We start from the raw sequence: 70,827 nt of genomic DNA, 5'->3' as shown, positions 1-70,827 counted from the left end.
GTTTGATTGGAGAATCAACATGTAAAACCTGGAATTTGGCAACTGTGTCCGGTGTTCGGAGGATTCCATTTGGGGACTCGGCGGCAATTTCTGCAGCTTCTTTGTACTTTGTTTGGGAAAATAAGTCTTGGAAACGTTGGACAACCTGAGACCCAAAACCAAGCATCCCCGGATTTCCAGTATTATAAGAAGGAACAGAGCAATAAATAATTCAATCTCTAAGTATATATTCACATACAAGCAGTTAAAGAATAAAAACATGTAATTAAAAAACATATTACCATTCAATATATGCAACACAAACGTCATCTATTCTATCATTGTGAGACCCCAGGTTCTAAAACGCAATGGCAATAATACACGTCCATATTCCCACATCCACAGTGAAAATGAGACAGGGATATACTATATTCCCAAGAACAGGGGTTCGCTAACCTCAGGAACCACGGCCCAAAACATCATTTTTTTTATTCTTGCCATGTAATCATACTACACTTGTTAATCGTAACAAAAAGAGGGTCAACAGTAAACATCATTAATAAATCACATCTATCTCTGCTCTTATTAAAGGCTAGGCAGCACTGGTATGCTTGGGAAATCTACAAAAGTACTTAAAACTGTTCAATACTTAGCAATGAAGGAGACTTTTTAGGAGAAACATGTGTAAACAGAGTGCCTTGGTCATTAAAAAAACCAAACTTCAAACATTATCAAATCACAAACTGCAACATGGTTGCATAACTGTGTTAAATAACTACTATTTTAATTTTTATCTGCTTAAAATTTTCAAACTAGTAGAATGGGTACTATAAGGTGGAAAAACAATCAGCTTACAAGCTGCTCTGCTCCAGGAAGATTCCAGATTGACAGCAAGCTCCAAATTGTTCAACTGTAAATGTAAATAGACCCCATTTGTAAACAAAATAACTATTCTTCCGTAATAAAACCAACAAAAATTCATGCTTGTGAGTATACCTGGCCACGACAAATGGTACGATTGTTTGATCATTTACAGTAGCCAATAACACCTGTCCATGCCTATTGATTGCATAAAAAACCTCCCATTGGTGAAGGCTGCTGTCAAAAACATTGGATCTGGACAGACTCTATTTCTATAAACTGCAAAAGCGGTCTCCAAGTCATAAACAAATAATAGCCCAAGCTTGGTGATCACGTAGATCAAACTGTCTTTGTGGGATATCTGTGAATTAAAAAAATTCATGACTATCAATTTTGCAGCAGTTTACTGAAACAAGTACCAAGAAGTAGCGACTTTGACACCTGCATTGCAACTGGAAAGTCTTCGGCAAAATCTGGGGGGAACAAAAGATCTGCTTGTTTCTTGTAAAGGAAGGCTTCCCTACCATAAAAAATGCAAATTCATATAGTTATTAAGGATGCAAGAAAAAAAAAAAAAAAAAAAAAAAATTGGTTGGCAGGATGCAAGAACGTTGCAGAAGTAGAAATGTGAATACATATTAATGATAACTTCTGTAAACTAATACTCTGCCTCCAGCGTTCCCTATAGATTCTGTAAATTAATACAGTCTACCTCCAGGAATCCCACTTAACACCAGAAATGTTTATGAATCTCAAGCTCTTCATTCCTATAGCCATAAATTCGAATACGAATCTTTTTTTTTTCTTTTTCTTTTTTTCATTTCTAAACAAAGACTAAGATAAAGGGAGAAACAGTAGGGCTCATGGCACCTGAAAAAGATGCATAAGAGTCTGGATAACTGTTAAAAACAATCCATCATACTCCATGATATATGATTGGAAAAGCCCATCACGCGCTATCCTACAACCATCACTACTAGAGAAGAAAGTGGTGGAGAAAGTAGCTTCTTGATGGTTAGAGTTCTCGTTAAAACAGAGTAATCTGACCCACCAATCACAGAAAAAGGGAGAAAAATTTAGAACCAAGTAAAGGTTAACGGCGCTCTCATTCTGGATCAGGCGAATCACCAGGTACGAGAATGGCAATGCTGTTTCCATTTAGTAAAATCTGATCAAGCTTGTTATCCGTCTCCCTTCAGCAGTGATCTCATACTCTGTGACGTCTTCGAGGACCATATTGACGTAGACGTCGAAGCCCCTGAGAGTACCAACGAGCTCCTTGTCCCGCTTCATTATCACCCATATCTTCGACCCAATGCACCTATCAATTAGTTCTGACGGGAGCAGCTGCGAAGGATTGTTAGTGGCCATTGAGCGTTTGAAAGAAGCGAGCGGTGGCAGTGCGCGAAGCGACTATATCTTTCATCACTAGAAGATTATAACGGCTATTTTTTGGATTTTGTTTAAAATTCAAATTAAAACCTCGGTAACTAGCTTTATTATTGAGCCTCCGAAAAGTTAATGGTTGATTCAGGTGAAATAACGATGAAAACGTTGGCGATCGGCCAATTGAGTATCAGCTTTTGTCTCGAGACTTTCTCAACATTATATTCACAGCCTTTTACAATTAATTTTACAATCATTTAAATTATTTCTTTCTTATTAGATGTTTTTCACAAAATATAAATATCTATTTTTATTTAGATTGTAATTTTTCATTGATGAATTCAAAAGAAACGTAAATCTAATTTATTGTAAATTCCTACTTTTTGAGATAACAAAAAATAATCCTATCATATCAAACTAACATTAATGTCTTAATATGGATTTATAGATTATTATTATTATTAATATTATTATTATTATTTTTTGTTGTCGATTAATCATATAGTTTCACTTGCTATAAAGTTGATAACATGAATAACACCCGACACTACGATGGTTTCATGACATGGGTATGTGAAGTTGATATGTGCTCGTAACCAATTATTATGACCTCTTGGTATAAACTATAAAGAGACAAAAAGGCTATCCCATTAGTCCTCAAGTTCCTTTGGGATTTTCGGATTAATCTTTGTAACAAATAGTGGCAGAGTCATGCATGGCCTGACATTAAGGTACTGTTTATATAGTGAGTTGAAATGAGATAAAAGTTGAAAATTAAATAAAATATTATCATAATTTATTTTTTAATATTATTAATATTTTGGAATTGAGAAAATTGAATTATTATTATATTTCGAGTAAAATTTTAAAAAAATTATAATAATAAGATGAGATAAAATTAAATATTTTTTGTATCCCGACCAAACTTACAAAAGGAAGAATGATTTAGCTTTACCCTTTCTTTTGTAAAGAGATTTGTTTATTGGGTCATTTACCTACAAGTTAACTGCTCGTGAACCCGGGGATCGTGTAGCGGCTAAGAAAATAGAAATTTGCGTACGTAAATAAGCTCCTAGGCTAGCAAGTGTATTTTGGACTCTATTACAAGGACTGATACATGGGACCGATAGTGTATTTTGCCTTTGTATTGAAAAAAAAAAAGGACAAAACGAACTATTGGTCTGATAAGCATTTTCCATCTTTTTATTAAGTTTTTTTTTATTTTTTATTTTCATCCAGCAAAATGCAAGAACAAAAGCATTTGATAATGAAATGCATACTGAATGCTAATTAATTAATTTAGAAGAGCAGATATTTTTCATATTCTTTATAAACTTAATGATAAAGTGTTACTTAAAGCTACATTCTCAAGGAGTTAAAAGCTACATCCAAAAACATCATTAATTTATAGTATTTGCACCTGATTATAACGAGACATACTTGTGTGTAGAAAGTTCCAATTTTTAAACCATTGCAGTACTACTCTAACATCTTTTAACAAATGTGACAACTCTACAACACTTTAACAAAGATAAACTGAATCAACCTTAGGAAGAACTACAATGATCATACCTCACTCAACAAAAATGATTGCTTGAAAATCTTTTATGTCTTGACACTTGAGAAGTATTATAAACATTGGAAAATTAGAAACTCATGGAACCAAGAAGATAAATAACAGCCTAAAATAGAGGTGTGTTTGTTAACAGTTGGCATAGTTCAATTAGATGATCATGCATGCACTGACACCTAAATGAGAGTTGACATTGCCTTAAATGCTTTCCGCCACACGTAACTGCAAAGTTCTGTCTAAGTCCAGTCACCTTTACTATAAGATATAATTACACAAAAGAAGAGAAGATGAAGAGTAAAGGGGAACATTGAAGTTAAAGGGACTAGGGGTTGAAGGGGTAAATGTGTAAAAGAGTGAGTAATAGGTGGTCAAATCTTATTCATTTTATTTTTATTCGAATATGTGTTGAGATTGGACTCTTCATCAAATTGCATTTTATATTCACAAATAGTTTTTTTAAATATTGGAGTGAGTTCAAACTTGTGCTGCTTCATTTAGATAAATAGATTATTTTATTTTATTTTATTCTATAATTTCATTTAAAAATTTTGACTAAGATTTTGTTAATATCTTTATAAAGTTTCTATATACATAAGTCAATCATTATATTTATAATGTGCTTAAAAAAATGATTAAATTTATAATGATTTAAGTAGCATGTTTAGGATTTGGAACTTGATTTTCTCTAATCTCAATCATTATTTAAAATATTTTTATTATAAAAATCATAAATATGAAGTTATTTGAGTTTATACGAGCTTGTATGAGTTCAATCGAATCTTATATAAATTGTATTATTTAATAATCGATCATAATTTTGTACTAACGAACAACTCGTTTAATAAACAAATCAAGTCAAATCCGAGTTTGACCGAATCAATCTCAAAGAATAATCCTATATATTTACAACCTTAAAAAAAATAAAGATGAAAAATGTAAACAAGGAGACATGTATACAATCAATGGTGTCCATTTTTTTAAACCCAATGTTAAACAAACTTCCCGCATTTTCTCCAATCTAGACTTGGTGCCAAATTTGTAATTCGAAAGTAGCAGCTAAAAATTAGAATGATGATGCTAGCGGGCCGACAGCATTTACCAACTAGTTATAATTTTTTTTGTTTTTTTTTATTTTTGATTATTTTTAAAAATAATTTTTTAACATTTTAAATTATTAAAATATATATATAAATTTACTAATAGCCACTTTTTTAACCATTAAATAAATAATAAATTAAAATACATCAACAATAAATTTGAAAGACTTCACTAACATTTTCAAAGTACCGTCGTACGTGCACCTCCACGTAGATCATAGCTTAGCATGCTTATGACACGTAACCATGACACTTTTGCTTAGCTATCTTTGCAAGGACCACAAATCTGGTTTAAGGCAATAACAACTTCCAAAGCCAGTCGTTGCACACATTCATCATCTTAAGGCGCTCTTTATGAAATATTGAAAAAGTTGTGTATATCCTCGAACCACCATTAAAGCCAAGCTGTTAGTTCTTCCCACTGCTCTGAAGGCTACCCACACATACCTTCTTTAGGTGCACTTTTCTTGCTCTTTGGGCGAGAGAGTGATTATTTGGCTAGTGATCATGAAGGAGGATCGAGAGGTCTGTTGTAAGGCTGGTTGTTCAAAGCCTAAACGCTTAGAGAGTAGGATACCGGTGGCAATGGTGCCACCAACCCCTCCGAAAAAAAAGAAGGAGAAGAGGGAACTGTCAAAGAATGTGTATTTGCAACCACCTAATATTGAGCTCTTCTTTGCCATCGCTCCTAAATGCCAAGCCTATGCTTTGTTGTGGCAAGTGGCTTTTCTTCTTCAATTTTCCCTTTTGTTGTATGAGTTGCTTGCTTACAGCACTGTGTTGGCTTTGGATATTACTGTATGCTTCTTTTTTTCTGGTTTGACGGAGTAAAGACAGGAAGAAGCACATATGTATATTTATGGAGATTTCAGGGTGTAGCTAACTGGTTAGGGAAGCGCGGTGTGTAGCTTGGTCTTATGCTGTTCTGTTGTTTGCATATAATCAATTCCAAAGTCTGTGTTAGCAAGTTGAAACTGTGTTCAGTCTTTTGCTACCATTTCCTCCCTGGAGAATTTGAAATCGTGATCACATGAATGGACCCTTCTTTATTTCGAGTGAACCTTATTTTTGTCACATCATGAAGGTTGGGTTTGGTAAATGAAGATGTCTTGCTACTGTTTATAAATAATATAGTACTATTTATTAATTTTTTTTTATTACTATTTACTATTTTTTATCTCATCATCCTGTATCTTAATAGATCGCTGGAGCAGTTTTGGGCCATATCCTAGCTATTGAGCAGTCCACTCTTTCCACCAGCTCAAAGATGATACAACAAATGAGCTCCACCTCAGAAGATAGTCTTCCAGAAGAACTGGGTGTTACGTAGACTAGGTTGTGTGCTACCTCTATGTAAATGTAGTGTTCTGGCAAGATTCCCTTTGTAACAAACTCTGCCAATCTTTCTATACAGCAGTGCATATCAGCTACATGACAATTTGTCCAAATGAATTCTGTTGAGTCCAGATTGTATATAAACCAACTTGTATTGCTCTGCTAATCAATGAGAATGAAATACATTTCTTTCTAAAACTCTATCATGGTACCACAACTGGAATACGACTAAAGTCCTCCATGGTTGGTGACCACTCCTCCACCACCGTCCAACTTCTCAGCAATTTTTCCCACATAGTTTCAGTCAAACTTGGTTCCGATATCTTTCTCCCCCTCCGATCCCTCATCTCCCTCTCCATCACTCTCCTCCCCATCTCAAACTAATCCAGCTTACCTTCAATGGCGTCGCACAGACCAGTTGCTTCTCAGTGCCCTTCTTTCATCTCTCACCGAACCCATTCTTGCTCAAGTCATTGCATCTCGCAAATCTCGTGAGCTTTAGGTCACACTTAACATAATGTCCACTTCCCAATCCTAGGCCAAAAATCTTTCAAATCCGCCACCAACTCACCAACTTGAAAAAAGGTTCACTCTCGGTAATAGATTACTATCACAAGGTTTGTTTACTTTCTGTTAATATGACTGTTGCGGGTGAACCATTGAGGGATTTTGAGGTTGTTTTCTATCTTCTTAATGGCCTCACCTCTGAGTTTGAGGCCTTTATCATTTCTATCACCACACATCCCATGCCCATAACCTCTATTGAACTGTTCAACTTACTTTTTACCTTTGAAAGTCGCATCTCACTCACATCTCTTCAGCCTGGTCTTCTCCCTAACCCCTCTGGAAATATCACCACTGCTTCTTCCCCTTGTGGTGGTCAGGGTGGATATCGTGGTAGCCATAATGGCTATCAAGGTGGTTGTGGTTGAGGTGGCCGTCCCTTCTCATCTTCTCAGACACCTTCACATTCTGGTAACAAGCCCACTTGTCAAGTATACCAAAACTTTGGTCACGTTGCTTTGCAATGTTACTACAGATTTGATCAAGCTTATCAATATGATCCTCCCCAAGCTCTGTCCACTCACTTTACCAGTGCTCAATCCCTTTCGGATAAGCAGTGGTACCCTAACTCAGTTGCTACAAACCACCTTACTTTTGATCTGCATAACCTCAACCTCTCTGCCAAACCATACTCAGGACCTGAACAAATTAAAGTTGGTAATGGCACTGGTCTTATTGTGAACCGCTTTGGTGACTTTCATTCCTCAGCTTCCAATTCTAATTTTCTTATGTACGATTTACTTTATGTTCCTCAGACTATAAAAAATCTTATCTCAGTTAATCAATTTTGTTGTGATAATTCAGTATTTTTCGAATTTCATTACTCTCATTCACTGTGAAAGTCAAGCGAACAGGAACCCCTCTACTCAAAGGACTAGCACATAATGGTCTCTATATATTTCCTTCTCCAAACACTCCCAAGTCAGATCGAGTTGCTCTAGTTGGAGAAAAGCCCATTGTCGCTCACTAGCATCATCGTCTTGGTCATCCATCTCTTCGGCTTGGTTCTCACATTTTGCACAACAAATGCTTGCCGTTTATTCCTTCTCAACCTAACTTTTTTGCACTAGTTGTCCTCTTGAAAAGTGCCAGCAATTATCATTTAAGAATTCTGTCAATAGGTCTCTTGGACCTTTGCATTTGATTTATGTAGATGTTTGGGGTCCATCTCCTCATTTATCAAGAGAAGGTTTTCGCTACTACATTTCTTTTGTTGATGACTATAGCCATTATACGTGGTTTTATCCACTTGCCTCTAAAGGCGATGCTACCTCCACTTTCCTTCTTTTCCAAACACATGTTGAAAGGCTTTTAAGTGCTAAAATAAAAATTATTCAAAGTGATTGGGGTGGCAAATTTCACCCCTTACCTGAGTTCTCTAATCTCAAGGAATTGTGCATTGAATTTCTTACCCTCAAACCCACCAACAAAATGGTGTGGTAGAGAGAAAACACTGTCACATAGTCAAAACCGGACTTGCACTTGCCCTACCTTAAAAATTTTGGACGGATGCTTTTCAAATCGCTGTCTATCTCATTAATTTTCTTCCATCTCCCTCACTTAAAAATAAATCACCTCATCTTCTTCTTTTTAATCAGGAACCTAATTACTCATTTCTTAAAATTTTTGGTTCCGAATGTTGGCTAAATCTCCATCCCTACAACAATCATAAAATGCATTTTCATTCTCTCCCTTGTATTTTTCTTGGGTATAGTCCCATGTACAAAGGATACAAATGTATTCATTTATCAACCAATCATATACGTGTGTATATATATATATATATATCGAGAGAGAGAGAGAGAGAGAGAGAGATGTCTTCTTTAACGAGAATTCTTTTCCATATTCCACACTCTCCTTGTCGGCTTCTACTTCTCCTCAACAAACCCATACTACTCCGCCCATTTATCCTCCCTCAATTCTCGACCCCAATCCTTCCTCCTTAAATCAAAGCCCACAATCTCCCTCAGGCCCATCATCTCCAACTGCAGCCCATCTTTTATTCCCTCATCCCCTTCCACCGACACGCCCCCTTCATCTTCTTCGACAAACCAACTCTCACTTCCAGACCCTTCCTCTAATCCACCCTCTCCACCTCCTCGATCCCCCGTTATTACCCACTCAAAAATACATTCTAACCGTCCCAAACACTTCACCGATGGCTCCATCTCTTACCCCCCACCTAAACAGTGCGTCAGTACCTCACTTGACATCCCAGAGGACCCAAGTTCATACATTGTTGCTTCTTATTTTCAAGAATGGCGTGATGCCATGTCTACTGAGTTTCATGCTCTCATTTAGAGTCAAGCTTGGACTCTAGTTCCCCCTTCCCCTTCCTCTAACATTGTTGGTTGCAAGTGGGTGTTCTGCATCAAGCGTAAGGCTGACAGTACCATCAAACGACGTAAAGCCCGCCTCGTTGACAAAGGATTTCATCAACAGGAAAGTATCGATTACTCTTAAACCTTTAGCCTTGTTGTAAAACCCACAACACTTCAGCTTGTGTTATCCTTAGTTGTCTCTCATTGTTGTCCACTTCGTCAACTAGATATTCAGAACGCCTTTCTCCATGACGATCTTTCTGAAACTATTTGCATGACTCAACCCGTCGTTTTCACCCATCCTGACCACCCTGATTGTGTTTTCTGTTTGCGGAAAGCCATTTATGGCCTAAAACAATCTCCAAGAGCTTGGTTCGCCCAACTCAGTTTGTGTTTATGTGAATACGATTTTACTCCATCAAAATTAGACCCCTCCTTATTTACTTATTTTTCTCATCCCTCACAGATTGATCATCTCATTGTATTTCTTGGGTCTGTTTTTCCTATCAAAGACTTAGGTAAGTTATCATTTTTTTTCTTGGGCTAGAAATTACGTACTTATCTGATGGTATCCAAATTTTTCAAAGAAAATACATTCGGGAACTCCTATCTCGAGCCAACATGCTTTCGACCAGAGGAGCAACCTCTCCAATGGCCGCTTCCACTCGCCTTTTCATCTCTGACACACCATCTTTTTCTAACCCCACTCTTTACAGGAGTGTAGTTGGGGATCTCCAATACCTTTCTTTGACCCGCCTCGATATTGCTTTTGTCTTCAATAAAACACTCCCATTGGCAAGCTGTCAAACGCTTGTTAAGGTACCTCAACCATAGAATCAATTTTGGTCTTTTCATTCACAAATCCTCCAATATTTAACTTCAAGCCTTTTCCGATGTGAATTGGGCAAGTTGCCCTGATGACCGCCGCTCTACCAGTGGTTTTTGTATCTTCCTTGGTCAAAACCTTGTTTCTGGGCACTCTCGCAAGCAACGCACTGTTGCTCTCTCAAGTATCGAAGTTGAGTACAAGTCTCTTGCAAATACAACAGCTGAACTTCTTTGGATACAGTCACTTCTTAAATAGCTTCATGTTTTCCTCCCTAAACCTCCATTGCTATGGTGTAATAACCTTGGTGCAACCTATCTTTCCGTCAATCCCATACTTCATTCCCGCACAAAACATACGGAAATTGACTTCCATTTTTTCCGGGATCGAGTAGCTACAAAAACATTTCAAGTTGCTTTTCTTCCATCCAAAGGCCAATTTGGCTGATATTCTCACAAAACCAATGGTGTCATCTTGGTTTCATTTGCTAAGAATGAGCCTCACAGTTGTTGATACACCGGTTGGCTCGCGGCGGCATATTGAGAAGTCCACCCTTTCCTCCATCTCAAAGATGACACAACAAATGAGCTCCACCTCAGAAGATAATCTTCCAAAAGAATCAGGTGTTACGTAGACTAGGTTGTTTGCTGCCTCTATGTAAATGTAGTGCTCTGGCAAGATTCCCTTTGTAACAAACTCTGCCAATCTTTCTGTACAACAGTGCATATTAGATGCACGACAATTTGTCCTAACGAACTCTGTTGAGTCCAGATTGTATATATACCAACTTGTAATGCTCTGCTAATCAATGAGGATGAAATACATTTCTTCCTAAAACTCTATCACTAGCAATCCCCCGCTTACTGAGAAGACGACGATGACGAACACCGGTGAAGAGAACATGAAGGACGCTTTCGCAAGTGTTGAAGCAGGTTTGACTGAAATAGAGGGAAAACAAATGTATTGGGTTTATTTTTCAAATTTTCAAAAAATAAAAGAAAAATATTGGACACTGCTGCCTTAAAAATCAAGATATGAAATTTCTATACTTCAGTTTTTAATTTTATAATATTAATATTTTAATTTTTTGAGGCCATCCTTAATTTCTTGTTAAAAAATAGTATGCAATGTGTCAACTTTTGATTGACTTACAGATATCAATGTCAATGTGTCAAGGAAAAAGTTAGTTGCCAAGAGTTGTATGTCGATGAATTTTTTTTACTTAATGATTAAGAAAAGATTTTTTAATAATGTTATAATTTTTTAAAAATATTTAAAGATATAAAAAAAGAATAAAAAAAAATTCATTTGGCCTTATCAGGATCCATCCTCGGGTTACACCCTCGGTGAGTGTAGCACGACTCATGTTTTAATTAATCAAAGATTGATACATTAACCTCACAATAATTCTATAAGAGCATTCACAATGGATTTTTTATCCTATTCTTCAAAATACATCACTAAAATCTATTTTTTCTAGTTTATATATTGACTTTTACAATATACTATATATCAGCTTATCTATTTTTTTCTATATCATTTAAATATTATATTTTTTAATATTTTGTGGGAGAAAAAGTAAAAGAAAAGAGAAATTATTGTGGGAGAAAAAGTACAAGAAGCGAGAGAAAATAATTTAAAATGTTTACATTTGTGTACAGTCCATGCTACATGTAGCGACAACATTGTAGAAAACTTGAAAATAGACATGAAAAACAACATCCGTTGGATGGGATTTTTGGCTACTTTCCTTCAAATTTTACATAAATATGGGTTTTACAAAACCCATTAAGAATGCTTTAAAGAGTGAAAGAAGTTCTTGAATGGCAATGGAGGGTCGAGCCCACAACCACTCGCAGACAGAAAGGTAGAGGCTTGCGAAATAATAATTAGAGGTTGATAGCCATTACGTGCCAATACATAATTCAAATCTGATTTAATGATGTAACAGACAAGATAATCCGACGTGATATCCGCCTATGATATTTGTTTAGGGTATAAATTACGTCTAGGATATTGATTTCTTCCAACATGACAGCTAATTTAGAATCTTAACAATCCACATTCCAGCAAGGATCATAGAAAGTTAAGTCATGGGACAAGTTTACTCCCTAGACATCGGTTCATATAAATAGAAACTTGTGGTAACTTTTGATTACCATGAAACTTGTAATACTTTCCAAATTCTATTATGACTTGAGTGTCAAAGGTATTTCTTGACACACTGAGCCCATCTATTTTTTTATTGGAGCTTACTGGAGGTAATAATACAAAACACGTATGCAACAAATAAAAATTTAAAGTTTATCCATCAATTTTGAATACAAAATTAAGTTTTCAAATTACAAAAATGTAAGAATGCGGTACAAATTTTATAATTAAGATGTCCGCTTCTAAGCGGTCGGCTGTTTGTGGAGACGTTTGGATTTGCAGCTCATCTCAGTTCATTTTAACTCATCTCAACTCATCTCATTACTATTCAGCAACTTTAACTCATAAATTTCATTACTATTCATAATTCATCTCATTACTATTCACAATCCATCTCAATTTATCTTAAGTCATCTTCAAATCCAAATATCTCTTAATAAGCAGCCCTCCTGTCAGAAGCAACCACGTCATAACTTACACCAAAACAAAATAATTATAACCACACAAGATTAGCACTGCTACAATTGTAATCTCTTCGTCTTCGTCCCTGCCGTGTGCCGCAGAGCGTGAGATTGCAAGATTGTTGATTGAAGGTATTAAATTCTGGTCCCAGTCTGTAATTCTTTGGTCACTGGATTTAATGCTGTTAAATCTTCTCTTCATTTTCAAATCCAAACTTAAGCTGGGTTGTCCGGTTCAAGGAATTCGCTCACCCTGCAATGGAGATTTTTTCTACAGTGGCTACAGTAGGACCAACCTTCCCTTGCAGCCGCCATGTTCTTATTGTTTTTATATCAGTTCTTTGATCACAGAGAAAGGGCTTAAACTTCGGCAGGTATTTACATTCTGTGGTCTGAACTCAAAATAGGATTGTCGTTTCCTTCTCTTCGCACTGTGCAAAATTATTCAAATTTTCATTTTTTTTTTCTTTATTTTTAGAAAAATTATATACATAAGCCTCACACTCCTGCACACCACTTAAAAGTATGTGAATTTATTCTTTTACCCTCATGTTTCATGAAATATGAAATATGAAATATGAGAATAAAAGAGTAAAATCACATATTTTTTAAGTGGTGTGCAGAGTGTGAGGCTTACGTGTAGCATAACTCTTATTTTTATACCCACAGGCAATGAGTATGATGGGTCTTTATGATTCTGCTTACTGGCTCTCGTGGCTCACGTGGGAGGGAATTCTTACGCTTCTCTCCTCGGTATTATGTAAGTTTAGAGGATGAGATGAGAATTTTATATTTTATTTTAGTATTTAAAATATTATATTTTAATATTATTATTGTATTGAAATTTAAAAAAATTAAATTGAAATTTGAAAAAATTAAATTTTTTATTATATTTTATATGAAGATTTGAAAAATGTGTAATGACGAGATGAGATGAGATGACGAGATTTGAAAAATCCCACCCCAAACCTGCCCTTCTCTTTGGGATGCTCTCTCAGTTTGATTTTTTCTTGAACAACAATTTTGAAGTAGTATTACTTGTTTTCTTTCTTGGACGAAAGAGAAAACAAAGATAAAAGAAAAAGTCAGTAATTGGATGAGGTGCGGTGATAAAATGCAAATGTGTCCAAATATTATTGGTGGGCTATTTTTAGGGGCTTAGCAGCCCAACCGGTCAGAAAATTTTCTCTATAATTAATCCCTATTAATATGGAGTGGATGTGTCACATCATTATATAAAAAAGATCCCGTAAATTGCCCATGAAATATCGTTGCTATTTTAATATTCGACTGATGTGTCACTCAATATTTTTATAGCATTCAATACTTTATTGCTAATTTGGTACAAATTTTATAATTAATTCATATTAATGTGGAGTGGATGCATCACATCATTAAGTAAAAAAGATCCGATAAATTGCCCGCGAAGTATCATTACTATTTTAATAGTTTGGGCTGGGAAGGAAATTGGGCGGCCCATTTTAGGCAGAGAAGAGTTCAACTTGGTTTTGTCACATAATGAGCATCCTCCTCTACCTTTATGTTTAGAGAAATTATATTTATAATTGTACGTGAGAATCGTATTTTTTAAAAAATAAATAAATAAAAAAATAAATAATTTACATAAAAAAATTAATATTTTAACGATAAATTTTATTTTTTTAAAAATAAATATGCGGTCTTGTGCAACCCATGTATCTAGTATTACTCGACTCTAAATTCTAGCAAATCTACGAAAACTATTTCATAAATTTAAGGTTTTCAAACAAAAAAGTATTTGTTATATTTATATCTTAATTAAAAGTAATGAGACTAATTTATTCGGGTATAGGAATATGTAATAATTTATTCGGAACACATTGAGATCTTACTACTTTAGGCTTCATATAAGGCAACGGGCATAATTATTATCTATCATGATTCCAAACTATTGAGGAGTGCTTAGTGCAAGGAAAGTTTTTTAGGCAATGTGAAAAGATAGATGAAGGTGAGGCTCAGAGAAGCACTTGCAAACATTTGTTTTTGAACTCAAAAGACATAAAAGAAAGTGATCTTAACTCATCACGTCTCATCATTATAATTTTTTTAAATTCTTACACAAAATATAATAAATAATTTAACTTTTTCAAATTTTAAAATAATATTAATATTAAAAAATAATATTCTAACAATATTTTATTCAACTTATTTAAAATTATTTCATCTTATTTTATCCTAATTCACTGTCTAAACAGCACCTTAAATGTAGTAAGTCGCATATGTTGAGTCTATCGTAAGAAATCTCAATACTGTTTTTGGATGTTGAAGTGAGTTGAATTAAGATAATAAAATATTATTAGAATATTATTTTTTAATATTATTATAATTTTAAAATTTGAAAAAATTAAATTATTTATTATATTTTAAATTAAAATTTAAAAAAATTATAATAATAAATTGAGAGAAATTAAGAATCTAACCGTACTTAAAACATGATATGTGTCTACTCGTCAAAACATTTAAGGAATACTATTTTTCTTTTATTTATAAAACCCACCTTCGAGAATTTATAATTGTTGGCTAGATGGCTTTCTCAATAAATTCTTAAGGCCAAATTTTACCAAAAGCTGCTTGATCATTAAAACAAAAAAATTGTATCAAAGATAATCACTGTGGATTAAAAAATGAATTAATTTATAGACGACTAAGGCTTTTTTGGAAATGGAATTTATTTCAAAATTCTTATTTGTCCTCTCATCTCATTTTTAAATATAATTTAAATATAAAATTTTTAAATTAATCATTATAACATTTTCAAACTAATCATTATAACTTTCTCAAACTTTCAAATAAAAAATTAAAAAATAAATCAATTTTTTTTAAATCTCTAAATAAAAATTATATTCTAAAATTATATTCTAAAAATATTTTAACTTTATAATATTTTTTATTCAATTTTTTCTCTCTTATTTTTTAAAATTTAAAACATATTCAATTCAAACTATCTCACTACTATTCATAAATTATTTTATTACTGTTCATAAAATTTTCATATCATTTTTTCTCTCCAAACGAGCCATTCAGAGAGAGGCAAACCAATCCACGGGAAAGAATTAGACCAATTGTAATCCTTGACTTCTTGAGCATATACGTGCACATGTATATATGTGGGTATATATAAATATATATATATATATATATATATATATATATATAAACCTCCCAACAGACCCACGTGGGTCACCAATATTGTCGCAGTATAATTTCCACTTTATGTACACGTTAATGGTTGTAGTAATGTCACCGAGACTTGACAACATAAATTAACTATGTAGCGGCATGCATATATCGCTATCACACATCATGCATTAGATTCCCAAACATTAGTTCAGAAACTTGGCCAAAAGATGGTCACTTTCCAATGCGTCTTTGCCTTTACACGTTGATCGCACAGTGCGCTGCCTATTAATTTGGCTACAAACTATAATCATGATTACCATATAGTTTAGCAGATAATTAAGCTTATCTTAATGCCACTTGCCTGTACGGTACGTAATTAAAGAGGCTTTTGTCATCTTAGTATAATCTTAATTTCTTCACAAAGTAATTAAGAATTATGAGAATATTCTGGTTGATCTTGTTTATGAATAGGAAAAATTAATTGAAAATTAAAATTAATATTCTCTTTTTAAAAAATTTTAAGTTATTTAATTCGATGTGATTTAGTTTATTAGAGAATTGGTAGAATTATGTATGGGGTGATTGCGTGTGATTGGAAGGTGTAAAAACCACTTTTACACCACATGATCCTAATCAAAGATGCATTTAAAAATTAGAGTGATACGAGGATATTTATGGAGGTTTAGGTTGATCAATTGACGGAATTTTACGTCAATGAAGTACAAATAGAATGCTCGACGTAATTTTTGTTTCATGTATTTGATATGGTACTTCATATTTGTGTCCAATATATTTTATTGAAAAATTATGTTCATTGCATATCACTTACAATTCCGAGTGACGTGAGACTACTTAAGACAGTCGAAAGGCTTATCTTTTTATGACAAAGCTAGGCACGTCATAAGTGGTAAATTTCTATGACATGAGTGTAATACTTGCATGACTTTTAACCATCTGCAGAAAATAGGTGTCTGCAAAGTTGATCTGTGAATTTAGAATAAATATGCATATTAATTAAGGAAAAATGATATTTATAGTCATAGAGTGCGTAAGCGTTACATATTATTTTAAAAAAATAAATAAATAAAATAAGATTCACGTAAAAAAAAAATTCAATGATAAATTTCACTCATTTTCAAAATGAGCACATGACGTTTGAATAATACATGAATATATCTAGCTTTATTCTTAATTTAGTAAAACAGGTATATGAGGAGATCGTCTCGAAGTATTTTAGATTGTTTCTATTGAGAAATAAATATTTTTCTTGTAATGTACTTACTTGATATTTATTTAAAAATATTTGAACGTGACTTAAAATAATTTTAAAAAAAAATTATTTGGAAGTTTGTTATTTTTATACACTCCATATTCTCTTGAGAATTTGAAATATATAGGTCTATAAAAAAAATAGTAGTATTTTAATTTTTATAATTATAATAGTTTTTACGACAGGTAAGTAAATCATGTGTTGACACAACAAACTTACAAATACAAAAGGAAAACTCAAAAAAATTTTGGACCACCTCGTCTCTTCTGCGATATTTTCTAGCTTTTGGAAACTGTGAGGAGTCGGGACAGGCACTTTCAATTCCTTCCACATGAAACGCTTGTTCTGGCACGAGGGCTGGCTTGATATGTGAAAATCACCCATGCAAAAAGCCACCACCAAATCTCAATTTCTCGTCTTCTTTTGGTCGATGTTACTGCAGTTTCTTGTTTGTGCATCTGTATGTGCTACTGGTGCTTCCTCAGGATTTTTATTCCGTACTAGATTCGATGGTTAGCCACCAAACTTAGAATTAATTCACTTCCCCTACACAACATCTCATTCCCCGCCAATCATTCATCACTCTTTATTCTTTAACATCAACTTTATATAAAAAAATTCTTCTCATCGGTCATTATCTATCGTCCCACACTCTACATCCCACACTCTATGAAAAGTACCATCATATTTTATAAAAAATATCACACACCTTATGAAAAATACTCTCATATTTAATAAAAAATATCTTACACCTTATGAAAAAGTTATAAGTGTGGAGTGTGAAAGTGAATAGTGACTATGCATAATAAATCTCATATATAATACATCCCTCTTTCCCTTCAATGATTCAATCCTCGTAAAAACTCTCAGTTATATATGTTTGCCAGGTTTTGGCGTTCCAAATCTGATCTTTCAGCACTTACATGTTCACCTTATCAATTAGTTGATGGATATTAAAGGATATCCTGATGGGTTTTGCTTTCTCTAATTCTTCTCTTCCTTTTCTTTACCTTTCCCTCATGGTTGGCTTTCTTTTAAGGGTTAAGGTTTCTCCTTTTCACTTGCATGGGAAGATCATCATCAGTTCACCAGCCAGTATTGGCGGGTGCAGCATCATTAAGATTCACAAACTTCAAGGGACGCTTTGTTCTCTCTTACTCGAAAGGTTTCTTTCTTGTGGGAATCTTGATGATGCTGCATCCGCAAATATGTGGCTATGCTCCACTTTTGAGTTTCGAATAGACATGCCTACAGTTTGATCTAGCTGGGCTTTGTGAATTCGAAAGGATTAAGATAACCAGGAAATCATGCGAAGGTAACACCAGTTCTTTCTTCTTCTTTTTCTTCTTCTTCTTCATCCAGTTTGATCCATGTGGGCTTTCTGATTTTCGATTCTATATTACAACTCTGGTGTGGAATGAGTTGAAATGTCAACTGACGGAAATTTGATGAATGAACTGCTGCTGATGCTCGGTTTTGACAAATACAAGCTAAACAGCAGTAAGCAGAGCTGAAGTTTGTGAGATTCTTGCTTATTCATATTTTCACGAATGATTTATTTACTGATCTTTTTATGTTGAATAACCGTCAACTTCTACCAATTAAATTTAACGATACGATTTTGAAAGAATCACTGATAATTATACCATTATGAATTATCATGTGTTCTTGCCTGTTAAAATATTTGATTTTTTCTCAAGCCACTGAGTCAGAACGCCTGATAAATACCATTTATTTCCTTTTTCTTCCAGTCCGAAATCTGTGTATGGCTTCTTGGCTATTAAAGTCCTCTCTAGTACTCTCTAGCTAGCTAACCAGCTGTCAATACGGGATTCATGTCAAGTGAGTCTATTTTCTGAGTCATTTCCATCGTTGGCACTCCGACTCATGTATTTGTTACTCTCTGCAGTCTGCCCAACAATTTAAAATCCTCACGGCTATCATAATTATGTATTTTTAAGATAAATTTGTAGTTCTGCTGATTGTTTGATTCCTTATAGCAAGCAAATTTTGGGACATATAGCCAAAAATATTAGAAACTAATAAAAATCATGCTTTGTAGCACAAAGACTTGAGCGCGTATTGCTATATTCTGTTAAAAGCATCGAGTCTTAGATTTTTTTTTTCACTCTTAACCATGTTAATGCTATTTATTTTACCTAAAGATAAGCATATGCTTTCGGATCAATATAGTTTAAAGTAGAATCTGATAAAGTGCCGAGGAGGGTTTATATTTGCAAAAACTGATACGTAACGTTGAAAAAACCTTCAAAGATTTATATTTTATTATTTGTATTATATTTTTTATAGAGGGTGTAAGGGGATTTTTCCCTTATCGGCCCTTAAAATAAGCCCACGAGGGGCTACTAGGGAAGTAAGTCAGATAGCCCGGCCAATTCCGGCCAAGTCCAGTCAAGGCCGACGACCTCTCTCTTAAAAGAAGTTAAAAGACCTTCACAGAATATTCGGCCAACGAGCAAAACTCACCCACGAAGCAACCCTTGTATAGGGAAAGTAAACGGTAAGAGAGGATGAAACTCACCACCCTGACACCACCTCAATGACAAACTACCCTTGGGAACCTGCCCAGGCACCCAGGCAGGTGGACGGGAAATATGGAGAACTCATGACCTTCTGACAACAGGCATGGAGCGACTTGATAGGGAACGGTCGCATGATAAAGTGAGTAGAAAGTCACGCCGCATTAATGACATCACTACCCGAACTCTACACCACATTAATGACACTGTCCTAGAGGTCACGCCGCATTAAAGGATTCTAACAAATGAACAATAGAAAGGACATAAGTCCATCAAAGTAAGGTGTTGAACCCAAGGTTTCAAGCGTCATATAATTACATATCTACATATAGATTTTGATGATAATAAATGAATTCAAGCATAAAGGAATCTCAAACTCTAGTTGCATACACAATGAAACTAAGCACATCAATGAACCAAGCATGTGCAAGAAAGGGAACAAGCTTGCAAATGAAGCTCTTAGAGTAATTTTATACATCTCTTGATAAAATTCGAAATTGGATTAAGGCTCAAAATTAATCTTTTATCATAAAGCATCAAATTTCATTTTTCACATATGCATGACATATTTGAAAATTCCTCGTTTGTATTCACAACTCATCTCAATTCATCTCAACTCATCTCACTACTATTCACTACTATTCAGTAACTTTAACTCACAAATCTCACTATTATTCACAACCCATCTCACTACTATTCACAACCCATCTTCGAATCCAAACAACAATCGGCCTCGTTTAGATTCGAAGGTGAATTGAGATGAGTTGTGAATAGTAATGAGATTTGTAAATTAAAGTTGATGAATAGTAGTGAATAGTATTGAGATGGGTTGCGAATCCAAACCGGGCAAAGTTTGAAATTTGAATTTTTTAAAGATGATTAATTGTCATCTTTCACATATGCGTGACATGATTAAAAGTTTAAATTTTAAAAATTTGAAAGAAGATTGATTGTCATCTTTCACATGTACATGTTTTGTTTGAAGATTTTGAAAAGTAATTGGTGCTCCTTTTTGACATGTGAATTTTTTTAAATTTGAAAATGAAATCTCATATACATATAAATAGCTTATTTGATATTTTCAAATGATATACAACATCAAGAGCATACACACATCAAATTGCAAGTTTTACGATATTCATTCAAAGTTTTCAATCTCTCTTCTCTAAGCATTGAGCCTTAACCCTTATTCATTTTGAGAGAGATATAATTTGCGATGTATTGTTCTTATTCTACTCATTGATGAGTGTTTTCTGATAATCTACCTACTATCAGCTCTTGTATCAGTAAAATGGTATGTATAACTTTTGTGTGTGTAGAAGGAGTTCTACACAAGGAATAGTTGAATCACTATGTGTAAGGTGATTGCAAGTGTAGAGGGTATTCTACATAGATTCTTTGTAGCAGTATTGCTCAAATGTGTAATAGGTTTCTATCTCCACCTGAAAGAGGTTGAATAGTGAATTTGGGAATCCTCAAGAGGTAGCTTGAGGCGAGGACGTAGGCAATGGGGCTGAACCTCGTTAAAATATTGAATTTGCTTCTCTTTTACCCTACTCCTTATATTTATCGTTGTTTTGTATTTTGTTCATATTTTATATTGTCTTTGGTTTATAACTGTTAATTTTTAAATATAACCGAATTTACCCCTCCCTCTTGTGTTAGTCATCTGGGCAACATAAGGGACATGTTGTCCTCACCCAAAATCTAGTATAAAATTCAATCCCCAGGTACGAAGAACTCTCTCCGATCTCTCTAAGTTTATGCACAAACTACTAAGAATATATACTGATTTTGACATCGGAGACTTCCCAACCACTACCAAGGCCTCCCACTATTCGTGTTTGTTTAAGTGTACAAGTAAAAACTTAAAGACCATAGTTATTGGAACCCAGCCCAAAGACATGCAAAACACGATGTTAATAGAGGGTGTCGGACGGTAAGATTTTAGAATGCATATGGGGAAGCCCTCTCAGAGCAACGAAAGGTTGTAATCAGGAAGAAAGCCGAAACGATGTGATTCTTTACCTGCGATGCCATATTCTTCTTCTCAGTTGATATAACTATATATATTCTGTATGGGATTTACTCAGCATTACGTGATTCTATTAATCTTGCATAACACCAAGAAATTTGATGAAATTAGATGGTATAGTTCTTCAAGTTTCGTTTTAGCAACTTCCAAAAGAAGGAAAAAAATAAAAGAAAAGACCAAAGAAGAAGAGGAAGAAGAAGAGGAATGGTACTGATCCAGAGATGAAAATGGTTATTATAAAAGGGCAGAGGCCGAATGTTTTCACAAAAAGATCTAAGATGTGGTAAGGGTGTAGCATGGAACTAGTTTTTAATTTAATTTTAAAATTAATACTCCAATGGGAAATGGAACTAATTTATGTGGACTATCAACTGGTTTTTTTTTTCTCTCCTTTTTTTGCAGGCTTTCAGGTTTCTGCTGAACCTCTAGTCTCCATACCATTTTATTAGGAGCTTGGCCGGTGCATGGTAATTCCTTCCAAGTTTCGAATACAGAATCTCAAGAAAACAGAACGAGGTAAGAGCCTTTCAAGCTGTTGTATTTATTTTGCTGAGAATTATATTCAACAGAACTCAGATTGGAATGGAGCATTTGTACCTTGATATCGTTATAAACAAATTCGAGATTGTAACCTCGTGTCATAATTCAAATCAAAGATAACAATCAATCATCAAGTCCTCATCAAGATGAATCATGCCTATCAAGATTAGATTATCCACCAACTCGGTTCGCTGTTATGGTGGCTCATGCTAATTCAGGGAATAATGATCAAAATTTGGTATGCAGACAATGGCGCCAACAATCACTTCACTCCTAGCCTTCACTTCACCATATGAATGAACGCCAGCCATTCCAAGGACGATTTCCTGACTATAGGCAATGGTGAAGGGGTCTTCACATTTCGAACAAGGATGAGAATACATGCAAGTGTTCGAATAAGGGAATCCGGTTTCCCGGGTTCCGGATGGAAAAAATCCAGCCCGGATGAACAGTCTTAGTTCCATACAAGATTTTGGTCTCAGCAGCCTAACGCCCCTATTATCCAAATTGAGGACAAGATAAATAGTTACTACTATCAACGATCCACCAATCAAATGAAGACGCGTGCTGCAACAATACTCCCAATGAACTCTCTGATCCGAATACAAAAGCAAATTGCAACATATTAATGACACGATCCTCATCCTTCCCCCTTCTTTTATAGGACATTGGGCAACAACATACACCAAATGTTTATAATCATGATTGAATCGACATTAGTTTTCAAGCTCTACTGAGACTATTGGAGAAGAACTAATGCAATGGACCATAGACATGCCAAATAGAGAATTATTGAGGAGAGTTAAACAAGTTCCCTTTTTTTTTTTTTTTTAGTGTGGTACAAGGGTCCACGTTTATAAGGTGCACCTCCCACACCTCCTCCACCTGACAGCCCCTGTGCACCTCACATGTTTGCATGTGCATACTTCCAAATACCAGTATTCTCAAGTTTCAACTCCACCTGAAAGATAATGCAAGATGCAGTGTATACCAAAGAAGAGTACTACTCCGGCCACGTGACATTATTTTTGACACACAACATATCAACTTGGTTATGATCTTCAGATTCCCATCACAGCGGTTCGTGAATCGTGAGAGAATATAATGTGATTGAATTTCCTGACATCTCTCTTCTTCTTCGATCTTTTGGAATGCTACTTGGTAAGATTAAAAAGTAGTACTACTGCTCTCTAATCTTATTTCTTTATAGATTCAAATGCTCTGTTTTGGTCAAATTAATATTCTTTAAAGATCACATGGAATGGATTATGGAGCTGGTGATTTCGTTGATGAATTTGTTGTTTATGTTCACATCTTACGTCGAACAAAGACTTCGATACTTGTCTACATGTGAATGTCTTTGTATTGAGGGCTAATTTTGACTGGTCAAATTATATAAATACCTATTTTTTTTCTTATAAAAAAATAAACCCTTTCTAGTTGTAAGATTCCTTCTTTATTTTTTATTTCCTCCCTTTGTTTTCATGATATTGGACAACAAACAATTGCAAGGAAACAATTAAATTAAAGGAGTAAAAAATAGCTGATTTGAATTTAGATGTTATTATATAAAGAATAGGTAAATGAATATTATCTATTTTAAATAAATCGAAAATTATTATTATTCTATGGAAAAATGGGTTTTTTCTTTTCAATCTTTATGACAAAACATTATGATAATTTGTAAACTTTAAATGGAGAGTCACCTTTTTTTCCTCAAGATGTAAGCATAAAGAGCCTAATCGTTCATCATATTAGTACTTTATTTGGAAATTCCGGCAATCTGACTGCTGATTCAAATTGTGGCATGTGCTTGTGTATCTAAACCTCCAACATAGTATATGTCCACTTCATTGTTTGTCACTCTATACAGGCACTTGGAGGTAAAAAAAAAAAATGGAAAAATCTAATTGCAAGCAGCTTTGCGCACTAATACCCGCATCAATGCTGAAATGGAAATGTAGACTTTAATGAAATGGTGCGGATTTGAAAATAAACATTTGATAAAATAGTTCACGTCAACATTCGTGCAGTCCACGAATCGCTTGTACGTAGAAGAGCTCAAAAAAATAAATAAACAAAACATTTATCTTGGCAGATTAAATGCATTGAAAAAAATGAATATACAAATCTATTTATTGAAACATCAAACATACCGCTCATAATATAATGGATTTCACTGTAAATAATTATTTACGTACAAATTGTACGTAACAAAATCAAATGAATTATGTAATAAATAGTTGACCTAGTGAATTGGTTGTGTTTGGTTGTTGAATCAAATTCAACTCATCTCAAACTAATTATTGATGGGATCTACTACCTCTTCAACTTACCATAAAAAAGTTAAATTCGTCTCAACATACTTCATACATCTCAACCTAAAAAGTTAAATTCGTCTCAACTTAAAAAAGTTAAACATTTAAATGAGACCCATAAAATACTACTATTCATAACTCAACTCAACTTATCTCGACATCCAAACGTTGCAGTATACGGAGAAAAAGGGATAACTCTATTTTTCTATTAATTTTTATTTCTTTCATTCTGCTTATAAGTACTTTCATCTACCAAACAAAAGGATAATTAAACATAACAACTATACTATAAAAAACTTAATAAGAAATAGACAAAGATGGTAAACGATTCTTCTTGACCCAGGGGGCATCTCTCACAAAATAGTTTATTCAAAACCCCTTTTTGTTGTTCATACCATGTGAATTGTTGAAAATAAATAAAAAATAAATAAAAAACAATTCTAATATGAACACTTTCTATAACATCTATTAGGCTTTATCTAGTACAGATAACCAATTACTCTACAACACAGTTCTAAGTTTCCACATTATTTTCTGTGAGTAAGAGCTTTGTAACTCGTGATAGGAGCAGCAATTGCCTCCAGATTCCATCTTTTACAATTTAATTTGCCTTGTTTGCAGTAAGCTTTAAATTAACAAAAGAAAGGTACCGATGATCTGCAGAAAAATGATCAGCACAGCCCTGCACATGAGAACCAGCTAGCCACTGTCCAATGACCACTGCCTCCCATTCCCATATCCTTTCTAAATGTTTTTGATTTATAAGTTTAAAAAGGAGAACCATACAAGAGTGATGGATCTCCACAATTGTGAAATTATATTGTGAGAAGCAGAACAAAAAGCACTCACAAAGCGGCCAATTGTTTTGTGCCACGTTGGCAAAAAGTGTAACATGCAACCTCACAAACGGCCACATAATTGGAATCTGAAGTGGGCAGATCTGGTATTTTTAATCCTGAATAACACTCACTAGGGGAGTAGGCTATGTGTGTTTTCTCTATTAAGAGAACTACCTGTTATATATATGTAATGAAAACTTGAGAAGTATTAGGTCTTTACATAGATTTTATAAAGTAAGTTTACAAATTAACGTGACTTTATGTAATATGTCGGATATATTTTATAACAAAATGTCATTTACAGTACCATATTAAACCATATCAATATGTAAACTTCCTTTTGTAAGATTGTATAGACCAAGTATTTCTCTTGAGACTTAGGTCTATAAGGCTTATGGGGAAAAAAGAGCCACTCACTGGATACCTACTAAGTTCAAATGCTATATATAAGTGCTACTATATATCAATGCCCCACTACTATTCTAAGTTCCCAATCAAAGCACCTCTCTTTTTCTCTGCCCACTCCAGACACAGAGAGAGACTCATCTATACAAAGAAGTCAAGGAGAGAAAAGATCAGCTACCTCAGATTATTGAGCATTTACATGGATGAGATATGGAAGCTATCAAAGAAGGAAGGTTCATTTAGCCATTCCTCAATTCCTTCCAAGTCTCTATTCTCCAGGAGTTCTTCAACAAAGATCTCTTCTTGTAATTCTCCATTCGCAAGGAGTTCTTCAACAAAGAGCTCTTCTTCAAAATCCCCTCTCCTGAGGAGTTTTTCCCTGAAGAGTTCCTCGCCAAAGTGCCCTCTTCCCCGGAGCTTCTCGCAAAAGAGCTCTTCCATTAGCCGCAAATGTAGTAGCTTAGCAAAGGAACAAAAGGCCAGGTTTTACATCATGAGGCGCTGCGTCGCCATGCTTGTTTGTTGGAACAAGCATGGCGATACTTGATTAGAAGACAAGAAAGAGTATATCTCATAGATTTGAGTGCAACAAACCAGGCGATACTTGATTGGAAGACAAGAAAGAGTATATCTCATAGATTTGAGTGCTTGCTGTTGCTTGCTCTTTTTCCTTCATTTATGCGAGATGGGCATTTGGGTTTTGTTCGAAAACGCGTATAAATTTTCTTGCCATCTGATCTAGAAAAGATTAGTGTCATATTTCTTGAATTTCTTCATGTGCTTTACATTCGATCAATTTAATTGTAATTACAGTCGAATTAATGAGCTAAAAGTGTTACACATTGTAACAAGAGATCATCTCAAATGGATTTCACTTATAACTTAGCAGGATTTCCAAGTCCTTGATTTGTAGTTTGTGGTTTCTGATTGATAGACTTCACATCTCTGAATACCGGCAAGACTTCCTAGTCCTTCAATACTTTAATCAAATTTTCAACACTGGGAACGCTTCCATTCTCTGATGACTTCTCTTCCCACCAAGAGGTACCGTTAGATACTAATTTTCATGATCTCTATCAATCTGTTGCTTTTTCTTCTTATTCTTCTTCCTCTTCTCTCTGTTTTGATGGGGAAGAGATTCGCTTCAGCTGTTGGAACTTGGAACCGCCAAAACATTATTTATATTTGGATCTGCATTGGAAAGGTAAGTCTCCTCTTCCGAGCTCTCTGAGAGCTGTGTGGGTTCTTTTTTCATCTCATCTTATTTCATCTTATCATTATAATTTTTTAAAATTTACATAAAATATAATAAATAGTTAAACTTTTTCCAATATCAAAATAATAATAATATTAAAAAATTATATTCTACTAATATTTTATTCAACTTTCATTTAAAACTATCTCGTCACATCTCACTAATAATATTAAAATGACACCAAGTCAAGTTTTGTCTTTTTTTTCTGCTCCATCTTTCGCTCAATCCTTCCGGCCATCTACCATGATTTCCGTCTGAGTTTAAACAGAAAGAAAAACAAAAAACTAAATTATTTGACAACAACTTTGAAAACAATCATATCCACTTTATAACTCCAATTCACGGTCGGTTGCTTTTCAAATTCAATGTGATTGGTGATACATTATTAAGAGAAATATTTAGTCACAAAGATTTAATAAAAATAAACTCACAAATTAATTACGTAGTTTGATGTAATACATTAGATTATAAAATTATATTCATTGTAAAATAAATCTAACGTATAACATGAAATCAAGTTAATTTGTAAAGTTAATTTTATGAAATTTTTTTATACCTATAGCACTATTCAATATTAATGTCATGAATATTAGTCTCACCCTTTTTTTATTTGAACTTTTAGTTATAAGTAACACTACACTCACCGAAAAAGTGTCCCGAAAGTATGTCCCAATAAGTGCATTTCATTTTTTTCTTTTTTTTTTCTTTTTTTTTATTTATTTTTTTAATCATCATAAACATTTTTTAAAAAAAAAATTCACAACATCATTAAAAAATATTTCCTTAATCACTAAGTAAAAAAAAATATTTCAAGACACACTTTCGAGATATTTTTTCAATGGATTTAGCATTTCTACTTAGTTATTAATACTTCAGTTTGTAAAACCAATATGGTAAAACTTGTATATTAACTCTAACCCATGATGATTCCCATTTCAATTGCGCACCATCACAAATGCAAAGCAAGCCTAAAAACTTTCATAATCATTCCACGGTTCTTTCTTACAAATGTTGCATTCCATGCACTTCGATATGTATCTTCCTTTGAATGTTCAGACTTACTCGAATAGGGTTATACTATTCAGCATCCCATATCACACACCATATGCAAGGAGATTTTTCCCACTAAAGCCCAAGAGGCCCTTAAATGAAATGGAGAAAGATCGAAAGTCCGGCCCGGAGTAACGAGCCCCTAACCCAACTCACGGGAAAGCTCCTATGTACACGACCTGCAAGAGGGATGATACTGTAAAGGATGGGACTCGTCAATCTGAGACCCCCTCGAGTAGTCTCCAATCCTCGAGTGTCCGCCCGCACAATAGGCGTAATATACAGGAGGCCCTTGATCTACTAACAGAAAAGGGATGAATGGGCTAGAAGCGAAACAGATTGAGAAAAGAAGGTCAAATAACCACGCTGCATTAATAGATATTGAGAAAGGGAGGTCGGATAACCACGCCACATTAATAGCTCCACCACCCCTACAAGATACCGCATTAATGACGTCAACGAAGAGTCACGCCGCATTTTAAAACTCTGACACAAGAAACAGTACGGGGAACACGAATGTCATGGTAGCAGGCACTATCTACTCCTTAGGCCTATAGTATAAATAGCAGATCCCAGGTACGAAAATATCTTTCTGATTCCTAGACTCTCTTACTTATTTGCTACCCTCCAAGAATATCTACTAATTTTGACATTGGAGGTTACCCGGTCCCTAAGCCGTAAGGGTAGGCAACGGGTGCCCACCACCCACTGCACTGCCCCGTTCGCTCCACCCCCGCCTGGGTGGGGCGGGGGATCCGCTTCGTACAAACGGGGGGCAGGGCCCCCCGCCTATATGAAAGGGGAGTTGCGAAGGTAGGAGACGGAGGGGACTCAACCCTGCTCCCGCATGTCACTCTCTCGATCTCGAACTCTCTCGTGACCTTGTCCCAGACCCAGACTCCCAAGTCCCAAACTCTCTCAATCTCTCTCGAACTCTCTCAATCTCTCTCCATCTAACTCTCTCCATCTGGTTTGCCATGGCCATGGAAGTTGCAAACGCCGGCAGAGGACTCGATTGGCAACGTAACAGACGCCGCTGAGTTTGGGGGAGCCAAGGAGGGGAGGAGAGGAGAGGGGAGGACGGATGGAGGTCCACCACCGCACCCCATACAACGGACGAGGTATCCCACCCCCGCAAGGCTGAAGGCGAATTATGGGAAAAAAATCCCCACCCCCGCCCATGGGGGGGCGGGGGACGGGGAGGGGGTGGCCCCGCCCTATAAGGGGCAACTAGCACCCTTACTAGGCCGCCCTCTCAAAGCCACAGTTTTTTGTACCTTGTGCAGGGCCCGTTTTCGAAGACATCAATTGTCAGAGCTTGACTAAAAAGTGTGCGAAACATGACGTTGACAACATACATATTTTAATTTTTTTTTATTCCTACTAAACTAATTGAGTTTTTCTACTCATCATTCATAAACCACATATCTATTATGAAAAAAAAAATAAAAAAATAAAAAAATGTGTGGTGTGTGGGATGCTAAGTAAAATTATTCACCAGTATAAATCACTTATTTTAGGGCCAAAACAGCTATGCTAGGTACAAGCAATCTTGTGTACCGTTTGCGCAACAAATACTGGCTTTTCATATTTTTTTATTTAAAAAAAGAACTCAGAAAAATACGAATTCGCAGAAGAGAATGCCGTAACCCAGCCCCACCTCACGATCCCTCGAAGCCACTGCCGTCCCTCCGTGGCAGCAACTGCAGCTGCATTACTCCTCGTTCGACGTCCACCACCACGCATAGAGGAAGCCGACCAACAACCGCCGCGATCTCCTCCAGCTCCTTCTAAACCCGCAGCAAAACCAAAGTTAAAAGAGACCAATTAGTTGTACCGATCGACGAAGAAACATAACTGAAGCTAGTTTGGTCTCCTGAGACTACATCCTTCCCTTTTTTTGTTTTGAATCTTAAATAAATTTTACTGCAGCCCAGATTATAGGATGCCAAGCCAATCCACAAAGGAGCCCCAATCGAGAAAAATGCAAGCCAAGATCGTCTTTGAAGCAGGGGTTTTGGGGTTTTAGATCTCAGTGGCTTTGGTCTCAGTGCTTGTGAGGGACATAGAGTGATGGAAGCAACCAGAGGAGAGAGAAAGAGAGAGAGTGAGAAGAATGACATTGACGGGCCAGTGGGGGAGGACTTGGAGAGAGAAACATAGAGCCCCAAAAGTGAAACGCTCCGTTTTATTTTCCACATTAGCTTTCGGTACACAATTGGTCCGCAAGATCGCCTGACTCAAGAGTTTTTCCCTGACACTAGCTCGCCCAGCATCTCCCTCTCTCTTCTTAGAAAACCATATATGGGTTTGGACAGAATTGGGAAACTGAGATATTAGCAAATCTCTATGATGTTTTAGCACCCAACTAGTGATCTTATGTGTAAACTAGGATTTTTCTAAATGATTCTTTGAGAGTGACTTTATTGGTCAAGGAATTACAAGAAGCATCACTCATTTTCAGCTCTCAGAACCTGCTAAAAGAAACAAAGTACTTGCTGCAACCATTCACAGAAGGTAAAATTCAACGTGTTCATAGGTTGGAAAATGATGCAACACATAGACTTGTCCGTCGTGCTTTGAATGTTGAAAATATTGAAATGCGGTGGGATGATGTCCCAATATTTGTTTTTCAAAGCTATATGACTCGACAAAAACAGTATGCATGTAATGGTTTTTTTCCACTAATGATATGGTTTTATTATAATATATATATATATATATATAATTCACACGTGAGCGAACTGATCAATGATATAGATCCACCGTCAAAAGCTACAAATATATAGCACATGAATTAATAACTTTGACGTTTTATACTATTCAATTTTATTGTTTAATTCTGCTACTTACAAATTGATGTGTAAATATGTATTTTACTACGAGCTTTCTTATAACTGTTTCAACTACTAAAATTTAAAGATATAAAAATTAAAAATGCAAATATATTTTTGTATTAATTAATATATATGATAAGCTTTGGCATCATTTGTGTTTGCTGTGGTAATAATAGAGTTTGAAAAATAAAAGTTTTCTTATCCTTTAATTACGTGACAATAACTGGCCGTGACCATTTTCTTTTTGAGTCAGGCTACTCTACCGTCCAAGTAGCCCGCTTGGTCTTAATATACAGTATTTTTTAGATTTTTATTTTTTGTTCATTTTGTTTCATTTTTTTAATATATTTAAATATTTTTAAAAAATAAAAAAATATATCAATATATTTAAAATCACTTCTTTTATTATTAAATAAAAAAAATCACCAAGTGATCAAACCGAGCGGTATAAGTGAGGTGGCAGAATAGACTTTTCCATTCTTTTTTAAAAAAAGAAAAGGCGAACTGTGAGGCCACGAGCTGCATGGCACTACTTCTTAATTTCAATCCGAGGTTTTCTTTTTATTTTTCCCCCTTTTTTTTTTCTAGCTAATGGGGATCATGTGGAGATTGGACTTCCTAATTAATCTCACCTTTGATATATTGGGATCAGTACGTACCACTAGTAATTAATTGGGGCTTTGCAGAGTACTTGATATGAATATTGCTGTTATTTATTCTCAAACCAAAAACATTGAAATATGTATAATATGGTATACAAAAACCTCCTCCTCCACCCTTTTTTTGGATCTCCTATTTCTCGGTGGAGTACTATCCTAGAAAAATATTAAGAGAGGCAAGCCGGACAAGCGATATATGAATATTTTGTTGAATATCAATGTGGGTTTTCCCTATAGCTAGTGCTCTTTGAGAGGCAACTTAATATTGCATAACATGACGACCTAAATATATAATTAATTACCCAAAGAAAACTTGTTGCCTGCATTCAGTCACCCAAAAGGCTCAAAGTCAAAGGTCAACATTTGGGATAGTCTGACGGTGGAGGAGGCAACTTCTGATTAGGGAGCTTCCCATCCTGGACAATCCAGGCCATCCTTAAACCCCAGCTGAGATGGACATCGAAGTGGCAATGCATCAGCCAAACACCTGTTTTATGTCAAAAAAAAAAAAAAAAAGAGAGATGATCATCATAATAAAGACAAATTCGTTACACACATCCTAGATTAGAAGGTTGGATTTGTGAAAGGGACAGGATGTCCATCATTAGTTATACCTAATGTCGTAATCATTAGTTAAGAAAAGAAATGGTTAATCTTTTTTCACCTGGGTTGTCTGCAATGAATCGAATCGCCACCCAACCACCGGCTGGCACACCAACGGTGTTCCTTTCAACCGGGTCAACGAGGTTAAAGTTGGCAGGGTCTTTGTTGGGATTAAAGTTGCCAAAACCTTGGCCAACAACAAAGAAGTTGAAGCCATGAAGATGGAGAGGATGGCTCTCGGCACCCAAAATGCTAGTGTCCTGCATCACTAACTCCACACTTGTATTATATTGCAGCACCACCATTTTGGTTCCATTGCTCACACGTGTGTTGTTGGGTGGAGTGCCGGTGTAGTTGAATGGTCGGAGAGGAGAGCTTGGAAAATCAGTGGTGTAAACCCCATTTGATCTCCCCGAGAAATGTGCTTGGAGGAGTGCTGTTGTGGGGAGAATAAGGGAGACGTTATTAACTGACGCTGCAAACTTGGAGCTGTTGTTAGGACCTTGGCAGGTTTGGTTTTTGGGGCAAGGGTTGCTTCCGAGACCTATGGTGAAGAAGAACCGCTTCTGCACAGTTTGGGGTACGTTGGCAGGGAATTTAGCATTGGCCAAGCTTCGAAATTTCCTGGTGAAATTCATGACGAAGGAAGTGGAGATAGTGGAATTCATTGGAGGGAGTTTGGGTCTGAGAAGTGGTCGTTGTTTCAAAGGGGTGGGAGGAGAAGAAGAAGTTGATGGATTCTCGTACTCAAGAATGCCGGCCACCGTGGAGTTGTCGAAGGTGCCTAGACCGGTGAAATATGGTCTGGCTAACATGAGGAATGTGGTATTGGGGTCGTGGGGCTTTGTCTTCAGAAGAACATTAGTGGTCTGTCCTGGCGTGAGGACCAATACATTGGTCTTGAAAGGCTTGATGTAAACTGCATCTGCTTCGACAATGGTTAGGCTGTGGTTTGCTATGCTGAAAAAGAGCTCGTCGTTGAGTGCAGCGTTGATCAAACGGAGAAGATATGTCTTCCCCGGCTTTACCTTTAGCCTGTACGTATCTGCAAAGCGCAATAGCAGAAGCAAGTACACACTTAAAATGCTAAAGCTAGCCATATATATAATTAGGGATGACAAAAATACAGGATAAATTAGAATAAATAATAATATTGTTCGTAAATATGTTTACCATTTCTTATTATAGTGCATGTCATTAATTACCTGGTCATGGAGAAAACTAAACTGATAATTAAGTACCTTTCTTAGAACAATTGTACAAAGGTCCGGGAAGTCCATTAATGGTGTAAGCATCGGAAACATTTGGAGCGGCTCCAGTCTGAAGAGCCTGGCTAATAACTGCCTCTGGATCAACATTCCACCACTCTCCTATATATAGTTAATCATCAGTAATTAATTTATAGTTAATAAGTATAATTATTAATTTGGTCATATTCAATCAGAAAATTAATGATCTTGTAATAATTTATAGTTACCAAATATGATGGGGACCTCCTTGTGTGGTTTGGCAAAAGGGTAGGATGCATTGCGCTTGGGGAGGATGATAAGGGATCCATAGACGGTAGCTCTAAGCCATGAGATGTGTGCATGCCAGAAGAGAGTTCCTCTTTGGCCAACAATGGTGAAGTTGTACACATAACTCTGCCCAGTTTGAATAGGGCATTGTGTTATATATGATGGCCCATCGAACCATCCGCTCCTGAGTTGTCTGATTCCATGCCTGTTTTAATTTTTCAATATCCATGCCAACATTCACCAAAAACATTAGAAATTCATGATAAAATTATGTACACTTTTTCAAAGATCGTGCATGGAAATATGATAATAATGCAGCAGTATTGAATAGCAGGCAAGTTTCGGTCGAGTCTAATTAGAAATATGTGGTGTCGTACCAATGGATGGTGATATTGTTTGGAACATGATTGACCACCTTAACTACCAATCTGTCACCTTCTCTAGCAAAAACTCGAGGCCCGGGGAACTTCCCATTAACTGTCACCATGCTCTTTTTGTGGCACAATCGGGTGACATTTTGCATCCTTATCTGGGAATAAGAAAAAAAAAAGTTTTGAGTTTCAGATAAATATTTTTTTTTCTTTCGAATTTATGAGCCACATATAAACACAAAATTATCTAAGAGCCAAGGTAACTAGTACGTACATCAAATTTGTAGTGCCTTGTAACGCCTGCATGCTTTGCAACAGCAACCTCAGGAAAGACCCAGAGAGAGTTAATGGCAAAGAGAAAAGCCACAACAAATGCCGGTGATACTGGAAGAGAAGCACCCATTTTTCTTGGTCGACAAAATCTTTGACAAGCTTAAGACCAGACACGAAGAGATCAGAACCAGTACCTTAATTAACTTGGCTTCCTTTAGCCCTGCAGTGGTTCACCAGAGCCTGTAAGGGTTGCTTATATAGACATGACCAGTGCAGCTGGCCGGGGATGTTTGGTTGATTAGGTACACTAGTACTACTCTAAATTAGTTGCGGGTTTGGGAAAGACGACAATTACCAACTCTACTTGGGTTGTTGGTCCCATTTCTTCACTATATGGAGTGTCATTAAAGTTGATTCAGTTCATTTTTCTGTCATTTTTATAAAAAGGTTATTGATCAGTCGGCCATCGCTACCCTCGTTAGGTCCTTTTAACGGTTCGTTAGTTCTAAATTGACTTCTGAAAAATTTGGGGTACTTCAACTAGCAGTACTCTATAAAAAAAAAAAAAAACCTAGTAATCTGGCTGACAGATAGATCGAGCTTGAATTACTAATCTTAATTTTGAGTTCATCGAATTAGAAGATAGCTGAGAACGTACATAGAGACATGGGATTCAACCAGCAGTTATGACGTTAAATGTTGGAATTAGATATTTGTTGCGTATAATAGTCTAACCAAAAGATCAAAAGAAAAAGGATTAATTAAGAGAAGGAGAACTGATCAGGGACAAAATCGATCGATTTAGCAATTTTGAAATTAAGTTATATTCTATGATTAGATATACATGAATTGTGTCGAATATATAATGTTAATTTTCATCTTAATTTTATCATCTTCAATGATGATATATATATATATATAAATATATATCTATGTTGATATGGCAATATTGTCACATTCATTTTAAGTACTGTATCGTGCTTATCTAAGTATGCAGTTAATATAGAAAATCACTTAAATACAGTATATTTGTAAATGTGATTGGGCCGGATACAACAAAATCTAAGATCATGAATAAATAGCATCGATCATTTCTATCATTTGATGAATACTCTCATTCCCATCTAATTCCCATGACATTAATATCAAAGATGTGAAGAAATTAATAGACCTAACTCATCTCATAAAACCGGTCGTACAAGAGAGGATTGCTCATTGCTTATAAACATGCCCAAGACCTTGTCCATAGCCAATGTAGGATTATTCCTCAACACCCTCTCTCACGTGCAGGCCAGTATTTTTTCTAGTCCTTATCACGGGATAAGTAGTGTGGGCCCCCATTCATCCTGTAGCAGGCTTTGATACCATGAAGAAATTAATAGACCTAACTCATCTCATAAAACCGGTTGTACAAGAGATGATTGCTCATTGCTTATAAACATGCCTAAGACCTTGTCCACAGTCAATATGTGATTATTCCTCAACAAGATGATCCGTTAGTGTTACCATCTAATTAATTCCCATGACTCCTTGTCAAACTCATGCACCCCCGGCCAGTAGGTATATATACTAGCTATCCATTAATGATTTTATGTCATTTTAACGTTCTCTAGTGTTTATTCATCATCTCGATGGGTCGATCACTTTCGTGAAAGAGTACGTCTCGTAGGGATCATGGATACTCCCCGGTTGGTGTTTGACAGGCCTCCTAATCTCAATGTTGCCTTAAGATTATGAAAGTCTTCGAAAGAGAAGGACATTTGACCCGCCTACCTACATATTCGTTTAAGCAATTAAAGTAATTATTATGACGGGATTTATGTTCACGTTTCGTTAATATTTATTTACCCAAGCTAACCAATTAAACTAGTGTTCAGTAGTAATGAGGCTAGCCTTTAGCTCCATCATGAAGTTGAATCAACACGCTGCAGCAAGCTAGGGATCGATATTGATCGTGATCAACCTCTTATCAAAATAATAAGCTTCTGGATCAAGAGTACGCGTACTTGACTTTATGGCCAAACACATAAATTTCACTTAACTGATGATCATCAGTTTCGAATTAAATTTCACCATATAATACTATATATTAAAATTTTTGCAGTTGCACCAACTACGCTCATGTATATCTATCTCTACGATTTACACCTCTTACCTACAACTTCCATGCATAGATACGTATGTATATGCAACTAATTTTAATAAAAACGTACGTGTGAGATTTACCACATTCCTTAATTCTAAAGAAGTGATCACTATAATATTCGTATTTGTGAGAGCTAGCTAGGCTGGACCATGAGACCCAAGGGCCCAAGGGCTCGAAAACCATAAGCCTGACTAACGGAGGCTAAGATTGCGGACTGCCAAATACGCAAGGGAACAGAATTCAGAAATTGCCGTCATTAATGGAGTATTTTGTGTTTTGTTCGGGGAGTGAGATGAGAATTCTGTGTTTTGTTTTAGTATTTAAAATATTATATTTTAGTATTATTGTTGTATTAGAATTTGAAAAAGTTGAATTGAGATTTGAAAAAGTTGAATTGTTTATTATATTTTATATGAAAATTTAAAAAATGTGTAATGATGAAATGAGATGAGATGAGAATTTTATGTCTCATCCCACTTCCCAAACCTGCCCTAACGACGTAACAGGCGACAAGGCCAGCTGATGGAAGTAATTTCAGGAGGAAGATCAGTTAAGAACACTTTATTAAAGTGCATTAGAACAAAGTTAAAATACAGGAGAACGTACGATTTGATTTTCTTTTTTTTTCAGACTTAAGACTGATCAGGACACAGGCAAATAATTAGGCCAAAGAGCCAACAAAGGATCCGGCCAATATTACCTAGAAAGAAGTTGTAATATTAATCCCAGGTCATCACGACGGCAATAACAGCCACTCCAAGAAACACAGCCAGAAATTTGAACAAGGGGGTGTCGAAATAGCATTGAGATTGAGGTTTGAAGCCTTTAGCGATAAGATGGTTGATGGCCACATAGACGAAAATCCCACAAGCAAGCCCCATTGAGATGGCATAGATCCAATCTGCTGTTGATCCTTGAGTCGTGGCATCAATGGCAATGCCTATCCCTACTCCAATGGGGCTCGATATAGCAAAGGCAAAAGCATAAGCTGCAGTTGTCAGAAATGGCCTCTTTGGTAGCATTCTGAGTAGTGCTATTCCCATTGCAATAGCTGCGAAGACTTTGTGCAAGGATATTGTCCACAGACTCCTCCATGCTTCACCCTCCGTGGCTGAAATTTTTTTGGGAGTGGGAAATCGAGAGAAACAAACCAACGAAATTATATATCATGCATGTATTATAACTTTAATTGTTTGTTGGAATAATAATTCGAAGCAATATTTACACGGTCAGTGTTAATTAAATAAAGCTAGAGCTGGGAAAGTATCCGACAGCATGTTTGGAAATTTGAGAGAGAATTAAACACTAGAAATTAGTAGATGTATTTCATCTTCCTATTTCATTCACTCGATACCCGTGTTCGTGTATTTCACCAAGTACGGTTTATACACGAAATATATATACTATTATTACATATCAGTATAATAAACACAGGAAATCTAGTAAAATAATAATACAAGTTTATATAGCAAGGTATATAATGCAAGTAATTATAATGATCAAAGTGGATCGCCAAATTCAGGTTCTAATACTGATGATCTGATCAATGGAATGGACCAACATTAACTGGGACTGGAAGGTATATTTGAGCCCCACAATTTAAGTTAAGAGATAAAGTCAAAGAGATGACTCATACTCCTAATAAAAATAGACACAAACTCCTAATAGGAGAATGACTCATACTCCTAACAAGAGATGAACTCACACTTCTAAAAGAAAAATATTTTATAATGTAAATTAGATTCTATAATTTTAAGAAAATAACGTCTATAAATAACCTACAAGAGGTAACAAATACTACAATTGAACTTGATTCATTTCTTCTTTACATACGTTTACTCTCATATTGCTATACAGATTTTGGCATCGAAGATTCTATATGGCAACCATTGCCACCCCTCATTTGTTGCAGGTAATCCGTATGGTTGATGGGACTGTTAAGTTAAACTAATTAAATGTGGATGGTACGTAATAGTTTTGGGAACTCAATCAGGCTTGTGTACGTACGTGGTGGGGGTACTACTGATTAGAGATGATGCAGAGGGCTGAGATCGATCGAAATTCGTAGCTGGCCGGACACTTTTTCTTCTCACTATGCTATGGGGTTGGCTCTAACATGTATCGTGCATGTGGCGGAGATCAAGGTTCTCCTAATATAAGTTGCGGCAATAACGACGCTTGAGAGGAGATCTTTTTCCATATATATTAACCCTAAATTTATGTTATGAAAACTCAACGATAAATTATGCATCAATGCACCAATATTAATTTTACCTGCAACTCCCACGGCAATACCCTCAAATACGGAATGAAAGCACAGGGCGAGGATGAGTAGTATGGTGTCTCCAAGAGACGACGTCCTCAAGAACTCTGGGCTGAGTTCGTTCATATGCAACTCTTTAGCTCGTTCCTCCGGTGTCCTTCCTTCTTCCACGACCAGGACTCTAGCTTCTCTGTTGCTAGCATTTGTAACATAAGAAATTATGCAATCCCCAAGCATGGTCAGAAGATACCCTGCGGATGCTAGCATGAACGCAAAAGGGTATGTTTTTGTCGTGAGGTCGGCAAAGGTCTCTGCTGAATCGCTCAAGAAATGCATCAGAGATGTGCCCAGGAAAACCCCGCCTGCAAATTGCGTGCCCAGGAGAAGAAAGCTTTCGTTCCATCGGTAAAAGTAGGCGGAGACTCCAGCGGCAAAAGTGCTCACTAGTAGAATTATCAAACACCATATTTTCACCAGAATCAAGTGCTTCGAGTGAAAATCTACGTTTTCACCATGATCCGTATCGCTGCTCTCGTCTCCGTGACCTTTGATGAGGAGGGACAGTTGGAGGAATAGTAGAGAGAAAAACAAAGAGGTTGACTTCAGGGTATTGAAGTAAGAGATCATAGAAGCCATGGATGATGGGTTTGAAAATTCTTCTTCCTCACATTTGGTGTGCTTGGATATGTAGGTCAGTAATGCAAAGTCATAATATAAAAAAATGCAAATAATACTGCATGCTAGGATAGGCCTCCGTTGTTTTTCTCTTTGCAGTACAGTTTTGACTTCACAAGATTGAAGTAGTATTGTACTGCACACTAGTAAGGGCTAATTATCTACTCTCTAATCAAGATAATTATTAATTATTATATTCTAATAATTAATTTTTTTAAATTAAATTCAAGGGTGGCAATGGCTATCCTTCCCGGCTTGGACTCTGTGATAATTAGTCGTATCAATGTGTATTATTATAGGTCTGTGAGCAGTACTGCATGAAGGGTGTTTCATCTTATTATATATATATATATATATATATATATATTTTCGAAGGAGGGCGGCACCTCTGAGCTTTGTTTATAATCCTTACTTGTAACGGAAGAATATCGTGTTTCATCTTATTATATGTACATATATACCTCTTGGAGTTGGATGGCGCTTTCAACGAAAGAGATAACGTAACAGACATAAAATTCCTTCTAACCAATTCGAAGTTCATGATCAAAGGAAGTAATAAACTTCGACTGATCAACATGACAACATGTTTGTGGAGGAAGAATAATTCTCGCACCTTGAATGTGGCGTACGTGTACGTAACGTATTCCTGTATTCTATGTATAACAATTTGTACAAAGATTGCAATGCAATCAAAGTCTTAATGGAAAATTGATTTACAAGCTGCGATTTGAATACTAATGTTGCAGCTGTACAAATATGCGACAGAGCTATGATTGAGGGTCATTAATTAGTTGACTTTCCTTGTAGGATGACTTTGGCAGCTGCCACAAACAATGTATTTTGATTAGAAGAAAGATTTAACCCTTTTGGATAGTAAGATAAGATGAATTGAAATAATTTGTAAATAATAATAAGATTATTATTCTTTTATTTTTACAGATGAGATGAGATGAGTTAAGATTAAAATTAAAAAGTTAAATGAAATATTGTTAAAATATATTTTTTAATATTATTTTTATTTTAAGATTTAAAAAAATTAAATTTTTTATTTTATTTTATATTGAAATATGATAAAGTTGCAATAATTAGATAAAATGAGATGAGATGAGATGTTTTCTGAAATCAAACGAGGTTAGTTAAAATTAAATGAGACGAGATGACCTCTATATACAAACGGACCGTGAATAAATTATGATTAATGAAGATTATTCACGTCGATAATGATGAAATTAGAGGGCAACTGACAAACAACTCTTACAAGCACTTGAAAAATAAATAAATAAAAGGAAAAAGAGGGCCACTCGGGTCTTGGCCAATTACTTTGGATTTCTTTGAGAGACTACCATTTGGGAAATGAAATTGAAAGAAACAACAGATAGCACCTGGCCTGCACTTGGATTTTTTTAAAAAAAAAGGACGGTACCCCAATTTTATTGATAGCCCTCACTTGTGGTAGAGGAAAACCGTAGTTACAACTCTACACATGTTGGTTACATAAAATCCAAAACCCAAGCGTCAAAAACCAGTCTAAAGAACAACACTAACTTAAAATAACAACACTGTTAATAGCAAGATACCATGTACATGGAAACCTGCAAGGGAGAAACAAAACCAAAACAGAGAAGCAAGAACAAAAAACAATCCAACAAAAAAACGATTTACCTGGTACAAACCTTACCGAACCCGCAAATGTGGCCCAATTTGTCCATGCGAAGAAAACCTCTTAACCTACTAGGCCAAATATGAATGTCAGACCATTCCAAGTTCAAGCCCTCAGCCCCACACTTTGCTAGAAAGTCATCCACAATATTTCCTTCACGAAATATATGATTCACAGTATAAACCAACCTATTCATGTAATCTTGAAGATCATCTCAGTAGTCTTCTAAGTTTCCAAAAGATAATAGAGGGAATAAGGCCAAGAATAATACAAATCTTGGAAGAGCTATCTGCGCGGTGAAACTAAAAATTTGTCTGTTCCTTCCAAGTGAGGAACAGAGGCATGTGGACCCCAACTTGATTAGTTGCTAGCCGCCAGACGTTTCGGGAAAGGTCCCCGTGCAGAGGACATGATTCAAGTCCTCAGTATGGCCCTCTTGGCAGCAGTTACATTTTGAAGCCATCGAAATACCCATAATCTTAATCTTATCATCCACACTCAGACAGTTATTAGTGGCCTTCCACATCATGATGGAAATTTTCGTAGGAAGATTGGCGTGCCAAATCCACTGGGCCCAGGGTAAAGGAGGGGTCCGGACCCTAATGCAATCCCAAGCACTCTTGGTAGTAAATATTCCCTCCGTATCTCTCAACCAAACCAGCACATCAGTGCCCTCCTTCCGTCTAGCCAAGTAATCATACAGCTCGCTAGCCTTCTGATGACCCACTAAGCTATTCAAGAGAGACATATCCCACTCATTTTCAATACGACAATCCTTAATCTTAAGCAAAGGCTAAGCAGTCACAATAAGGTGACTATTGAGGGGACCTCTTGTGTCCCAATTGTCATACCAAAAAGAGATGTTTCCCTCTCTCACAACCCATTTGGAGCTATTAAGGACCTCCGGAATACTACGAACAATTGATTTCCAAAAACGAGTTCCTTTAGAGGGCTCCAACAGCAACAAGTGAGTTCCTTTGACGTATTTGCCTCCGAAAAATTTCGCCCAGAGAGACTTACCCTGGATGAGATTCCAGGCAAGCTTCATGTGTAAGGCTTTCTGAACATCCCCAAAATCTCTAATCCCCAGCCCACCCTCATCAGCAGGGGTGCAAATATCCTTCCATGACATTTCCTGCGACCTTTGCCTTCAGACTCACCTCAAAAAAAGGAGCTTAGGAGCTTGTACAAAGTAGTAATCACCACTTTAGGGACCTCTAACACCGCTAGAAGATGGGTGGCCATACTAGCTAGAACGTGGCGCAAGAGAATAACTCTCCCACCAGTAAAAAGCAATTTCATCTTCCAACCCGCAATCTTATTTTTGACTTTACCCAACAAATCCCCAAAATCACAAGCCTTCAACCTACCATCCATTATGGGCACCCCCAAGTACTGAAATGGAAAATGACCCTCAGTGAAACCAGTGAGCCTGAGAAGGGAATGTTTCCTGTAACTCGGAATTCTCTTAGAGAAGAAAATGGCACTTTTCTCTTTGTTGAGTATTTGTCCTGTCCGGCCACATACTTGTTTAAAACCTCCATCAACCCTCGGATAGATTTCTTACCACCATTTACAAATATAATGATATCATCGGCATACATAAGATGGGAAATAAATGGGGTCCCTCTGGCTTGAGTAAAGCATCCAATTTGTCCTGCCTCAAAATATTTCTTAATGAGACGGGAGAGAACTTCTTGCATAATGATGAACAGGAAAGGGGATAGAGGATCCCCTTGTCTAAGGCCTCTCTCTCCTTTAAAGAAACTCATGGTAGTACCATTCATCGTGACCGAGTACCACGAAAAGGAAATACAGGCATTGATCAAATCACAAACATGAGGAGAGAAACCAAACTTGTTCAGAGCGTGTAATAGAAATTTCCAACCCACTCGATCATAAGCCTTTGACATATCAAGTTTAATCAACACATTTCCTCCTATCGATTTCCTATGAATGGAGTGGGTCATTTCTTGAGTTAAACTGATGTTTTCAAAAATGCTTCAACCTGGGATAAACACCCCTTGTTCCTGCGATATCATTTTTGGGAGCAAGCTAGTCAGGCGAGCCATAATAATTTTAGAGCAAATCTTATAAACCACAGAGCAGAGGCTAATAGGCCGAGATTTGTCAAAGCCCGTAGGCTTGTCCATCTTGGGAATTAACACAATAGCAGAAGCAGTGTAGCACCTAGGGAAAAAATGGTTCTAGAAAAAATCCTGAATGGTAGCAAGAAGGTCATCTTTAACCAGACCCCAACAGACTGTGAAAAAATCAGAGCCGAAGCCATTAGGCCCGGGACTACTTTCAATGGGAATGGTAAAGAGGGCATCCTTAACATCCTCTATGGTAGGGTCTCTGCCAATGGCCATGTTCTCCTCATTAGTCATAATAGGGGAGACCAGGTTGTTCAGGTTCGGTAGAACACAAGTGGCAGACTGACCCAAAAAATTTTGGAAATAGTCAACCGCATATCTATGAATTTCAGCAGGGGTAGTTAAAACAGTCCCATCAGACAAGCTCATATTCTGCACTCTTTTATGGTTTTTGGCATTCAGGAGAGCATGAAAAAATTTGAAATTTTGGTCCCCATCTTTGAGCCAGCTCTTTTTTGTCAGGTGAGCAAGCCTAGTATTCTCTCTCTCCCTCCAAGTTATTAGATCCAACTTGGATTTTAAGAGGTCCTTATCATCCTCATCATTAAAGGAAACTTGAAGACGGTAATCGAGGGTCTCAATACGGTCCTCTAATTCTTTGATAATAGAGTTAGTCTTACCAAAGACCATTTTATTCCATTCTTTAAGAGCCACCTTGGCCTTTTTCACCGTGTTGAAATTGAAGCTACAAGAGCAAGACGAGGAGGGTCCGCAGCTTGTAAAATCGACTTACCCAATGCTGACCCAGTCTATAGATAATCATGAATTAATAAATGTGGTTGTAGAGGAAGAATCTAGTGAGGATTGGGAAAATCCCCTGAGAACTCTGAGGAAGAAATCGAAGAAACACAAATCACGGAGGAGCTTGGGGAACTTCGATTCTAAAAAGAGAATGGAGAAGAAAAAGGAAGTTGGGGTTCGAAATGAAGGAGGAGATTCGGCAACATTGAGTTTCGAAATGATGAAGGAGGAGATGCGAAGAGGAGGGTTGGGGGTTCCCCTGCACACTGCCAACGAAATGCAAAAAGAAATGAAAGTGGAGAAGATGGGTGGGTTAGTGTCGGCAAGGGAAAAGAAATGGGTCTTGATGGGGTCACCTGCGTTAGAGATGGTACATGTGGTTCGCAATCAAGAAAATGGAAGAGATAAGCTCAAGGAGGACATGCGTAAGGACTACCTTACAGAGGCTGAGGAACCCAGGAAACTTCAGAAAAGAAGCTCTATCAAGGTGGTAACTCGACCTGCTAAATTTAATTTATGATAAAATTTGTTATTTTTTGAAATATTAGGGGAGTTGGCACGTCTAATATGAGGCTGAAGAAAATCATTAAAAATTTTACTCCTAATATTTTAGCTTTGGCTTAACCTTTTTTTTAGAGGATAGAATCCCATCTCTTTTGGGTAAATTCAAATGCAATTCCTTTGTTACTAATGAGGTGCATGGTGGCAAAATCTGGCTGTTGTGGAATTCAAAAGTCTCGATACAATGGGTGGTAGGTACAAATCAGTACATTACTGTGAAGGTTAAGGATAATGGCCAGGTTTTTCTATTCTCTATCATATATGCAAAGTGTAGTCAAATGGAAAGGAGAGTGCTTTGGGCGGACTTGGAGTCTATGGGGAATACTGCTCTCCCGTGGCTTCTCTATGGGGATTTCAATATTATCAAAGACAACTCAGAAAGAAGAGGCGGCCGACCATGGCCTTTCTCAACCATGGAAGAATTCAATCAGTGTGTCCAATCCTGTGGTCTAATAAATATGCAATCCAAAGGCGCAAAAATGACATGGTGCAATGGTCGAGGCGGATTAGCTCGGAGCTGGGCTAGGTTAGACAGATGTTTTCTTGAAACTAACTTTCTTAATCTTTTCCTTAATGTTTTTTACCAGGTACTGGCGCGCACTTTCCACCATTGAAGTGGAAGAAACATTTCCTGGTAGTTCATGGCCCTGTTCTAGGTCTTCAGCAATTCTCTCAATTTCATGGGTCGCACCCCGGTTCGAAATCCCCTCGTTGTTAACTTTGATCGTGGCTGCCAAATCCAGTGCCTCCTCCAAGAACTTCACCAAGGCCCCTTTCCGTAGGATGTCCCTCCAGTTGGGTCTCTTGTTCACCGGGCTCTTCCTATGGCAAAATGATAGGCTGTTTGACACGGTACTCCTGCTGGGTGCATTTCCGTGATTCCCCATCGTCTTTTGTGATTTGTTTTTTCCCATTTTGCCTACAAGTGTTGTGGTTATGGCCCTGCTGGTTACATATTGTGCAGTAAGCGGGCAAGGTCTCATAGACCACTTCTTGTAATCGACTTGAATGTCTTCCTGGATGGCCAATCCAAAAGGATTTGAGCGGTGGTTTGGAGGCATCCATTTCCACACAGATTCTAGCTTCGTCCGTGCGTGTGACGCATTTAGTGGAGTTATCTCGTCTGATAAATTTACCAATCCCTATCGTAAGAATTTTGAGCATCGATTTATGATAGAAGTGCGGTAGTAATCCTAGTAGAAATACCCAAACAAGGACCAAAGGAGGTTCAGACTCCTCATTAAAGTCAGGGGACCATTGAAACACACGGTAGGGAACCCCCTCCATCTCACAAGATTCTCTCGAAAATGTCTTATTGAAATCTTTTTCGTTTGTCATTCTCACAAAGACATTTCGAGATTTCCTCATCGAGGAGACCAGACACGTACTAGAGAGGCCCCATCTAGCTCTAATGAAAGCTCTTATCCTGTCTAAAGAAGGCCTCTTGCGCAGGAACTTGATGACCATGGAAAACCTGAATGATGAAGCAGCTTTGTCGATTTCCTCCCGAGAGAAGAGGAAACAAAGCTCTCCATCTATGATTTTCGGTGGTCTCATCACTATCTCCACTTCTGGGAGTGGCTGAGGAGCTTGCAATAGCTCTGCAAAGGAGCGGGGACCAACAGGGGGGACCCCCTCTACAAGGGGGTCCTCGGCGGCCATCGCAAGTTTTGTTCAAAACCCTAGTAGAGCATAAAGTTTTCTTTTTGCCACGTCACCCTTTTTGGTCCACACTCTTTCATCTAAAAAGAAACAAAACAAAGGAGAGCCTACACTTAGGTTATTTATACAATAGGTAGGATGCAAAAGATGCAGGTCTTCAAGCCGCCCAGAAATGAGATGTTCCAAATGTTCCTAAAATATTCTTTCTCCCATCCGACCATTTGTATCTACACATTTCAGGATCGCGATTCATAGATCATCGTCATCCAAAGCCACCCCAATAGGGTTCAAATGAAATATAACATAATAGTGTGCAGCTACAACTTTGACATAATAAAGCTGAAACAATCAGGTAAATGCCATAGGAGATTGTAGCTTTTTATTTTGGGAGAAATACAGGGAATGCACAAGTTAGGCAGAGGCCACACCTGGAGTTTATACGCATGTAACTGAGTTACCCAGAGTTTATTATTTCTTTGCAATTTACAATATGGTTTCTACAAAATAAAAATAAGAAGACAATGGTAAGTAACTATACTACTAGCATTTACATATGGAATGTTTAACAAGTCACTAGACCATGTATGAACCATCTGATTCGCTCTCGCCGATATCCTGCCATCCAGATCCCACCCTTAATTTACAAACAGGGCATGTGCCTTGTTGCCGCAGCCATGGATCAATGCAATTGGCATGAAACTGCCAAAAAGATATTAACATTGCAAATATCATATATCATAGATATTGAAGAGATGCTATGCACAACATCACTTTTTCAGTTTCAGAATCTCTTGATTACACCGCACATCCAAAATAATTCAGATTTTGGAAATGTGAAAAAAGTATGTTGAACTTAGAAAGGCTGTGGTTGGAAGATTGAGGGTTAAGAACCTTCAGACGGATGCTACCCCAAAAAAAAAAAAAACAAACAAAAGAATAGAAAAAAAAAAACAAAACAAAACAAAAAAACAACGAGAGAGAGTTACTTTTATGAGTAAACTAATTTGCAATATCCCTTATATTCAAGCACAATTTGAGTAACAGGAGATTACAGTAAAAAATTAATTAACTTGAGGTGAGACTTTTTCACATTGACTACTTTCAAATTAGCGAGTGTAAAGGTAATGAAAAGACTGTAAAATTCAACACTGGACATATTCAGAGATTTCATTCAATGTGTTCAACCCATCAAGTTATAGCTGACCAAAATCATATCAACAGTGGAAGAACCTGATGCAAACATGGCAAGCTGCGAACAAGCTCCCCCTTATTAACTTGCTCCAAGCAAATGCTGCATGTCAGTTCATCTTCAGGGCCCTTTATCCTCCCATCTGCCTTTCTAGAGTCTTGTTTAGTCTGCTTGTAGAACAGAAATAAGAAAACAAATATAATGCACCCAAGAGTAGTACAAAATAATGTCGGAAGATCACTTGATTCTAAAAGCTCGTATGGCGGAGCTGGAAGGTATTCCTACCAGTTCAATTACAGCCAGAAGCTGAACCTACTATAACTGGAAAGCAAAATGAAGAATTTTTAATGTAAGTTCATTTTTCCCTGCTGGGGATATCATTGGCATTCTGATGATCTTGGATTGTCACAAGGCATTATATTATTGATTATGCAATCAAACTTGATGAAGGGGAAAAACAAAAACGAAAAAAAAAAAAAAAACCAACCTCAGCCAGGCCTGAAGAAGATGACTCCAGTTGAAGTGATGAGCTGTCACCATAAACAGAAAAAATGTCCTTTCAAACAATTGTCATGGATACTGGCACAAATTTATATATAACTTTTGCACAACTAGCGATCCAATTCAAAGTTAATTTATAGACCTAATATTAATTTTTCATATACAGCAGTTTAGAAAAAAAAAAAAAAAAAATCCCCTAGCATTTGTGGAAGAATGCATTCCTACACTCATCCAGGTTGGCACAAATTTTATAAATAACTTTTGCAAAGTAGCGGTCAAATTCAAAGTTAATTCACAAAAACCTAACATAAATTATAATAGACAGCAGTTTAGACATGAATATTCCCTGTGCATTTGTGGAAGAATGCATTCCTCCACCCATCCAGTTTAATCAAACTCCAATGTTAAGTGATGCAAATAAAAGAGAAGATTTTCTAAGGATTTTCTTGGTAAGTTATAACCAATCAGCAGTCATTAATGTCAAAGAATTTAAATTAATAACAGTATAGTAATTAAACAAAGTAAACTATTGATCCAAAGTTACAAATTCAGTACCCCTTCATCCATTACCAACTGGGATCAACTGGGATCAGATGTTCATTCCTTTCTTCACCATAAACGTAGTCATTGTAACAAGCAGTTAGTAACTTTCCACTAGGTGAACATACTAAGCCTAGGTTCAGTTCTGAATTGTTGATATCATAGTCTTTAGATCCATCAATTTATAGATAACTGCAGACTAAAAAGGAGTTGCCATATGCTTAAAGACGCATTCCCGCTCATAAATGAACTTACTTCTGAGAGCCAGCAGCCCGGTATTTGTGAACTGGTAATGCATTTATATCTTCATCACTCATCGAAGGAGTTGTGGAAGTATTATCAGAGTCCAGTGCTCTGAGAGTATCATAATCTGAACCAAAATGAACAGAACTTTTCATCCACAGAAAAAATCACATATTGAAATTCAACCTAAACTGGAACACAAACATAGCCTTGCTATCTGCATGTGGACCATCAATTTCCAAGAGGTGACCCCGTTATAAAAATCTAACAAATACATTTCAACAAAAATGAAAATACCTAGGTCATCAAACTCGTGGTCAAGAAGTGCAAGCTGGAGTCTTAGTCCTTGTAATCGTCCTCTAGTTGCCAAAGCTATTGAGGGTGGCATGTGCAGCTGCAGTTCAGTATGACCAAGCAAGCCACTTGCTGCTGCTGCATGAGCCCTGGCCTGAGCTTGAAGTCGTTGACAAGCAGCATACATCCTCAGGCTTGTGGCCATCAAAAAGACACCCACAACAAGCCAGAGCTGCATGCACATGCACAGGGTACCAGCTTAATTGCTGTGTAAGTTTCATGCTCCAGAATAACTAATCAGAGCTAAAAGTATGCCCACAGGAAATGCTTGGTGAGAACATACCAAAAGGTTTGGTGACATCTGACGTGAGTTCAAAATCATGAAAAGTAAAATAACTGCTGAACAAAGAGGATAATGTATGGATTAACAAATGAACTTGTAAAAAAATCAAGTAATCCAACAAAAAGGACAGAATCAAATACATTACCTGTCACAAGAAAAGCAAGTGAGTTGGTATTAACAGATCGAGCGGTATGAATACGCTGATTGAAAGAGGTCAAAGAGTCAGCACATTGACAAGCATAAATCAAAGAGTGCAAAGAGTCAGCACATTGACAAGCATAAATCGCACTATCTCAATAATCAAAATACAGGTAAAAAGTACACCAAATCTCAGACATGCAAACAGGCACGTGTTAACATACCACTGCAGGTGGTTCAGGAATAAATCCTCCAAATCCATTTTCAATATCTGCTCTACTACCTCGAAAAACAAAATTCATATTTCAAAGTTCCTCTCTCCTTGAAAAGAGCTGTATAGTAGAGGACACGCTGTGATACAACCAGTCCTATAATATGTCTTCCAAATCGTCAGAACCTGAAATGTTCCAAGAATACATGTAATACTAATATAAGCTACGTTCCAAGTGCACCCCAGTGAAGAAAATCAGGAATTAGCACATTATGAATTGAATTTTAAACCAAACATAAGGATCAGAATTGATTTATATAGATTTCAATAGCAAGTGTTTTCCTTTAGTTTATAGACAAGAACTTAAAAACTCATTCAACTATATAGGAGTTTTTATGATTTGTCTCAGTCTTCCTGAAAATTATCCGAGGAAAATCAGACAGCAGCAAATATCCCACATGATAAATTTAAAGACACAAAACATAAGTAAATTCAGATTTGAGTCCCAAACGTCAACATGAGCTCGCAAAATTTGATTCATAATATAAAAACAAAAGCATGACCGCCCATCGTCATGGAGAAATTGGATGGTCAAGAAGAATTGATATGAGTAGGTTTCAATATGCACCCTTGGTTAAGATCTAGTCATTAGATAATGTCAAATCTTAACTTAGGGTGCACATTGAAACCTATGTAATGACCCAAAAAGGACCCAAGCCGCATTTAAACTCATACTCCAAAAGGACTAGTCAATGTTACAATGGGGGTTCCTTGAAAATCATTATAAAAGGCAAAAACTTCTCATTTCCAAACAATGTAAGATCTCATTCACTACCTACCTATACATAACTTGGGGTATTATAATCTCCCCTTTAAATCTCGACGTTCTCATCAGATCATTCTATCATAAGTGGCACAAATCAAGTACCGAATTTCTGGTTGGGTTTGGCTCTTATACCATTATAGCCTCCTAAGTAAACCCAAACCACATCTAGGCCTATATTCCAAAAGAACTAATCAATGTTACAATTGAAGCTCCTTGAATATCATTATAAAAGGAAAGAATTTCTCCTTCCCAAGCAATGTAAGATCTCATTAACTACCTTCCAACACAATTCGGTATTACATATTAGTAGGTTGGGATGCACATTGTTACTTTTTGTAGTTTAAGATACTCGTAGTAAAAGAGGTGACAATTCAAGGGTGCAAAGTATAATTTTCCCTGAAAATACTATCTTAAGAAAATGCGAGTGTGGAAATGAATGAATGATGGATTTGGGAATTATATAAATCTATCATATAAAAAACTATATGGACTCAGATAGGTTGGGATGCACATTGTTACTTTTTGTAGTTTAAGATACTCGTAGTAAGAGAGGTGACAATTCAAGGGTGCAAAGTATAATTTTCCCTGAAAATACTATCTTAAGAAATCCAACATGGGAGTCCATATAGTTTTTTATATGATAGATTTATATAATTCCCAAATCCATCATTCATTCATTTCCACACTCGCATTTTCTTAAGGTATCAGAATGACACTCCTCTGCGGTTGTTTTCTAACCCGTGCTTAATTCTCCATCCTTGTTGCTAGGAACCTCAGGTCTCTTGAGCCTCCTTTAAAGTAAATATGCCCAAGGGGGGGAAAGCCATTTAGATTCTATAATTTTTGGGTGGATCACCTTCACTTTTGACTTTGGTTGATGAGGTTCAATATTTATATCTACAAATCATGTCAAAAAAATGTAAGATTGTACCATAGGTTCACAAAGTACATGTATAGAGATGCAAAATATAAGTATGTCGACCACCATTCAGTTGGAGGAAGCATAGTTAATGATGACGCATGTGCACCAAAGGGATTCAAAACGAAAAAATGCTCTCCAACAAACATACATTGTGAATCACGTCAAATAGCAATAGCATGACTCATATAACCTTTGAATGAGATTAAAAAGATAACACATTTCCTTGAAGCTTGACAATTATGTGAGAGGAGAAATCCCGGAGTATTGAAGAATGACTATTGACTCGTGGTGATTCGGTCACAGATTACGATTTTAATATTGCCGGCTGAATCCCACCTGAGTTCTAAAACAACCACTGTCTTATAACCTACTAATGGGAACACAAATTCCGTAAAAGGAGACAATAATTCCTTTCATTCTCTACCATCATTTTTATTTTTCATGCTCCTGAGCTCCTCTTTATCAAAACACTTGCCTAATCTTGATCCATATAGGACTGGGTTGGGACTTGGCCAGTATCACTTTCCTTATACATACTCATGCAGTGTAAAAAGCACGAAATTCAGCTATGAAATTAAACAAACACACTTTCTCGTACATACCTTAATCTTATTGTTCTCGAACTGCTCCACCACTATAAACATGCATGAATACAACAATCATTTTTACCACACAGAACCCACATTGTCATTGTCCAAATTTCACTTGATGAACGCCCACACCAGGCAAAACTTCCCAAGCAAAAGAAAAAGGTAATAAAGAAAATCCAAGTATTGTTGAGAATGTCTAGGTGGAAAAGTATAGAAATGAAAATCCAAACTGCTGCAAGGTATCGCAAAAGTAAAATAATATAAAATCAGAAAATTTAATTCAGTCCAAATTTTCAGCGATTTTCTCGGCAACCAGAGAGAGTGTAATCAATGCAGGAGAAAGGAAACACTTACAGAAGCGAAAAAAGCCGAGAGCAAAGAAGTCGATCAAAACGGGTGCTTTGCTTATCGGAAACGAAAAACGAAAGAACGGGAGAGAACGAAGGTACAATGTGTGTGTCTGTTCTTTCTGTTGGCGTTGGTTGTGATAACACTCCCGATGTCCCCATTTGTTTTTTTGTTTTCTCCCCTTTTTTTTTGAGCATGATTATTGATTACTCTTTTTTAAATATTATTTGTTTGGATTTTATATATTTTTTTACTTATTTTTTGGTCTATTTTAATTTTCAAAGGTTCTAGAGGTAATGCGACCTCTACTTGCTTTGAATACTAATTTTATATACAAAAATGATATATGTAATCGTAAAATGTGTAAATATTGTATAATTCATTTGAAAAAAAGTAAGTAAATACAATATTCATATGAAAAAAAAATTAATTTTGTAACAATAGATTTCATTCTTTTTTTAAATAATTGCGCGGCGTTTACTCACTCTATGATAGTATATAACATTACTCTTTTATATATAATATAAAAAATACAGAATATTGTTTAAAATATTATAAATAGACTAACAACATCCTATTTTCAAATTTTGAACTCTGGTTTGGATAATAAAAGTCTGTCATCTCATCTCATCTCATCTCATTCTAATATTCAAACATCATACACAAACATAAACATTTTTCAATTTCAAATATTTAATTTATTTCGTCTAATCATTACAACTTTTTTAAACTTTCAAACAAAACATAAAAAACAATTGAACTTTTTCAAATCTCAAAATAAAAATTATATTTTAACAATATAATATTTGTATTCAACTTTTTTGTCTCTCCTCTCCCAAAACTCTATAGAACATTTTAAGTCAAATCATTTCCAACTTATCTCATTTCAACTCTCAAATATCTCATTACTATTCACAAATCATCTTAACTCATTTTATCTCAACTCACTATCCAAACCACGCCTTAAAAGATCTGGTTTCAAAATATATATGTGCCAAAAGATTTGTTTCCTACCTTTTCCACAAAATATTTGAGGTATAGAAAGTTATTTAATTATAATTATTTGTGTTAGTTTAATAGTTAATTTTACCATGTTACTTTACAATTAATTAGCAGTCTATATTATAAGATTTTATTGTATAATTGTCTCTTAAAATTAATAATGTCCAAAGGTCTTGTTAAACCATCACTATGCTATCATTTTATTCACACCTAAACAGCTATAATTGTGAGAAACAAGTAAAAGGTCACAAAGTATTTCCCCTATTTCACTTTAAACATAATCATGCTAGTCATTATTAAAAAATAAAAACACACCAAAATGGATCATGCTGATTTTCTTGGCAAATTGGTCAAACACAGTTCTGTTTATGTTGGCTGGTAGAGGGAACAAAATCACCTCAAAAGTTTTTAAAAAATTAAAAATGGGTTCTCTTTGGTTAAGCCTTGAACACGTCACTGAAAGTTGGTTCAGGCTCGAGCTTGGATGGCCTCTTTTCATGGCTGACAAAACAGTGCCGACAGTTGTAAACAACACCTGCATTTGCGGCCATTAATATTATTGCTAAATTTAGTGCTATAAACAAAGATAATATATTTATCCAAAAGCTCAGGCCGGATTTTGGTGCTAAAAGATGATGAACCCACTAAGATGCGGCGATGGACGAATGGTCCCATCTGTGGGGAATATGACTTTATCGGCAAGCAGTAGTTTGGATATATTTGGGGGAATTAAGCAATACCTGACCCTACTGCACAACCAACCACTGGAAAAAAAAGGGATACACAACACCACCTTCCTTGTGCTTTGCTAGAAAAACCCCTCTTTTTTTCTCTTTGTTGACCAGATTCATCAACCTCTGGTTTTTTGTATAGATTTGTCTTGTCCAGTGGACATTACTGATTTTGTTTGAATTCCTCAGCAGAGAGGATGGGAGTCTGGTGACAGCAATGGGTGGGGATATGTAAGATTCTTCGAGCTCGCCCATAAGCAAGATTAAAAAAAAAAAATGCAACCTTTTTCCAGGCATCTGCTACCGGCACTTGGCTGCTTGAGCTCCACGTCTTCCACGGCCACCTCGATGGATTTCACCGAGGTTAAAGGCAAAGAGCCCCTCTCCAAAGCCGCCAACCAACATGCTAAAGTCAGTGCTTTTCCTTTGGAAACCAACAAGGCCACGATTTTAGTCATTCCTCATTTTGCCAAAAGCCAAGACCGAATATCTTTTTCCCAATCAAGTTTTACAGTAGTGGATCATTTTCACTATCAAATTCCACCATACAAAGATTTTATGGTATGCATAGATGCTAACCATTTATGAGTAAAACGTTTTCTTTTCCTGCTTTGACCAGCTTTTCAAATTTGACAAATATTGAGTGATAATGAGTGATATTCTCCGGCTTGAGCAGGTTCCATATGGCTGTTGTAGCATCTTCTTGCTGGATTTGGAGTTTTTAGAGTTTTTGTAGAGAGAGAAATAGACACGAATTTCACAAAATTTACCCAACATTTTAGGTTGGATTTAGATGGTAATTAGAGCATTGGTATTGGATTAGTCAAATGTTTTTTCATCTTCAAATTTAGTAAACATCATTCATATTTACTCCACGTTGAATTAGTTAAATTGTTTTCATCCAAACTATAAGTTACAGTAAATTCATTCTTCTTTTTAAATATGAAAAGAACTATAGCAAGTCTAAAAGTATTTTTTAATATTATTATATTATAGATATGAGATTTTTAATCATATGAGCTTTTATCATCTATATATACATATGAGATTATTATATTATAGATTGTTAGATTGTGAAAATAAAAATGAATATGATTTGTTGGAGGTTATTAAAGATTATTAAAATAAAATAAAAATTAATAAAATAATAAAAATAATAAAAAATATTAATATTTTATTATTATAGAGAGTGTGATGACTAATCTAATGTAGACTTCAAATTTTGAATGATTAGCAAAAGGTGAAAAAGTTACATATTAATCAAAATTTGAAAAATAGGATAGCCAATCCAATATTAATGCTCTAAGACTATTTCTGATCATCACTTTCGTATGGATAGATCTCTACATTCAAAAACACAACTTATTTCATCTAAAATAGTGCATCTCCAAAGTTTGATTAAATATCAATAAAATAGTATGTATTGAAGTAATCAAAATAAAGAAGCTCTACATATAAGCTATAGTACCACCAAAATTTTCTTTAAATTTAGAGATATATTGTTTATCTTTAAAAGAATTATTTTATTCTAAAAATATACACCAACTACACCAAGAGAATTATTTCATTTTTTGTGTATGAAAAACTAATATATTGCATAAGCAAGAAACTATTAAAATTAATATACAAGCAGGAGGCAAGGTTTTTGTACATACGCAGGAGGCAAGGTTCCTATACATGTGCAGGAGGAACATGTTTATTTTTGTGCAAATATACAGGCAGGAGGTTGGGTTCCTGCACATTTTTCATGTACATATACATTTTTTGTGTATTACTTTTGTGCAAACTAATATACAAGCAGGAGGTAAGTGCATATTTTTTGTAGATAAAAAATAATAGGTTAGAGAAAATAATAATTGGGAAACAAATAATATAAGTAAAAATTAAATTATTAATTAATATATAGTTACTGTAGCTGCAAAATATGAGATTATATCTTGAATGAATTTGATTTTATCTAAAATACGTACTTTTAACTAAATTTTGAAGATAGCTTTAATGAAATCAATTAGAGGTGGCAATATGTAGCATGACCCGTAAACTCAACAAGAACACAACTTAAAATTAGCGGGTTTAGATTTGATCTTAACATGTTCGGATTAAAACGAATTAATTCATTAAAACACGATTTATAAACGAATCAAAAGACTTAACACGAAATTAACCCATTTAAAATTTATTTTAAAATCAAAATTTTACTATTATTAAGTTATAATATTAATATTTTTTAATATGCTTATATTTTTATTATTAAGATTATAATTTTTAAGCTATATTCATTTTTGTTATTACAAATTATTGATTTATAATATTGGTTTTGTGACTCGTCAAAATTAAAATTTGATTATTATTAAATTATAATATTGATATTGCTTATATTTTTATTATAATTTTTTATATTACGAATCATATTCCCAACCACCCCGCCCCCCCGCGCCCGGGGCAGCTCCAGTTGACAGGTGTACCGCACTCAAGCTCTGAGTCACAGGTTTACCGCACTCATGCCCTGTGGCATATAGTTTGACTGATAATTGGTTATGGCAGATTTCGTAGTTAACAAACAGCCAAAAGAGTCAAGACAGCTCTTTTAAATGATCCATATGACAGGTTTAGGGAACAAAATAATATGACCTACATTTACTCGAATATGCAATGATGCTATCCTTCGGAGCATCTGAATATTAATCTCGGTGCCATTTCCAGTAAATCAGATAATATAATACATCCAAAAGTAGTAGTAGGTACAGAGACAGAGATAGCAAGAACAAGCAACAGTTTGGGGGAATTGATCGCCCATGAAAATAAGTTTAACATAAAACCGAAGCTAAAGTTTTCAATAAGTTTAACAATTAGAACAAAGAAATAAAGAATGCTATCCAACTACGGCCTTCAAGCTGGTAAATTCCAACTCGCTCGAATTATAGCTTTCATCTTCAGGACCAGCAAAAATAACTTTTTTGTCTGCAGTATGAGAACTGAAACTGAATCATTGCTCTAATCAAGTCTCCATTTCATGGAAAACTTCCAAAACCATTCCTCATTTTACCTTGCAGATACTATGCAGTAAAGAACCAAATCGAAATTCTTGCCAAATTCAAAGCAAGCTATGTACACAGCCAAAAAAGACCTCTGCTTTCTATATATTGATCCCAGTTTACCAGGATATAAAAAAGAAACGAAACAAAAAATATCCAAAAATTTGTCATTTATACCCAGAAAAGAAAGAAAAATAATCACCACCTCCCATTCCTACTCTGATCCTCCAAAACCCAAGCGCTGCTCCGCCTTCTCACATACCTACTGAACACCGAACCCGAATGACTATGGCTTCTGCTCATAGACCGAGATTCAGGCCCAGAGTTCGAAGATGATGAATTAGGCCTAAACCTCAGGAAGGAGAAGAAATTGCGGAAAGCCCTGCGAAATCCACCACTCTCTCTCCCTCTACTCCGTCTAGAAACCCACGAAACCCTTCTCGGAGCCCCACTTGCCCCGAACCCACCATCCATTTCCGTGTACACAACCGGTAGTTCTCTCTCCGCGGCTGCTCTTCTTCCCCCAGCGAACCTCCCCACCGCAAACCCACCTCCCGGTAGCCTCCATATGGTTAACCCCACCGTCTCCTCCTCAGAGTTATCACCCTCGTTACGCTCGCTCGGCAACTCGTGCCGGCAAACCGGGCACGAGTTTCTTAGAGAAAGCCAGGGGAGGATACAGTCCGAGTGGTATATGTGCTTGCACGGCATCTCGCGGGCCTCCGCGCCAAGATCGAAAGCTTCCTTGCAGACGGCGCAGTGAGACTCAGAGCCAACGTGGTTATCCGCAATTTCGATCGTGGGTAAAGACTCAATCGCGGCTTTCGATGCAGGTGGATTCTCAGGACGCCCGAATCCGGTTACTTCGATCTGGGCAAGCTGCTCCAGCAAACGATCGAAGCCCGAGCCCATCAAGAACTCCGACATGGTCGCCGGCAGTGGACGAAGCCCGGACCCAGCCCCATCGTCGTAGTACAACTCGAAGCTGTTCCTCTCTCCATCCCCATCCCCCGCAGAATCCCCCGTACCCCCACGGAGTACGATGACCGGATTAAACGATGACCGGCTACCGGAGCTTCGGCGGCTACGGCGGGACCCCAGGCTCGGGGTCTGGTCAGAATCTTGACCGTTGTTTCCGAACAAGTACATGGCGGAGGCTGCGAATCGACGGTGGGGATTATCCGATGAAGGCGCGGCCTGGATCTCTTCGATGAACCCTCCGTCGCAGTGGGGACAAGTGATGGCGTTATCTTGGGTCCAAACGCGAACGAAGCGCGTGCATCTGTAACACCAATACGACGTTGCAGGCGATGACATCTCCCTTCACTAAAACTGTAAGATCTAATTCAGAAGCTTCAGATCTCCGGCGAGTGCGAGCAGGGAGAAAAAACACGGTTTGAGAGAAAGAAACAACACACTTCAGAAGAAAACAGAGATGGCTTGAGAAAATGTGTAAAAGGAGGGTAAGGCTTTTAATGCAACGCGGACGCGTGGAGCTGTCAGCTGTGATTAACTGCGACAAAAGAATTCACGTACGAGTGAAATCCACGCGTCAAGGTTCCATTGGATTGAATTGTGGGAAGTCAGTCGGAAATTATCCTAGTGGTAAATTTCTTATTATAAAAAAAAAAGAAGAAATAATAATAGTTTGACGTGAGAAATGGGGCTGGCGCGTCACTCGCTCGGACGGCCACGTTGACCCAGACGAGACGGCGAATCTTAAAATGGTTTTATTAATTTATTTATTGAGACGCCGAGTTTGAAATTCAAACAAACAGTAGCCGAGTAATGGATGGGGGAAGAAGATTCTTTAAACGAGGCAAAAAAAAAGTTAGTCTGCTGTCATTCGGGAGGCCTGTTAGGAGTGGATGGACCTCACGCTTCTGCGCGTGTGAGAAAGGAAACTTGTTCATTTGGGATGGTCCCACACTTCTCTAATAATGCTTTTCATGACACGACTAGATTATTAGGATCGCTTGCTGACTGACAGACAGACAGACAGACAGGCAGACAGATTGAAATTTGAGATATTTTGTTTTGTTAGGATTAGAAACGTGCTATGTTACACTCCTTAATTATCATGTCACGCTGCGTGTCCTTTTTTTTAGAATTTTTCTTTAATTCATATACTTTTATAATTAATATAAAGTTTTTATTGTTAGTTAAATTATTGATCAAAACTTTGATTTTTTTTTAAAGATTTTATTATAAAATAAAATTCTTACAAAAAGTTGTAGATTGACATACAAAACATGCAGGTAACAAAAATCCTAATTACCTAACACGATGGAATATAAATGTCATAGAAAAGGTTAGCTTAGTACTTTGGTTGGAATGAATTGCGTGCACGGACTATTTGCATGAATCGTCAATCGTGATGTTTAAGTTCATATCTTCACTCACATGGTCTATATATTGTTTGAAAAATTTTAGGCAAGAGATTTCACGTTACGTCACTTAAAAATATATAATTTTAATTTTGATTCTTATATTTTATATTTTATACCATGACTCGTATTATTTTGTAGAGGATAGGATGCCCATAATCATGTGTGATATGGTACCTCGTGATCCTTATAAATGGTTGAACCAAAAAAAAAAAAAGGGAAAGGAAAAAATACACGTAAAGCATCTTCTTGTATTTGATCTTTTTTTTTTTCTTTTCCTTTATTCTCTCTCCTATACGAGAGAGATGCAAATTAAATGTGTTTTTTTTTTTTTTTTTTATGGATGGAAAAGTAAATGTGTTAATCGTTCTTTATGTGAAGTTGGATGACAGGACAAAAGCGAGAATATATATGGTAAATGTAAAGAGGATGGTGCGCACAAGTTGTGTGGAGATGCACGCGTGAGGATATTCTATGATTGCTACTCTCTCCCATGACATGCGCGCCCTTCCATTCCATGTAACTTCGTGCCATGTACTTCTACAATCTATCTACGTCCCCTGCCAACCTCTCTTTGCCAATCTCACTTCCCATAAGGCATAAACCACCTTTATATGCTTGAGAGTTATGATTTAGGAATTGTTTGAATTTCATAACATATCTAAATTTATCTCATTTAATTATTATAATTTTTTTAAATTTTTAAATAAAATACAATAGACAATTCAACTTTTTCAAATTTTAAAACAAAAAAAAATATTAAAAAAAAATATTCTAACAATATTTTATTCATAGAATCGCTTCACAGCAGTCTAATTGTGAATCTCACAAAAATAACCCTTCATTCAACTTAAGCCACATAAGAAAAAACATTATAAGAGAAATATACTCCACCACAAAGAATAAATGTAGTATGTGTTGGTAGCCTCTTTCTCATTTGCACTGTCCTCTGCCTTTCTCTTCCTCGTTGCTCTTTGTGCATCGCCCTAAGTCTGACGTCGACGCAAGCATCTCAGTCTGATGCAGACACAGACGCCGACTCAACTCAGAAAGTGCCCCTCTATAAATCGCACCGCCCCTCTCTTCCTCGTTGTAGATAAGGTCCAAACCATCAAGACATTGAGATTGAGAGATATAGCCTTCTTTGGGCATTTGGTTCTTCAAAGAGCTTTGTTCTATTATGAGCAATAAAGGGCTCGTGGAGTTTAAAGTGCGGGTCTAGATTTGAATCTTCGGTGGTGCGGATGGGGGAGAGTAAGTCATGGTTGGTAGTAATGAAGTCAACATAAATGAATCCAAGGTATTCAGTGTGGAATCTTTTCCTCTACTTTCTTGTCTTGTCTATTTATTTTTTTTCACATAATCTGTTGTAATTTTGGAGTTTGAAGTTTATATGATGATCATTTGGACCATGGTTTTATTTGGATTATATATTTTTCCATGTTGGTGCTGGATTCAAAATTTTTGGCTTAAGGAAATTGCAGTCTCATTTGGATGCCAAAGTTTTATTTTTATCTTTTATTTGAATGATTTGAGTTGTCCAAAGTGACATTTATGCTCTTTCTTTTTAGAGTGTTGCCCATATCTATATAAACCATGGTCGATATAATGAGTCGATATGATAGTATAGATAATGACTGGTCGAATTCCTTTCTTCCTTTCATTACTTCGAGTGGGGTTTTGGTTTCTTGTTCCGGTAATCCAAAGTTTGATAAATTTGACTTTAATAAGGTGTAGAGTTGAAATCTTTACTCAATTTCGCGGTTGTTGACATTTATCTGGAAATACCTCTTTTTCTTTCTTCTTTTACTGCATTTATTTTTCCTTCACCTCTCAACAATTTCATGTGGGTTCCTACCCTTGCCTTACAATTTTTGTAATTTTCTGTTATGGGTATGCTGGAGTTTATTGTATGCATAGGATCAATTAGGTCGTTAGAGATTTTGCATCCTATAATTTATTAGTACTAGTTCTTATCCTTTCAATCATTTTCTTCCTCCCTCCTCTTCTTATTATAATTATTATTTATCATGATTTTTTTGTAGAGGATTGTGCCACTTAATACATGGGTTCTAATCTCAAATTTCAAGCTAGCTTACAATCTCCTTCGTCGTGCTGATAGAACATTCAACCGTGAGTTGGCAGAGTTTCTTGACCGGAAAGTCATTGCCAATTCGATTCCAGGTGATGGAGTTTTCTCAATAATTTGTTTTTCCTTCATTTATTTTTCGTGTGGGTTCCTACCATTGCCTTACAATTTTCGTAATTTTCTGTTATGAGCTTCGACAAAGAGGGGTTTTGAAGGGGGCCAACGCCAATTTGTGGGGATTTCCTTCGGGTTGAACTTCGACAAAGGGGTGCGATTCATGGGGAGTTCCTATGTGATGAGATTCGACGAAGGGGGTGCAAGGGGTAATACACTGAAATCGCGCAAAAGATTTTGTTTGTTTTTTGATGTTTGCTGGTTTAGGATAAATGTGGTGGAAGTCATACATGTAACTATGTGATTGGCAGGTTGTTATTAAAAGGAATTCTCTTTTATTCAACTTTTATTTCATCTCAACTTATTATCCAAACATCCATTTAGAGTCTTTTCTCTTATATGTTGGTGTGATTTTTAAAAGGAATTAAAATAAAATTTGTTTAAAATAAAATCTAGTCATATCAATAATATGGAATGTGCATTTTCCATTAATTTATAAGTAGATGTGCGGCATACCATTTATGTGTGACTTGTTACCGTTGTAAAAAAAAAATCAAAATATTTATTCTTTTTTATGTTAATTGATATGAATAATTACCAACGAGGATGGTGCGTGGCTCATTGATCTTTGGATTACTCACAACTAGTTTAACATATACTAGGTCTTGTGTTATAACCTAAATATAGAATCGCATTAAACTATTAATATTAACTGCCTAAGGATTCGTTAAATTATCTAATAGGGTTAGGATCTAATTAAGCTATGATTCAAACCCAACTTGAGGAGCATCTGCGAATTCTCAATCACAGTCTAGGTCACTCTTGTCCAATCATAACGAGTAGGGCGGTGATCCTATTATCATGTTCAGATAAGGAATTAGTCACATCAGTTGCTTCTTCTTACCCGTTTTGCAAAAAAAAAAAAACTTATTTGATCTCACAAATCATACTCTAATCGAACTATTATTATTTTTAAAATTATAAATAAAAAAAAAAACTAACTATTAATAGATAATATCACATCGACTTCGTAAGATTCTTTCCAATGCAAAAACATCTAACAAAGTAGAATAGAGTTACTCTTCAACGGTCAAACTCAATTAGAAGACCATGCATAGATATAGAAATGGGACATATATCTTATAAGATAATATTCAAGTATGTATAATTCATGTAAGATATATCATTTGTACGTAGACCGTGCGTGCGTGCGTGCTTGACATCATGAGTATTTAATACAAATTAAATTATATAGACAATACCATTTAATCATCTAGAAAATGGGATTATTCAGCCGACTTAAAGCTACTCTAACCTTGGCTACACAAAAAGATCCCTCCTGCATGTACTTGTATTGATTCCTGTTGGCTCAACCAATTTATAATGGGTTTGACGTTGACGACGAAAAGGTCAAAGAAAAACTTCTCTAGTCTGCTTTCATATTTTATGTAGAATTGAGGTCATTGGTGATGATATGAATCCTACGATACCTCTCATATCTCCTTTGGCCGAAACAAACAGGTAAAAGGTGATGCATGCCTTAAGTTGTGTACGCTCTCCACGACTTTTCCCCCCTGCACCCAGTAAAAAGAAAACCCTTTGCTTTTCATCATCATCATCATCATCATCATAATCTCACAAAAGCCAACTCCTGATAAAGACCTCTAAACAGAAAGAAAAACGCGTTTTCTTATGCAATAAACGACATGCAACATTATTAAGACGACCTTTGTTCATGGGTGTTCTTTTCTGCCGAATACCATCAAAGATTACAACCTATTCCCCCCGTCCTTTTCGCTCTCTCTCTCTCTCTGTCTCTCTCTCCAAGGACAGGGGACTATATATATATTCATTGGCCCAACCAACATACATGGATTTACAACTCCTAGGCTTCAGACCCAACACTCAGCCCAATCTGGGGTTCTTCATCCCACTCTATGCTCTGATGGGCTAGGCTAGTCCATAACCTTCTACTTGCAAGTCTCTGTCCATCTCATTTTTTTACACTGTTGACATGATAAAAAACTGATTTGCAACGAATATTTATGTTTCGATAGTGAAGTATTTTTAGATATTTTATAAATAATAATAAAAAAATAATTATAAAATATTAAATAATAATAAAAATTAATAATAAATAATAATAACCTCATATATTTTCAATACCCAACTAGGCAAAATTTTATTTGCAGCTGTTATTGTTAATGGCATGGGTTGCTAGCTTACCCAATAGAAGCCATAAATAGCTAGCTCCCTTCGAGTCAAGTGAGGTATTGAAGAAAAGTGATATTACAAAAATAAATTTATAAATTTTCATAACTTTATATGATTGGTTAGATTTATTTTATTATAAAAGTTATTTTACAATCTAACGCACTGCAATTAAAGATCAAATGGAGACCTATAAGGGTTAATTAGTATTTCCAAGTGACCAATCTGCAAAAGTTACAAGTAAATATAAATAAAGGAAAATACTATTCCCACAAATTTTCTACCAAAAATTTTCATGGAATTGTATTTTTTTTTAATTTTTTCTTTTTTATTTAATGATTAAGGAAGTGTTTTTAAATAAATTTATTATTTTTTATATTTTTTAAAAATATTTAAAATGTTTAAAAAAAAATTGCCTTTCGGTAGAAGTAGAACCATAGAAGATTTCGGTATGGTGTAGCAGTTTCCATAAATAAATCCTCAAATTGATGTTCCCAATGAGTGTGTTAACGAAGGTTGTTTTGGTGATGCAAGTAGGGCCACTAGCAATGACCAATTCTGAGAGAGTAGATTGGCATATTCGACCGAGTATGAACTATGTTTCTATGAAGTCGCTTTTCTCCGCGTGAACGAATATAAACTAGGAAAAGTCTAAACACAGTCACAAGTTAGGCCTCCCCGCGGACGACATCCTACGTGGAAACAAAAAGCACAGTTTTGGAGTAAATAAAACGGTGCGTTTTGTTTCCACTCTTATGGGTGCCTGCGTGAACCAAAACGCGGCGTTTTGGATTTCTTCTTCTTCTTCGATCTGTCTCCCTCCCTCTCTCCCAGAGACGAACTCTCTGCTCTACCAGGGCGATTTCGAAGCACGAGGTACGTACCTCCCTATACTCATCGAATCTCCTCTTCGTTTCTCAATTTTTCTTCCCCTTTCTTATTCTTCGTTTCTCCTTTCATCGAATCGCTCCCCTGCCCGTCTCTCTCCCAAATCTAAACCTAACCCTAACGCACCTGTGCGACTCCGAGGAAGAATCGCGCTCCAGCTATCCACCAATCGGTGCCATCCTAGGTTACGTTCCTAACCCAAGCTACTTATACTCATTCGTTTCTCCTTATGATTTCGTTTTGCTTTGTAAGTGCTAATTGTTGTTTCGTTGTTAGCCCTGAATCATTGTATGTGTTTTTATAATTTTTCGATAATAATTCCCTCTATTGCTTGTCTTGGTCTGATTGCTTGTCTTGGTTTGATTACTAAAAAGCATTTGGCTTGCTTGTATTGCATTTGGATTGATAATGACCATTGTCCCAAAATGGTTGTAAAATTCTGTGTGGCTTTCTGAATATCCCTGGAAGGCGTGATGGGTTAAAAAATCATACATTTGGCACAACATATCAATCTTCTTCTTTTTTACAAGTAACACCACATTATCAATTTAAATGCAAGTAACACCTTGCAAATTCTACATACCCGTACAAGTATGTAGATTTTGAGCTTTGCTGGAACTTGAATTTTATTATGGGGTATATGGAGAATAGTTGATGTTGTAGCTCAAAACTTGAATTTTATTATGGGGTATATGGAGAATAGTTTGTTACTTGTACGGGTATGTAGAATTTGCAAGGTTTGTGGCAAGGTTTGTGGTGGAGAAGAACAGCTAATAAGATATAACTTTTTTAGCTAATAAGATACAATTAACCATCTCTCCTTTAGATATAACTTTTTAAATGCTATCCCCCAAAGACTTGCTAATAAGAGCTGAAGGAATGGTGATGTTCTGTAGATAATCAGCATCAGCCTTCTCTTCTTCAGGAGTGTCCATGGTAATTAATGGTTCAATCTTGTCATCCGCAACAAGAATAGCTGCTGCTCCACCTTTTTGAGCGTTCCATGCCTTCAAGGTGAAGTAACAATCTGCCAGCACATCCAAGTTATGGATAAAAACTTCCATTCAAAAGAATTCAAAAAAAAAAAAGAAGAAGAAGAATTCATAAACAAATACAAAAAATATGTAAGCAGCCGTTCAGTTTAGTCACAGCCCTAGGAAAATCAACATAAGAAATAGGGTAAGATTTAAAGATCTTATGCCATAAAATAACACTGATGGATAAGCAAGATATTCATTTGCATGTATATACGATGACAATTTAGTAATACATTCAATCCAAAAAACAGAAGCAAATAGACCCAAGACAAATTTCAAAACTTTGTACCCCAGACTTCAGTCAACTAGACGGAATGATTGAAATTCATGGGGGAAAAACTTGCTTAAAAGAATCTTGATGAAGAGAAACTAAGCTCCAGTTGTCAACTTAATATATTTACAAGATAAATGTGTGAGTGACAAGATTATACAATACATAGACAGCATTTGAACCTTTCTTCCCACTATCTAAATTAGATGATCTTCAACTGCTTCATAGCATTGTTTGTTTATTATTTTAAATAAACAAACAATGCAAATGGAGAGTTTTTCTTTTGGTTATCAAACGTTGAATTGTTTACTTTATATGTCTGGTGCTGTCTTATGATCTTCCTTTCTCCTAGAAACGTTTAGGTGCTGGCTTGAGTATTCTTCTAATATTAAAGTAGATTAGTGAAAATGCTCTACCAGAAATTCACAAACATTTATATTTCAATATATATCTAAAAGAACTGTCTCCATACGATTTTCCAGAAGAACCTGTTAGGGTGCAACTGAATGGTCAGAGGGCGGACTTGGGAAAAACTCTTGCATGCAATCTCCATATGCATGCAAATCTGCATATCTCCATATCAATATATGCATGCACGTGAACACATCTATAATGTACAGAACACATCTATAACAAATCTGCATATCTGCATATCTCCATATGCATTATTTTTTGGGATAATTCTGTACAGTCTAGATTTAATGGAAAAATAAGTTACATCTATAATGTACAGAACAGAAGTAAATTTAGAAAACAAGGAGCACCTGGTTGTACAGAACACATGTTCAAAATCCAACAACTGATTCATATCAGTATAGTGCCACATAATAGTATATTTCATGTAAAACATATCTAAAGTCTCAAAAGTGGGTAACCTCTAGAAAATGGTCAATGTTTATAGAAATTTAGTGCAGAGTGAATATGCCCATAACTGATGTTATGTCTCACATCTCTTTCAGGTTTAGAATGTCGTCATCAGCTGCTTCAACATCGTTGCTTAAGCATACATCGAGCAACGTCCCAATGTGCAGTTGTGGGAATCAAGCTGTACTTAGAATATCAAATACTCGAAGAAATCCGGCGCGATCTTTCTTTGGGTGTCCACTCTACAACAAAGAGGTAGACGCAATTAATAGGACTTGCAAGTTTATGTTTTCATATTACTGTAATAATGACAAAAATTTTGACCTCAAGTTGCCTTGATTATTTATTTATGGTCAGGAGTTACCACAGTGCAACTTTTTCAAGTGGTCTGATAGTAGTGAATACAAAGAGCAAGCCCTCCTTAAGAGAGAAGCAGAATTATTAAAGAAAGAGGAAGAACTTAAAAAGAGAGAAGCAGAAGTATTAAGACAAGATGAAGAACTTAAAAAGAGAGAAGCAGAGTTCGAGAAGAGGGAGTTGGCACTCCATAATGATCACTTCCAGTTTCGCAGTCAAGAAGCCGACATGCTACATGCACGCAAACTATTTCTTGTACTTTGGCTAATAGCCATAGTTATGTACTTATATTTGATACTCTCACTGCGTTGACGAGTTTGTATTTGTATTTTATAGAAACTTAGCATTTGTAAGTCGAGACTTTGAAATTATATATTTGAGACGTTATTCTGATTTGTATAAAATCTTCATTCCTAACACTTTATTTTGTCTGAACATGTCAGGAGTTATTTAAAAAATTAGACATATGCGTGAAAATATTTGACAGGACTAAACTACAGGTTTATTGAGTTACTTTTTTCCATGTAGACATAAGAGGCAATATCAAACACAATATGATCTTCAACTCATAACCAATCAAACATTCACATTCAATCAAAACCACATACATTGAGTACTTGGATAGAAACTCAAATTTATATATATAGCGTACTTGGATACAAAATATGCAAAGCGTGGCCTCAAATATAATGCCACATATACAAAACGTACACTTTCACCACTAATACATAACATGCTCAAACAAAACATCATAATAAACACACACATGCCAACAAACCCACAAACAACCCAAATTCCATCAAAACTCAAGCGAAGTGTTGTATGTGAACATCAACACCCAGATTCCACCCAAATTCTTACTACAAGAAACTGCTAGGCTGCGTTCCATCTGCCGTCTCTGGCTGTGTTCCATCCATTCCTAGTTGTATCTGTGAACATAATAGTAGACAAAGTAAGACCCACATAATAAAAACCACTAACTATACAAAAAATTGACCTCAAGTTGAAAGTGTACACTTTCTTGTGTCCCCATCACCAGATGTTGTCCACTTTCTTCATTGACCATTATGGGAGTTTGTACATTTTCTTGTATCATCATTTCCGATAGGCCGACTTGGTTTTCAGTGCTTTCCAATGGTTCGGTGTCCAATCTACGCCTCTGAAAACATAAAAAATAATTAGAGTTTAGAAGTAAGTATAAGTAATATTAGGTAATAATGACAATAAATATGCTCCTACCACAGTGCAACTTTTTCCCTTATCTTTTCTCTTATTCACAGTCTTAGTTTTAATTTTCCTCACTCTTTCCTCCATCGTGGACATCCTCCTCTTACACAGGGGTCTTTCTTTGCCTCTAACAACATGGAGACTTAGAACTTTCTTGGAACTTCCTTCTGTGAATGCATTCACGGTACTTCCTCCAACATTGGAATCCGTGTTGGAGGGCTTCGATGTGCACCAAACCTCATTCATCGCAATCAAGTTTGAAATCATTTCCTCAGTATGCCCATCGGTCGAAACTGCATTTGTTATTACCTCATTGAAAGTTCTCAAAATACGTTTATATCTAACAGTTTCAGGTCTCCGATCAACAGCGTCATAATTGGTCGAAATAAAAGTATAAGCCCGTTTTATGTCTTTCCGCCAGCGGTCTAATATGTACTTCTCTGGCAACTCACGGACTTTCTTAGCTGAAAAGATTGCAAGAATATGTCTACATATTATCCCTCGCATCTCAAACAACCCACAAACACACTTCGTCTCACACTCCGCCTCATTAAAGTAAAGAGTATACGTAACCTCCTTGATGAAATCTTCAGCCTTTACTTGATCATCGACCGAGTAAATTGCAATTACTCTCTCCATTTTCTCGAAACGATAATGACAATATATCATTCCCATTATTTCTTGCTGAACCTCCTTAAATTTTGCATTTGTGTATACATCTTGAAACTTCTTCTCAAGAGCCAAGTGTGATATGCAAGGAATGGTGAAGTTAAATGAATTGAAGTCAGCTTGGTTTTCGTTCTTAATTTTTTTCTTCAGAGCATTGTCGAACTGATCAACAAATTCTTTAAGATTTGTTCTGGCATGCACGTAGCCATCGAAGAAAGCATTCATGCTCTCACTGCGTTGAGTTGTACTCATTCCAGCCCAAAAAGAGTTCTTTAAATATACCGGCACCCAAAACTCTCTTTCCGCATATAAGCTTTGCAACCATGCATTTTCATGCAAGTGGAAAGTATCATTGAGGATTTTCTAAGAATTCTCAAACTCCTCAATTGTAAGAGAGTCATATACACAAGATAGCAACTTACTTTTCAGGCCACATTTGTATTGACCATGGGAACCAAGTTTCTCTGGGACCTTTCGCAATACGTGCCACAAGCAATATCTATGCCGCGTGCTGGGAAAAACAATGGCGATGGCATTTTTCATAGCACGATCTTGATCTGTAATAATAGTATTAGGTGTTTTTCCATCCATGCAATCAAGCCAAGCTTTAAATAACCAAACAAATGATTCTGTATCCTCACTTGAAATAAGGCCTGCACCCAACAGGATTGACTGTCCATGATGGTTTACACCCACAAACGGTGCAAATGGCATTCCATACCTATTTGTCAGGTATGTGGTATCAAATGTTACCACATCTCCAAAGTAGTTGTAGGCCCCTCTACTACGGGCATCCGCCCAAAACACACTTTTCAGTCTATCATTATCGTCCAATTCCATAAGGCTGAAAAAGCCATCATTCTTGTATTGCATCATTCTAAAATACTCAAACAACGCTTGAGCACCACCTTTACCAAGACACAGGTGTCGTGCCTTGTCAATGTAGTTATGACAATCTTTTTCTCCAAATGGTACGTTCTCAAACCCACCCGCCTCAGTGACAAGAGCATGAAAACTCTTATTAATCCGTATGCCAGCCTCATCATTTGTATCCAACACTCTCCTAACAGACTCATTAACTTCTCTGTTGCATCTGAAGAACCTAGATTTTTTTGGACTGAGCACATGATTGTGTGTGTTCAATACGGATGTGACACACAACTTCCCATCCTTTAACATGACATTCATCCTTGCCTTGTAGTATGTTTTGCTTGTTGGCCGAGGCTTGGAGACGTTTGATGCCCTATTTCGTGCCTTGCCACCTCGAGCACATCCCACAGTGACATATTTCACAGTCTCATCCTTCTCTCTTTTACTCCTTTGTGTCATTACCGGAAAATCACATTGCTTTCCGTAATGTTTATAGTAATTCATTAACTCATCCTCCGACTCAAAGCGCATTCCTGGCTTTGGCTCCTTAGTGATATCACCCCCCTCAGTGCCAGCCTCCTTGGTATCAACCGTATTATCCAAAGAGGCAGTAGATTGCACCTCAACTTCTATCGAGTCTAATGTGGCCTCACTAATTTCTTCAACAGAGTCACTTTGCTGCACTTTATTTTCCTGTAAAATAGAAGAAAAAAGTATTATATGTTAAAATATGTTATGGATAATGTAAAATACAGTGAATGTGGAGAATCCAAGACATCACCTCACTGCCACATGGAAATGGGGTGGTAGAAGTTGGAGGAAAAAATGTTGGTAAAGCCGA

At 36.2% G+C, this 70,827-nt stretch overlaps 8 protein-coding genes, 1 long non-coding RNA gene and 1 pseudogene across 10 annotated transcripts; 2 read left to right on the top strand and 8 right to left on the bottom strand.

Annotated features, from left to right (window-relative positions):
* Positions 1–1,945: 1,945 nt before the first annotated feature.
* LOC118344486 lies at positions 1,946–2,247 on the bottom strand (annotated as a pseudogene).
* Positions 2,248–12,612: 10,365 nt separating this feature from the next.
* Positions 12,613–13,297, top strand: LOC109013023. Its single transcript, XR_001999536.2, has 3 exons — positions 12,613–12,686; positions 12,776–12,928; positions 13,224–13,297. It is a non-coding gene; the product is annotated as an uncharacterized LOC109013023 (long non-coding RNA).
* Positions 13,298–25,757: 12,460 nt separating this feature from the next.
* On the top strand, positions 25,758–26,428 carry LOC109013022 (vitellogenin-2-like). Its single transcript, XM_018994934.2, has one exon. It carries the CDS (start codon positions 25,860–25,862, stop codon positions 26,205–26,207), a length of 348 nt encoding a protein of 115 aa, XP_018850479.2. The 5' UTR covers positions 25,758–25,859; the 3' UTR covers positions 26,208–26,428.
* Positions 26,429–31,493: 5,065 nt separating this feature from the next.
* On the bottom strand, positions 31,494–34,452 carry LOC109013004 (laccase-2-like). Its single transcript, XM_035685151.1, has 6 exons — positions 34,227–34,452; positions 33,959–34,110; positions 33,542–33,786; positions 33,306–33,434; positions 32,126–33,109; positions 31,494–31,948 (listed from the first exon to the last, which is right to left on the bottom strand). Exons 1-6 carry the CDS (start codon positions 34,353–34,355, stop codon positions 31,818–31,820), a joined length of 1,770 nt encoding a protein of 589 aa, XP_035541044.1. The 5' UTR covers positions 34,356–34,452; the 3' UTR covers positions 31,494–31,817.
* Positions 34,453–36,903: 2,451 nt separating this feature from the next.
* Positions 36,904–39,325, bottom strand: LOC109013005 (zinc transporter 2). The gene is made up of 2 exons (XM_018994905.2): positions 38,646–39,325; positions 36,904–37,482 (listed from the first exon to the last, which is right to left on the bottom strand). The coding sequence occupies exons 1-2, from the start codon at positions 39,268–39,270 to the stop codon at positions 37,091–37,093; spliced, it is 1,017 nt and encodes a 338-aa protein (XP_018850450.2). The 5' UTR covers positions 39,271–39,325; the 3' UTR covers positions 36,904–37,090.
* Positions 39,326–40,871: 1,546 nt separating this feature from the next.
* LOC109013015 lies at positions 40,872–42,101 on the bottom strand. The gene is made up of 4 exons (XM_018994927.2): positions 41,821–42,101; positions 41,441–41,700; positions 40,983–41,122; positions 40,872–40,901 (listed from the first exon to the last, which is right to left on the bottom strand). Exons 1-4 carry the CDS (start codon positions 42,099–42,101, stop codon positions 40,872–40,874), a joined length of 711 nt encoding a protein of 236 aa, XP_018850472.2.
* Positions 42,102–43,176: 1,075 nt separating this feature from the next.
* Positions 43,177–43,755, bottom strand: LOC118344555. Its single transcript, XM_035685570.1, has one exon. It carries the CDS (start codon positions 43,753–43,755, stop codon positions 43,177–43,179), a length of 579 nt encoding a protein of 192 aa, XP_035541463.1.
* Positions 43,756–46,423: 2,668 nt separating this feature from the next.
* On the bottom strand, positions 46,424–52,398 carry LOC109013003 (E3 ubiquitin-protein ligase SDIR1-like). 2 transcript variants are annotated; one of them, XM_035685149.1, is made up of 9 exons: positions 52,241–52,398; positions 49,562–49,734; positions 49,345–49,399; positions 49,200–49,255; positions 48,860–49,088; positions 48,575–48,689; positions 47,766–47,808; positions 47,320–47,445; positions 46,424–46,788 (listed from the first exon to the last, which is right to left on the bottom strand). In XM_035685149.1, the coding sequence occupies exons 2-9, from the start codon at positions 49,637–49,639 to the stop codon at positions 46,663–46,665; spliced, it is 828 nt and encodes a 275-aa protein (XP_035541042.1). In that variant the 5' UTR covers positions 49,640–49,734; positions 52,241–52,398; the 3' UTR covers positions 46,424–46,662. The 2 variants fall into 2 exon arrangements, with proteins under 2 accessions (XP_035541042.1, XP_035541043.1); XM_035685150.1 differs by having other exon boundaries at positions 49,200–49,252; positions 52,241–52,397.
* Positions 52,399–56,742: 4,344 nt separating this feature from the next.
* On the bottom strand, positions 56,743–58,462 carry LOC109013002 (E3 ubiquitin-protein ligase RDUF2-like). Its single transcript, XM_018994901.2, has one exon. The coding sequence runs from the start codon at positions 58,317–58,319 to the stop codon at positions 57,201–57,203; it is 1,119 nt and encodes a 372-aa protein (XP_018850446.1). The 5' UTR covers positions 58,320–58,462; the 3' UTR covers positions 56,743–57,200.
* Positions 58,463–65,527: 7,065 nt separating this feature from the next.
* Positions 65,528–69,341, bottom strand: LOC109017849 (protein FAR-RED IMPAIRED RESPONSE 1-like). Its single transcript, XM_035685569.1, has 4 exons — positions 68,523–69,341; positions 68,257–68,379; positions 68,092–68,149; positions 65,528–65,718 (listed from the first exon to the last, which is right to left on the bottom strand). The coding sequence occupies exons 1-4, from the start codon at positions 69,339–69,341 to the stop codon at positions 65,528–65,530; spliced, it is 1,191 nt and encodes a 396-aa protein (XP_035541462.1).
* Positions 69,342–70,827: the final 1,486 nt, after the last annotated feature.

This window comes from Juglans regia, chromosome 14 (assembly GCF_001411555.2).
Source record: "Juglans regia cultivar Chandler chromosome 14, Walnut 2.0, whole genome shotgun sequence".
NCBI classification, from domain to species: Eukaryota; Viridiplantae; Streptophyta; class Magnoliopsida; order Fagales; family Juglandaceae; genus Juglans; species Juglans regia.
This window is presented reverse-complemented; position numbering and strand designations above follow the sequence as displayed.

What these genes read in the sequence shown, in the direction of transcription:
- LOC109013022 (XM_018994934.2), top strand. Translation starts at nt 25,860, where the DNA reads ATGGATGAGATATGGAAGCTATCAAAGAAGGAAGGTTCATTTAGCCAT.
- LOC109013005 (XM_018994905.2), bottom strand. Translation starts at nt 39,270, where the DNA reads ATGGCTTCTATGATCTCTTACTTCAATACCCTGAAGTCAACCTCTTTG. An exon ending in TATTGCCGTGGGAGTTGCAG is followed by an intron (nt 37,483 to 38,645) that starts GTAAAATTAATA and finishes AAAAAATTTCAG; the next exon opens with CCACGGAGGGTGAAGCATGG.
- LOC109017849 (XM_035685569.1), bottom strand. Translation starts at nt 69,341, where the DNA reads ATGAATGCTTTCTTCGATGGCTACGTGCATGCCAGAACAAATCTTAAA. An exon ending in AAGAAAGTGGACAACATCTG is followed by an intron (nt 68,150 to 68,256) that starts GTGATGGGGACA and finishes TTATGTTCACAG; the next exon opens with ATACAACTAGGAATGGATGG. An exon ending in AGATGGAACGCAGCCTAGCA is followed by an intron (nt 65,719 to 68,091) that starts GTTTCTTGTAGT and finishes ATGTGCTGGCAG; the next exon opens with ATTGTTACTTCACCTTGAAG.
- LOC109013015 (XM_018994927.2), bottom strand. Translation starts at nt 42,101, where the DNA reads ATGTCATGGAAGGATATTTGCACCCCTGCTGATGAGGGTGGGCTGGGG. An exon ending in GAGGGAAACATCTCTTTTTG is followed by an intron (nt 41,701 to 41,820) that starts GTATGACAATTG and finishes TCTCTTGAATAG; the next exon opens with CTTAGTGGGTCATCAGAAGG. An exon ending in TGATAAGATTAAGATTATGG is followed by an intron (nt 41,123 to 41,440) that starts GTATTTCGATGG and finishes TATTTCGTGAAG; the next exon opens with GAAATATTGTGGATGACTTT.
- LOC109013003 (XM_035685149.1), bottom strand. Translation starts at nt 49,639, where the DNA reads ATGAATTTTGTTTTTCGAGGTAGTAGAGCAGATATTGAAAATGGATTT. An exon ending in TTCCTGAACCACCTGCAGTG is followed by an intron (nt 49,400 to 49,561) that starts GTATGTTAACAC and finishes TCTTTCAATCAG; the next exon opens with CGTATTCATACCGCTCGATC. An exon ending in CGGGCTGCTGGCTCTCAGAA is followed by an intron (nt 47,809 to 48,574) that starts GTAAGTTCATTT and finishes TTATGGTGACAG; the next exon opens with CTCATCACTTCAACTGGAGT.
- LOC118344555 (XM_035685570.1), bottom strand. Translation starts at nt 43,755, where the DNA reads ATGGTCTTTGGTAAGACTAACTCTATTATCAAAGAATTAGAGGACCGT.
- LOC109013002 (XM_018994901.2), bottom strand. Translation starts at nt 58,319, where the DNA reads ATGTCATCGCCTGCAACGTCGTATTGGTGTTACAGATGCACGCGCTTC.
- LOC109013004 (XM_035685151.1), bottom strand. Translation starts at nt 34,355, where the DNA reads ATGGGTGCTTCTCTTCCAGTATCACCGGCATTTGTTGTGGCTTTTCTC. An exon ending in GGAGGTCCCCATCATATTTG is followed by an intron (nt 33,435 to 33,541) that starts GTAACTATAAAT and finishes AACTATATATAG; the next exon opens with GAGAGTGGTGGAATGTTGAT. An exon ending in ATTCATTGCAGACAACCCAG is followed by an intron (nt 31,949 to 32,125) that starts GTGAAAAAAGAT and finishes GACATAAAACAG; the next exon opens with GTGTTTGGCTGATGCATTGC.